This window comes from Eptatretus burgeri, chromosome 12, assembly GCF_056783735.1.
Source record: "Eptatretus burgeri isolate ZD-2024b chromosome 12, Ebu_testis_v1, whole genome shotgun sequence".
Taxonomy (NCBI): domain Eukaryota; kingdom Metazoa; phylum Chordata; class Myxini; order Myxiniformes; family Myxinidae; genus Eptatretus; species Eptatretus burgeri.
This window is the reverse complement of record NC_140972.1, coordinates 61,300,729-61,372,817: the sequence shown is the minus strand read 5'-3', so window position 1 is coordinate 61,372,817 and position 72,089 is coordinate 61,300,729. Positions and strand designations below refer to the sequence as shown.

General features: G+C 42.5%; 2 protein-coding genes across 3 annotated transcripts; both read right to left on the bottom strand.

Moving 5' to 3' along the window:
- Nucleotides 1-4,701: 4,701 nt before the first annotated feature.
- Nucleotides 4,702-21,985, bottom strand: NAGK (N-acetylglucosamine kinase). Of its 2 annotated transcripts, none has more exons than XM_085848211.1 (10): nt 21,857-21,985; nt 18,864-18,948; nt 17,117-17,215; nt 14,866-15,007; nt 11,668-11,778; nt 11,430-11,542; nt 11,198-11,285; nt 10,904-11,001; nt 8,730-8,808; nt 4,702-5,388 (listed from the first exon to the last, which is right to left on the bottom strand). In XM_085848211.1, the coding sequence occupies exons 1-10, from the start codon at nt 21,883-21,885 to the stop codon at nt 5,192-5,194; spliced, it is 1,041 nt and encodes a 346-aa protein (XP_085704337.1). In that variant the 5' UTR covers nt 21,886-21,985; the 3' UTR covers nt 4,702-5,191. The 2 variants fall into 2 exon arrangements, with proteins under 2 accessions (XP_085704337.1, XP_085704336.1); XM_085848210.1 differs by lacking the exon at nt 21,857-21,985 and adding an exon at nt 21,386-21,431.
- A 3,321-nt stretch (nt 21,986-25,306) lies between these two features.
- Nucleotides 25,307-57,531, bottom strand: LOC147015728 (phosphatidylinositol 4-kinase type 2-alpha-like). The gene is made up of 9 exons (XM_085848209.1): nt 56,236-57,531; nt 55,483-55,683; nt 50,496-50,627; nt 48,841-48,994; nt 43,391-43,446; nt 33,168-33,267; nt 27,772-27,905; nt 27,270-27,329; nt 25,307-27,168 (listed from the first exon to the last, which is right to left on the bottom strand). Exons 1-9 carry the CDS (start codon nt 56,620-56,622, stop codon nt 27,016-27,018), a joined length of 1,377 nt encoding a protein of 458 aa, XP_085704335.1. The 5' UTR covers nt 56,623-57,531; the 3' UTR covers nt 25,307-27,015.
- Nucleotides 57,532-72,089: the final 14,558 nt, after the last annotated feature.

The following is a 72,089-nucleotide window of genomic DNA, read 5'->3' as shown; positions in this document are numbered from 1 at the left end:
CTTCTCCAACCTTACCTGATGCAACAGCATATGGCTTCGAACACAGCCCAGGTGGCACTGGTCTCCAGCCTCAAATGATGAGTCAATCGCCAGCTGCTCCAGAGTTGTTAAATGACCTTGTGTGTGACTGTCAACCCAATACCTGTGCAGTGGAGTGTTCTTGCTTGGAGAGTGGCCAAACATGCACAGCAGCACGCACCTGTGAAGCCTTGGTGGATGGAGGGGACAAATCATGTTCAAATCCCTTTACTCTCTCTCTCTCTCTCTGCATTTTACAGTGATAATTCAGACTCAGATGCAGACAAGATAGCAACATAATATGTAACAATAATGTTGACAGTTTCCTGGCATTTATCTTAGTAACTGATAATTTTGTTAGAAAGATTGCATTTGATGCCAAAAGTGGAGAGTTTGTACAAACAGCCATTATAGTCCTCAATATTTCTTTGAAATTTATTTTCAACAAAGTACATTGAAAAATTACCATTTAAAATTTTTTTAAAGTAGATAAGAATTTGTACCCCCCCCCCATTTACACAAATCCTGGATCCATCCTTGTGTGTTGTTGATATACTCATCAACAAATATAATTCCTTGTGACAATATAATATTTGAAACAAATTTTTCTCTTAATAAATATGAAATTAATCAAGTTAATGGTCAAATGCCATGAGAGCTGAATAATACCATTTTCAGGTATTTTCAGGCATCTTGGACAAAATGTGATTTACACTCAAGATAATAAAATGTATTATAAATATGAATAATTGCAGCAGACTCGAGAGAAACTTTTTAATGCTTAATATTTGATACTTTTATATTATGCATGTGATGAGTGATGCTAAAAGTATATGAAAAATATGAAAATTTGGATTTTTGGGGCAAAATTTGTAATAAAATTCGTTCTGTACTTACTATTTTCAGCCACATGTTCTTTTTTGTTATTGCATGTTATAGCCGATTGTCTTAGGATCAGTTTGATGTATATCAAGGTATTGCAACATGAAAATTATAAAAACTATAGCCGTTTTAGTAAATATTGCCAAATTCAGGGGTCAACGACCTTAATTGACCTATTTCTCAGAATGCCACCATTGGTTTTCATGTACAGGTATAGTAGGTGGTCAATAATAACCACATTAGAAAATGTGGTACTGCTGGTGTGGGTCTCTCCCTCTTTTAGTGGCCCCTGCTGCTCCACTACATCTTCTAGTCTGGAATGAGCAGCGATATTCAGCAACTTGTAGCCAAATGTCCAGTGTGTGCAAAGTTCAGGGAAACATATCCTCGTAGTAGTAGAGTATTTCTCAAAAATAACCAGAGGTGCTTTGGGTGCCTGGACTTTCTGCAAAGCATGTCATTGACGCATTCAAGCCAACATTCACTAGGCATGGCATTCCTCAGGAGCTGATGGCTGACAACATGCCATTCACAAGTGCAGAATTAAACAGGCCAAAAGTACAATACGGACCGTCGAACAAGGGCTCAGGAAGGCTCCAGAATCGAGTGAGGATTTGGATTTGACCCTGCTGATGGACAGGAACACTCCCATAGCAGGACTGCCCTGCTCCCCAGCTCAGTTACTGATGAATCGAAGGCTCCGAGACAGGCTACCGATGACAGAGCGGCTCTTACAATGACATATCCCGGCAGATGCAAGTCAGCTCTTGGAACAGCGTCAGCAGGTATAGAAGACGTTTTTATGACTAGAACTTCAAGGAGCTCCCACCACTTGCTCTGGGTGAAAGCATCCTCATCAAGCAAGAAAAGGTCTGGGAGCCAGCAGTTGTCACCGCTATGCACCATTCGCCCCGTTCACATCATCATGTGATGATGCAAGACGGCCAGGTTTACCGCTGCAACCGCAAGCACATATGGAAGACCGATGAGCCTCCACCTATTACCCCACTCCCGGCGGCAGACCAGTTGGCGAATCACCACACAATACCTCGATCACAAGATCCAGCTGTACAAACATTCTCAGCTGTGCAGCCTGAAGCAGACTCCACAAAAACAGTCACACCACCTATTCGTCACTCTTCTCGAGCGAAGAGGAAACCCATGCATTTCAACGATTATGTTATGTGAGTTTGAGTGGCCGGTTAAATTACGACTCGACTGGGGTTCACTTGTTACAATTGGTTTTTTTTGGTGTTTTACATGTTTTCAGTAATTTGAGGCGGGGTGGGGTTACGAGTAATGGTACTAGTTTTGGCTGCTAATATGAGCATTGAGGTGGATGTTTTGAGTTGTTGTTGTTGTTGCTGGATCCAATGATCTATGGGTGAATGCGGAAATAAAGACAGTTGGGCTCGAACCTTCGTCTGGCTCATTACAGACAAGGCATCCTCCGTCGTGCAAAGTCCTTTCTTGGCACACCTGAACTCCTCTCCATATACAAGGCCTTCATCTGCAGCTTGATATGATATTGCTCTCCTATCTGGACTGGCTCCCCTGCTTCACATCTTCCTCAGCTTGACGACGTAAAAACCAAGGCCATCAAGATTATTGGAATCTCCCACGATGAAGTTACGTCTGTGGGCCTATCACTTTGCCATCACAGATAAGTCAGTGGCTCTCTGCCTTCCACCACCTCCTTTCTGGTCTTGCACCATCTGCTCTTTCTGTGCTTTGCCCCCCACCGCCTCATTTCTTCAAGGCGCACACAGTCCACAATGAAACCCCCTTTTGGTGAAACTACCGAAATCCAGGATCAAGACTCACCTCTACTCATTTGTTCCTCTTTTTCCCCACCAGTGGAACCAAATTGCACATTCTCTTTAATCTCATTCTTCCCTCCAGGTCTTCAAGGCAGACAATCGCAAGGCTACAAGTTCATCTCCAGACACCTTGATGTTCCTGTGTCCACCGTACGTAACGTTATCAGGAAGTGTAAGGCCCATGGCACTGCAGACAACCTACCTGGACGTGGCCGCAAGACAAAACTTGATCGAAGATTGCAGTGAAGGATTGTTCGAATGGTAGAGAAAGAACCTCGATCAACTGCCAAACAGTCAAGCTGACCTTCAAATACAAGGTAGAAGAGTTTCAACTCGTACCATCCATTGCCAACTCGATGAAATGGGATTCTATGGTAATAGACTCAGGAGGACCCCACTGCTGAGAGACATAAGAAAGCCTGACTGAATTTTGCCAAAACACACACAAACAAGCCAAAATCCTTCTGGGAGAATGTCCTATGGACAGATGAGACCAAATTCGAGCTGTTTGGTAAAGCACATCATCTCCATGTTTACAGAAAATAAAATGAAGCCTTCAAAGAAAAGAACACCTTCCCCACAGTCAAACATGGAGGAAGTTCAGTGATGTTTTGGGGTTGTTGTGCTGCCTCTCATACTGGGTGTCTTCAACGTGTACATGGCATCATGAAATCAGGAGATTACCAAGGCATTTTGGAGCACAATGTTCAACCCAGTGTCAGAAAGCTGGGTCTCCGTCGAAGGTCATGGGTTTTGCAGCAGGACAACGACCCCAAACACACTTCAAAAAGCACCCAGGAATGGTTCAAGACAAAATGCTGGACTGTTCTGAAGTGGCCAGCAATCTGTCCAGATCTAAATCCCATTGAACACCTATGGGGAGATCTGAAAACAGCAGTTGGGAGAAGGCACCCTTCAAATCTGGGAGAACTAGAGCAGTTTGCACAAGAGTGGGACAAACTGCCAGTAGAGAGGTGTATGAAGCTCATTCATGACTATAAGAAGCGCTTGACTGCAGTTATTTTGTCCAAAGGCTGTAATACCAAATATTAAGTAGAGGGTGTAAATAATTTTGTCAATGCCATTTTTATTTTCTGATTTAAAAGGATATATTAAGTTCTGAATAAAAAACAAAGGTTCTGTAAGATTAAAAGTGAAATAAAAAATTGTGGAAACCGAATACTTTTGTCAATTTCAAGTTATTTTTGTAGAAAATTGTGAGTTATTTGAAAAAAAGTGCAAGGGTGCGAATATTTTTGACCACGACTGTAGGGTCATTGATGTATTTTTTTGAGACTAGTTTCGTATGATATGCTAATATTCTCATTTTCTGTCTAAAAGGTCCTTTTACATTAAATATAAATGTCAGGTATTTCTTGGCCACCCTGTATAATAGTCTCCCGAGGAGTCTCTAATCTTAATTTTCCCAATCAATAGCAAAGCCCAAAACCACATCACCACCTATTTGAGCTGAACTCATACATTTCACGAACCATGCCTGCTTTGTTTACCTGCTGCTTTCCCGACTTCAGGGGGCTTCACCCTCAGACTCCCACAAGGAACACTGTCCCTTCACCATGAAAGGAGGCCAACAGCAGCCCTCTTGACCCCTTGCCTGAGTGCCCCCTATTTAATGAGAGCTGGTCCCCTGCCAATGAGTCCTCTCGACTGCACATCCAGAGTTTTGTATTAAATCTATCATGCACACTGTGCATGTTTTGCCTGTCTTGTCTCTCTTCCTGCTAATTGGTTTGACATTGTCGATAAATTTCCTTATATTTTCATTTTGTCATTACAATTTTCAGTGGAAGCTCCATATTTGCAGGCTAAGTATTGTTTTAATTATTATTTTATCTTAATTGCTTATTTATTGCATCTCGTCTTCATCAAGCTATTTTCTTATTGTAAAATCAACAGTATTCATAATTTAAGCTGCAGAGCTTATTTACTCGTTTGTTATCGAGCAACCGATGAAAACAGCTTTCCGACATGGAGAGAATCCAATCAATTTATATTTTGTTGACAGATTTTGTAGCCAGCTATTGGCATTCATTAGACTGATAAATAATTAGATAAGAACCCGCAATAAAAAGTGATTAGGACCAAACAGGAGGTCCCCCCCCCCCACCCCACACACAAAACAACAATAGGTCTTATAAAGGAACAATCATTTAAAACCTCACCTGAAAATCTGTAATTATTCTCAACGACAAGTTATAGAACATTGAACAAAACCATTATATTTGATCTAATAATGAAACTTAAAATTAAGAACATATAAAATACCACAAAATAATCCTTCACTGGCAAATAGAATAAAACATTTTCAAATGCTCAACACCACAAAACCTGCATTGCCAACCGAGTCATTAGCAGATCGCCAAGCAATGGGAAATTATATATTTTAAAATCTTGAAAGTTCCAGAACCGTGTTCGCATGGGCGGAGCAGTACAATGCAACTGTAGAAGGGCTAGGACGCAGAAAATGTGTGGCTGAAAAAGGCCTCCGTGTAGGTGTTGTAGTCGAGGGGCAGATGGAAGCCGGCCTCTCGGGCACCGAGACTAGCCCCACCGTAAGCAGAACTCTGTTTCAGGCGCAGCAGCGTTATGGAGGACAGGCAACGTGTAGTGCAGGATTTGCGGCCTAAATCGAGCACTTCCAAGAATCCTGAAAATATAGTGCAAGAAAATTACCCCCGTGTGGGGGTGACGGTCATCTCTATAATACTACAAGTTCTCAATGTTCAGTTATGACGAAGACTACTGCACTGTGCAGTCGAGCTGCGCAGTTCTACTGCGCAGTTTGGTTAAAAATGACTCGACATTTTGGCACGCGCACACGAAATTATATTTTGCAAATAAATGCCGACGTTTACGTTTCGGGTTTTGAAACTTTTGCACCTTCGGCGGAAAATGTACAAATATAAAAGGCTAAAAATGTGTTTTATATTTATATTTCATTTCTCCTTCCTTCCTTCTTTGCGAATCGCATCGGCGTTTTTGGCCATCTTCCAGATCACGTGACGATCAAACAGGAAGGAAATTCAAAAATCTGTCCGGTTAGATAAAAGATAATATTTTGTACTATCATAATCAATAAACAGTTTCCGAATATCTTGTAGAATGGCAGACTCGATAGGTTTTGAAAATGGCGATTTTTATAACTTACGTGACCTCGTCCCTGACAAAAGTTATATCGCTGTGCAACACTCATAGACCTCTACCCACATACTAAGTTTCATCAAGATCGGAAAGAAAAATTGTTGACGAACGTACGGACGGACCGACATTTGGTCCGGCTTTATTAGGTCATCTCGGTAGAGATGACCGAAAAAAGCAATTTCAGGATGGCTTGGAGTTTATTACAGCAACATACGAGTTGTAAATAAATTAATATTGGACCAGGATTCGATTATGAATGTTTCCCTGGTTGCATCATTCCTGAAGCGTGGCTCTTTTTTTTTTTTGTATACCTTGTCGAGGCTCATATGAGAGCTCTGCAGCTGATGCAGTGCCCCTGCTCATTCGTGCAGGAATTTGGAATGGGTCCTGAGTGCAGGCTATAACTTGCCTTCTCTTCATTGAAGGACACCATGGGATATTTAACAAAACACAAGTTTAATGTCCATTTGAGGGACGACACAGTCATTGATGCGAAGCCCTGCCAATGAGGCATCAGGATGACAGTTTATTGTCAGGTTCAGATTTGAACCCAAACTCGACAGCCCAAAGGCCAAGCATTACCTCTGCACCATCCTGACTGACAAATATAAAGAGCAAATGACATTTGCATTTAAACATAACATTATGCCACCCCCACCCCCAACTTCTTCAAAAGCTAAATAATGTATACCGGATCGGATCTGTTTTGTCGAACTGTTGTCACTTATTCCCTGTCATTCGTATCGTGAATCCGTTCCCGTGTCTTCTTGAACATACTTGCTTGGTCCTGTTCAGTCATTATGAGTTTGTGTTTGTCTCGGCCTCAGCTAGGCCACATGCTCAGGGGTCTTTAGCTTTACATGTTATTTCCATCCTTCACTCCTTTGTTTCCTCTCTTCATGCTTAGCATTTATCATTGTCTTTTTCAACTCAAACTTGTCAAAAAAATGAGCAAAACAACATTAAAACTCTGGTAATGGTATATTCCCAGCCCTCTTAGAAAAGACAAACCAGGAAAAGACAAACTTGTATTAAACTTCTGTTCTTCCTCTGCCGTTCTGACCATGTTCTTATCAAAGCCTACATCTCTGGCAGTTGTTAGAGAGGGACCTCTCTGCAGAATTTGACTTGAATAGCCCACACATTTCTTTTTATTCACACAGCCCTCTCAAAAAAAAGAATTGGACTGCCATCTCCACTGCACCTGATATTAGTTCAACATAGAAATACTTTCAGCAAAGCCTACTCTCTTTCACAAATCAATTTATCCCATCTCATTTGCAGCTATCCTATCCACCCTCTCAACCCAGGTACACCAAAACATGTGGTGAGACAGCGCCAGTCAAGCAGCTTACTTTCTCAAAGTGGAAGGTAACTTTATGTCACTCTAAGCTCACAAAAAGTGCGTGTCCTTCAATAGGCAAGCCAGAGAACATCTTGGTAATCACAAGGCTGAACTCTCTAACTAATCTTTCTCAAAGTCCAAGTGGAACCATGTCAAGTCTGTCTCTGTTGCATTGTTCCCTTCACCTCAAATGGTCTCACCATAGACTCTGCTCGAGAAGGGGCAGAATGTCTCAACAAAGTGTTTGTCTTCAAATCTCGTACACCCAAACTTTCGTACACCCAGCTCCAATCTACCTCAGTCATCTAGCATCAATCTCATTCACAAAAAGAAGAAACACTGATATTCTCAAATACAGGTCAATCAGTTTACTTGCAATTATAAAGTCATGGAATACATTTTTTCTGCTGAGGTGAAGTGTTTCTTATTTTTTGTTTGTTTGTTTTAAAGGATGGTATTTGACCATCAGTTTGGATCCTGTCCCAGTCATTCAACAATGGAAAGGCTACTGCTTCTCTCTCAGCCATGGTCAGAAGTTCTAACTCTCAAACAAGAGGTTAGGACCACCTCCCATGACAGAAAACTTGATAGGCATTCAACAAATTTTGATGGAAAAACTTGATAGGCATTCCACAAATTCTGGCATCCTGTTCTGCTTTCCAAGCTCACTGCCTGTGGCATGACGATGTAGCAAAGCTGGCCTTCAAAACCAGCCACAGACTGGGCATCCTCCATCATTCCATGTCATTCCTTGAAAAATCAGAACGACTCAGCCAACAAGCCCTTTGTGTGTAGCTCAATGGAGACTGCCCTTCCCTATCAGCTGGTGTTCCCACTTTACATTTGTCTTTCCTGGATTCTGGAGAACCTAAAGCTCTCAACATTATTGGCAACCCCTGCAATGACGGAGAAACGCATGGCATATTGCTCCCATATCATAGAAAGATTGGCAGCCTTTGTTTTTTGGAGTCTGATGGTGTTAGTTTTCACTGCCTTTCTTCTAGTCTTGTTTTCCCTGCTCTCTCAGCCTTCCAAAAAAAACTCCCTAGATCCTCGAAGATGCATGTGTTCTTCCAGAACCCCCTTCCTGGTTTAATTCCCAAAATCCAAGCTAACCTGTTTGCAGAACTGCCTTCTGAAGGTAATTCAATCTCACCTTTTGAATGAGTGCTTATACTTTTGAAACAATTTTCTCATTAAACGATTAGTTCATTTGCAAAGTAAACATTTGGATCAATGCAAGGTGAACATACTGCCATAAAGGTGATGTTCAACAAGGTTCAGGTGAGATTGGTGAGAAACTGAGGGTGCAGTGTTGCTCTTTGGGCAGGATGCCATTTCCGACCCAATGCATATTTCGTGCAGAGCACAACAATGTTTAAACCAGTTTTATGTACAACTTGCATGAAGGAACATTGAATTACAGAATGTGAACAAATAAAATAATTAAGCAAGGCAAAGGAGTCGATTATTTGGAAGAAGTTGCAGAATATTAACCATACCTTCTCGCATGAGATCCCAGCTTTTCCAAACAGAGCCAACGCACACTATAGGAAGGCCTAGCTTTCCATCAAGTAGGTCCTGAAAAAGGAATGGGATTTACAAGGAATCTGGTGTAATTAGGCAAGGACATCTATTAAGTAAACAAGGCACACCAAATCAAGTAATAGCTGATAGATAAAAGCTCAGGTTTGACATTTTTTGACCACAGAGTGGTCTTCATCGAGGACCTAAAGTCCCAATTTGACTCGTGCTTCATTGCAAAACTTGTCCAACAGTTTTAAAAGGCTTTGAATCACCATTTTTGTGCATTATAAATAAAATCTTTAAGATGTCATCTTGGATTACATGAAAAGGGTGGTCAACCCTAATATATCCCTATAAAGGTCAAGACCATGGACGTGAATTAAAGGTACATCAGACGAAAAAGGAAAGTAAATGTGTGGCTGTAATCCATCGACATTTTTGTCCAGCATTAATAGAAATTTTAATGGGTTGACTGGATGGCCTAGAGGTACACACACTCACCTCAAAGCTGTCCAGCCTGGGTTTGATTCCCGACCCAGCTATAAGCTGCAGCCTGGTGTTTCACAGGCAGGGCGATTCATCAATGTGTGGGCCGTCCTTCGGATGGACGTCAAACAGGATTCCCATCTGCCGGCATACAATGTTGGACTTCAAAGATCCCACAGTGTCTTCGCAAGGAGTAGGCGAGCTATCGCCGGCACCGTGGCCAAATTCCAAATTCCTGCCCAAACTAGTCAAACATCAGGCCTGGCCAGCTGATTCGTGAAGACTCAGGCCAATCTTCCCCCGGCCGACCGCACAATAAAAGGTGGATTAATAATGGGCATTAAAAAGAAGATTAACAGAAATTTCAATCGATGCTTGACTGCGCACTCTCAAACCACCTCTTAAATTTCAACACTTCGGCCGAGCTGCCTAGGTTACACCTTAGGCGACTTGTAGAAGCTTATATGTAACTTTGATAATGTCTGCATTTAGGAAACGAAGATTGTAATGACTATTTGTCTGGGATGTGTATAATTGGCGTGAAGTAATCTCCCGGGGCACTATGGGGACCAGAAAAGGCCAACTTTATGACGTCGCTTTTCTCTCCACACTCAACGGGAAAATTTCCTCATACCCATGGATGCGAATCAATGGGATTTGTCTGTGCTCCATTCTTCATATTTTGAGCATCAAAGCAAGGAGCACATAACGTTTTTGAAGTCTTTGGTACGACTCGGCCAGGATCGGAATCGAACCACCGACCAGCCAGACTCAAAACAGATTTTCCAACAATTATGCCACCAAGTCTGGTGCAAGGGCAAGTGCCTGACAGTGTTTTGATACAAGTTTTGACCTGCACTGAAACTTTGTCGACATCCATTCTGTTGAAAACCATGTGCATGAAGTACAACCGAATTAGCACCTTTCTGAACTCATAAGCAATTGTTTCTCAGAGTAAATGAAACGCATTGGCGTCATTCATTGCAAAGATAGAGGCACTGCAGTAGTTGTAAACAATATCGTGAAAGTGAATGTGCCATTAAAGTAGAAAACTATGATTGGATTTCTCGTGAAATAAGGCAGCACAAGCTCTGCTGGTGGGCTGCGTAGTCTCGTGACTCAGCGGACATGACCGATGATGGGCTTGCATCCAAGATAGATATATCTGCTATCCACTGTGTTGGATGTGGACCTTAGAATGTCTTGTTCGCTAAAGCAGAGGCTGCATTTATGGTTTAGTGTGGTAGCAACTTCCTGGTACATTACTTTATGGAAGAAGACGAGCTCCCACTAGCCTGCTCTACCAGCTGTGTTGCTGTTCCTCATCCACTATTTCACCAGATATTACATCTATTCACAAGCTGTACAACTCCATGACACATGCATTTCCTTGCCATTATTAAGACTATGAGAGATGTTACCAAAGGATGTGCAAAAAAAATTCTTAAAATTCAATGAAGGCTTCCAAAAATTGTCATAGCCTTGGCCAATATACTTTACACTTGATGAGAAGATTGTGTCGACTGTAGAGTAACAAATGGTCTGTTTATTCCTCAGTAAATGTATATTGTTTACATAGCCACGCCAATGTTTTCCAAGTACCACTTACACTTAAACTTTAAAACTTAAACGAGCTATGGGCTGACACAGGAAAGAAATGCACCTGCTCTGCCTTGGGAAGCAAGGCCACGATGTGACGAGCCAACATGCAACCAGCTTGCTGAAACACGCTGAGGCACAGTGCATCTCCTTCATTTGCACCTGTGTAAATGCATGAAAATATTTACAAGATTGAACTTATTTCATCGGAAAGAGACGATTTAAAAATATTGGACAATTTTGAGGTCACTGCTTTTGACAGCAAGTATGCGATTATAATCATTTCAACTTGAGGAAACAGATTGGATTATTATACAAGCAAAAGACAAAACAAAGACAAGAACTTAAAAGTACTTGCCTTCAGCGAGCTCTTGGCAGAAACCTGCAAACTTTGACTTCTCAAAATTGGTGTACAGGTGAGGCAGGAGGTCAATGCAAGATGGCACCTATATGTGGAAAAGAAAGCTGTGAGAAACAAAAGCAAGTTTGGGAAGAGTAGTTGTGGGAAGTGAGCAGCTGATAAAACATGGGGAACGAAATTCATGCAGGGAGCTCTCGTGACGTCAGACCATCTCGTGTGTATCCTGCACCTTAAAGTAATCGTGCATGGCGTTTTGGACGTAGCTGATGTCATGTGGAGATGATGTGAAGTTGTCTAGGTAATCAAACACAGTCTTGAGGGCCAAATGTGAGATCCAGTATGCTGCATGACAAGAATCAGTGCAACGACAAAGTCACATGTATTCGTGATACTGTTATGATGTATGAAATCACATCCTTGGTGCAATTACAGGGGATGACCTGCCCACCGAAGATTTGTGACCTTACCTGAACCTTCATCGCCCATTATGTGGCCCCAGCCTCCGCATGAATGCTGCGTGCCATCCACTTTGAGTAGCTTGCAGTTTGATCCTGTCCCTGATATCAGGACAATACCGCCTGATGTGAAGACAGCGATGTTACCCAAATATTTTTGTGACTGAAGATCAAAAAACACATTTTGAATCGTGTCCCTTTGCAATGGTAGCTTGGGAGACTTTCCAATGCATTACCCAAAAGGAAATGCAAGAGGATGAGAATTGAAAAAAAAAGAAAAAAAACAAAGTTTTAATCAAAGTAGAAGCAAAACGTATAGTTTAAGAAATAAATTCTTTGGACATAATTTTCTCCGAAACCGCTCAACAACAACAAAAAAATTGAAATAAAATACAAATAAAATTGTTTATTTCAATTCCAGATATTGCAACAACATGTCAAATTTTATGTGGGTTTAAATCATGAAAAAATAAGAAAAGAAGAAATGGATCATTGTTAAAAAAACAAAAAAAAGAACATTCGTAAAAATAAATAAATAACTAAAAGGTAAGAGATTTAAAGACAAAAAAAACAAAAAAAATACATATACACACGACCAGCATTGAGTTACTTCAGCTAGTACAATCCTGATAACATCGATCCACTTTGAAATGAAAACATGAATCGAGTAAAGTAAAGCATCTTGTTAAAACGGTTTGTTCAGGGAACTTGGCAGTCCATCTGAGGATCCTTGTGGAGCTATTAATGGGGAATTTTTTTGACAAATTAATTTGTTGGTTTTCAAGTTTTTTTTCCCCCCAAGAATGCAATGCAAAGTGATTTTCTGCATTCTTCCAGAAGAGGAAGTGAATAATGAGACAAAACTTGTGGGTAACTTGTGTATTTGGATCCCAATAGTAGGCGAAGAGCACGTTTTTGAAATCTTTCAATGTGAAAATTTTCCTGTTTTGCAAGTGGTCCACTCCAGACAATTGCTGCATATTCGGTAAGAGAACGAATATTACTTTTGAAAACAGTACGCAAATCTTGGGGCGGTAAGCCATGATGTTTCAAAAGATGCAACAAGTGAAGTTTACCATTTCGACGTTTCTCAATATCCTCTACTTGAGCTTCCCACTTTAAATCAATTTGAATATAAACACCTAAAACTTTTGCCGTGCATACATTATGCAGTTGATGGTTTCCAATGCAAACAATTGGCTCATTTGGAGGATCTCAGATAAATGAAATATCCATTTTTACACATTCTGCAGGGTTTAACTCATATTATTGCATTGAGATCATTTCAAATGGTTATTGGTTGCTAATTGTATATTCGTAGGCTGGTGTGAACCAGAGTCAAATCCATCTACATATTTAAATGTATACAGGTCAGACAATAGTGCATCATTGATCGTCGCTAAAAAAAAAAAAAAAACTAGACGGGCACTCGGTAGAGCGCATACCTCCACCACGTAATGGCTGATCCACGAGAACATATCGGGCTCAATAACTTTTTGAAATATCATACTTTATATATCGTTTTTGGCCATATCTCTCAATGGTGAAGAATCTCTTTAAGAGATTAATAATTATCATTTCCAGATCCCGATTCAGATCTTCATCAAAATCAAACCAATTTGTCACGCACCCAACGTGTCCACCAAGTTTCATCCGAATCCGTCCACAACTTTTTGAGATATCGTGGTACATACGAGTTTAGCCCCATCTCTCAATGGTGAAGAATCACTTAAAAAAAAACATTCCAGTCGTTGGATCCGGATCCAGATCTTCACCAAAACCTAATCATTTCGTCCTTGTCACACACCCAACCTGTCCACAAAATTTCATCCATATCCGTCCACAACTTTATGAAATATCCTGCACACAGACAGACAGAAAGGGGGTGAAAACAACCTCCTTCACCTTCGGTAGCAGAGATAAAAAAAAAAAAATGAGGCAGGAGAATGAGATGGCTGATCGACTTCAACACAGACTTGTACAGGATGCAGCAAGAAAAAGAATGAGGTGGGAGAATGAGATGGCTGATTCAACACAGACTTGTACAGGATGGTGAGCAACAAAGACTTTGGAGGGTAATGTGTGCACAGCAAACATATACAACAGCATCTGTAATGAATCGGACGAAGTATCTGATAATATCGTCCAAGAGTATACTTGTGGTCCCATGACCTCACCATGCGTGTACTGTTCTGCGAAACATTTCACAAATGAATCAACAGGGGAAGAGGATGGATTTACACTTACAAAGTCCAATTACCTCCACTATGCCATACCTGCTTGACTGCAACAACTTTATCAAGGTAATGATGGAAAATATCACAACTTCCGAAACAATGTCCGAAGTTGCAATTCGGTTTTGCTCCAAACACAGCCACTTCAGATATCCGGGATTTCTAAACAAACTATTTCACATGTGCATGGACATGTATTCACATGTTATGTGAAGTAAATAAATTGTGTACATTACATCATTTCTGGATCTGATGAATTGCCAGCATCCATTTTGGAAGACTCTCCGCGCAACATCGAACTCAAGATGCCCAAATGTCATACGTGTCTGTGCCCATGGGTTTCCCACGGGTGCCCCACTAGTATATGATAATATGCTTGTCACGTCTGTCTGCCTATCACCTAAAATATAGCGAGATGATGGAATCTCATGCGATTGTGAATTAAACATAGTTTCATCGTTATTTGATTTTAATGTTGTATTTTTGCATCACGAAGAAGATAATTAATTTCGGATCATTTATTAACACAATTAGGCCACTCACAATCACTTGAGAGTGGCAATTCCACAGAATTTTCACAGGATATATCTCGCGAGATTGTGAATTGGAAGTTTTTTTTCGACTGTGAATTTTCACCAGGAATAACTTTTATGGAGACCAGCAATTTCCGAGGGACAGCGCGAACTGACTGCCGGCAACCGAAAGACGGCACGACATGCTGACAGGGAACGTCATTGGAAGACTGTTGAAGCCACATTTTACGTTAAGCAGCATTTCCATGGGGACTTGATCGTAATTAATAGTAGTTTATAAACGCTCTCCATTTTAAATGTATGGACTGTACTGTCATTGTCAATGTACGTACTGCATTGAGAGCACATCCATTTGGTGTGAAGACTGCAGCATGTTCTAAAGATTGATCTGCAGAACGTTTGCATTGCACTCGTAATTTGGGGTCCATACCCATCTCACTCACCTCCATCTGTCGCTGTAGCCACGGCACCAATGGCATCTGTAGTGATGGAGTAACAGAAGCTGAGGGAAGGGTAGTGCTTCTTCAATTTCTTCACCAAGGTATGGTTTGTGTCAATCTGCTCTCCTCCACTCAGAGCAAGTCCCTTAAGCAAAGTGAGAGGTCCAGTGCGTGTGTGGCAGAGATGAGAAGTATGTGTGGGGCGGAGGGAGGGGGTTGGGAAGAGTTGAGTCTTGTCAGCTTTCAAATTAACTTCAGTTACAAAGTAAAGTTTTAGATCGAGGGATATCCAAGATTTAAAATAACGTAACCTCAAGCACAACCTGAGGAAGTAATCCATCCATCCATTGGGACCATACTCTGTGCAGAGCGTTGGTGCTGCCGAAGCAGTCTCGTTGGCTATTAGACACAATCCTGGACGGGTCGCCACTCCGACACAGGATACCAGCAAGCTGGTACTCATTTTGCCGACCTCGGAAGGATGACAGGCAGAGTCAACCCCACCTGGTATTAATTCAACAGCTAAGTGCGATTTGAACTCAGGATCGTGGGATCCCAAGCCCACCACCCGAACCATTAAGCTATTCACCAGGTATGAGGAAGTAATGTCAACTCATTAGGCAGATAAATCATTGCACCGAATGCAGGTAAAATGTCTGATTTTCATCCACCTATGTAACCGCTGCACTACAGCGGTAAAAATCCATCATTCTAAAACATGCAACTTGGTGTTCGTTTGTCAGTCAGTCAGTCAGTCAGTCAATCAGTCATTTTGACAGTGATACATTCGGCCATTACTCATTCAATCTCAACCTAACTTGACAAGGGGACTCGGGGTCACACGATGGAAGTTGTAGTGACTTAATTCTCCTCCCACCCACCAAAGGGGGTTTTGCAAATTAGGCAAAATCCATGTTAAGCCAATTGTTAACATAGCCAATTGTGGCATAGCCAATTCGTGTTAACATAGCCAATTGTGGCATTTTTACAAGACCGCTTCAAATAACAAAAATGACCAGAAAGCACCTGAAAATGCAAAGCCTGTCCGCGTCTGCTTTGTATTCGGACTACTTCTTCCGTTTGCAAAACATGACAAAAACAGCTAAAAATAAAAAAAATAAAAAGTATACATGAACAGGAAACAAAGATTATATTAACGCAATTAGGCCACTCACAATCACTATGTGGGAGAAATTACATTCCCAGACCAGGAATCAAACCCAGGTCCGCTAGTAAACTAGCACTACCAGTGCTCTGCCATCTGAGATATCTGGGCGACCCACAGGCTGGACACGCAATTCTCCCACATACAGATGCCACTCTCTTTCTCCTGCTGCTTCTGGGGCACTCGCTGCCAACCATAGGAGCAGCATGGCCTGTCCACGATCATTGCCTTTTTGACCGAATTGAGCGGAAAACTCGGAACAAACCTCGATACGAATCACAACGCCTGTTTTTGGGCCAAACGTCAATCATCTTGGCACCCACCTTGCAGTAGCCTTTCAGAAGTTTAACTGATGCAGGAGGGATTGAACACTACCTATACTTATCTTCACTCGTGAACTGAGAGGATGAAGACTCTCTTCGATCAGTCAAAATTCCGTTTTTGAGGACTTTAACCAGGATCACCGAAATTGAGAAAAATGCTCACTCCATGTTTCCAAACAAAAACCGAATGCTTAATATAACTAAAGCGAAGTCAGTGGTGCGCCATTGCAAATCCCCACATTTCCCACCGAAAGCAAAGTTCAAAGATGGTAAAAAGTTCCACCGGGAATGACCCAATATCTAAATTTTTGTCCCACGTGACCCAAAGTCCCTACCCCCCCCCCCCACCAGGTGCATGAACCGGGGGTCAAACCAAAAAATGGTTACATATTTCATGCGTCCCCCAATGCTGATTGTAAATACAAAGTTTCATTGAAAAAAACGTTTTAAAATGTGCCCATTATTGCATCTTTTGGTATTTGACCTTTTGACCCCACCTCACAGGGTAGGCCCAAAGTACTGCTCTCGCATGTTCTTACCATACGTAGCCGATTAAAACTACTAAGTTTGGTGAATTTCTGCACAACCATTTATGAGGAGACAGCATGATGGAGAGACAGACGAGACACAGACGGACAGAGACAGACCCAATCACAATAGACAGACAAAGACAGACCCAATTACAGACCCCCCCCCCCACGTTTTATTATTTTTTTTTTTTTTTAAAGCAAGGGGATAATTATACCACAGGGTTACTGAAACTTACCAATGACTGTAAAGGCACATCCTTATCATGGCCAGCCTTGATCTTGGCTTCCTCCATCATGTTGTTTATCACCTCTGCACACTTGTCCATCCCTACAAGCTGTTACACAAGCACAGAATTATTTCATTATCCATGAAAGGACAGCTTGTATTCAGTTTTTCTACTGGGAGTTCCACATGAAATGTCATGCATGAGTTTACACATTTATCATCAAAGGCTCAACCGAACAGCTGATGCAGTGCCACCTGTAGCTTCGGGCAGGAATTTTTGTAAGTTCTTCAGGGTGCTGGGAAGAAACATGCAACTCGTCACAAGACCGTACGAAATATCAGTGAAGATACTCGTACCACTCACCATACAGAGGGGAAGTCACAAGCTTTGTTTCATGTTATATTGTTTTTGTCCACAGGTGGTACTTGCAGATGGAAACATGGCTGACCGGAAGCTGACTGTACAGCAGAAAAACAAACTTGTCGAGTGATTCTTTGATGCAAGTTCGATATCCCATGGCCCCAAACTGAAAGTTCGTTCATGGATTTGTACGACAATTTCAGAACAAAGGCAACGTTTACAGACAAAGCAAACAGTTGCCAGGCGACTGTGTGAGCCATTGAAACTGTGCAGGATATTGATCATACGTTGAGCGATAGGACCAGATAAAAATTGTAATCGACTGTTAACAAGGGCAGGTGCGTCAAAAACAACCTGGATAATTACGAGGAATGACTAGAACATGTTTCCATAGAAAATTCATGTCATGCCGAGACCAACAGCACTTTGTAAAGAGAAGCGTCGAACCTTTGGCTGGAGATTTCTGGAGTTGATGGAGGCCGATTCTTCTGTTCTTCATCTAGTATGTATGGTGTTCCGATGAGTCACACTTCCATCTGACCGGCAACGTCAACATCCAGAATGTGAGATTTTGAGTCGTTGAGAACCCCCGCCCCATAGTATCTACCAAACAGCATATTCGTAAATGGTTATTGGTTTGGCGTGGGCTCTCCAGAGTGGAATGGCCCTCCTCTTTTGATGGGAATACCTACTTGGAAATACCACAGACATACAGTTTGTGGAATTGCAACATCAACATTTTCCCAGGAGACACAAACCTGTTCAAAAGAGTGGTGTGCACCCACACCACTGAGAACATCTTGGATTACCTCCATTTCAGGCTCTCTGGCAGGGTCATCTCAAACCGTTTCCATGCACGTTTTGATAAAGGTCTTCCCTGGCTACTGACGAGCCCGGACCTCGGACCTCAATACGCGCGACTTCTTACGGCGGGGTTCCTATCAGAGCGAGTCCGAAAGATGGACCCCAAGAGTGTTGACAACCTGACACTGCGATTCAGGATTGCACGCACCGTATTTGCAAAGATGCTTTTGGAAAAGTTATGGATGCACGTGGACAACGTGTGCAGATGGAGACACGTGCTGTGCCGAATGGCGACGGCGGTCATATCCTTGCATGCAACTGGTCTTGCCTCTCGACAGGAGTACCACCTTTTTGTTTGTCATCAATCGTTGATTATTATTAATACCAAATGTTTCATAATAAAAACAATAAAATCATGGCATTTCATCTGGAACACCATGCACAGAATCTCCAGAAACACATTTTCTGCCAGAGTAATACACATGAAGTACTACGTGGGAAAACACGAACAGTTTGACACAAAAGAAAACCAGGAACAGGAAAGTTTAAACTTGTGGTCCCATCGTGCATGGAGAAGAGTGAATGGGCTTACCCAATGGTTTGTTGAACGTCCCTCAACAGATGCCAGCAGGGAGCCATGTTCAGATAGAATAACCCCCTTGGAACCTGTGCCGCCCCTGGAGGAAGCCGTAAAGTTATTTCCCTTTATTCCCACAATGCCAAAGTAATAAACACGAGCATCGTTCGTCATATATTAATTAAATCATGTAAAACTGTTTATATTCATGCCAGCAGTTTATTTGTAGTTTAACTTTGTCCAATTTATAGTCGACTTGCTCGTTCTTTGACTCCTCAACAATCATAAAGTAAATCACAACTATAAGCTATCCTCCTCCAGGGCAGGATGTCCACTTGAACTGCAGACTTTGTGGTTTTCCTTTGTGGACTGATGTTGCCAATTCCCATCTTGCACTCCTGAGAGGCAGTGGAGTCCATGTTTGTAACAAGAACTGGTATCACACCCACGTTTGATGGGTAATATACAGATGATGCAAAACAAAAGCCAAATGATCACTTTGTGCAAATTGTGAACAAAAGCTAATTATAGTAGCAGTGAACATGTATACTGAGAATCATGGAACAGGTGTGGGGAGGGGGGGGATAGAGAAGGAAAATGAGGAGAGGTTGGGGGAAGGAGGAGAGAGAGGAGGGGTTTGGGGGGGAGGAGGAGAAGAATGAGCAGTTGGGGGAAGAGGAGTTGGGAGGGAGCAGAAGGGGGGTTGGGAGGGAGCAGAATGAGGGATTGGGGAGAACAGAATGAGGAGGAAGAGAAAGAGTTGGGGAAGACAGGGAGGGGTTGGGGAAGAGATGAAGGGGTTCAGGGGGGAAGAGAAGGAGGGGTTCTGGGAGGAAGAGGAGTTTTGAGGGGAAGGGAAGGAGGGGTTTCGGGGGAAGAGAATGAGGGGTTTCGGGGGAAGAGAATGAGGGGTTTCAGGGGGAAGAGAATGAGGGGTTGGGGGGAAGAGAATGAGGGGGTTGGGGGGAAGAGAATGAGGGGTTGGGGGAAGAGAATGAGGGAGTTGGAGGGAAAGAGAATGAGGAAGTTTGGGGGAAAGAGAATGAGGGAGTTTGGGGGAAGAGAATGAGGAGTTGGGGGAAAGAGAATGAGGGGTTGGGGGAAAGAGAATGAGGGGTTGGGGGGAAGAGAATGAGGGAGTTGGGGGGAAGAGAATGAGGGAGTTGGGGGAAGAGAATGAGGGAGTTGGGGGGAAGAGAATGAGGGAGTTGGGGGGAAGAGAATGAGGGAGTTGGGGGGAAGAGAATGAGGGAGTTTGGGTGGAAGAGAATGAGGGAGTTGGGGGGAAGAGAATGAGGGGTTGGGGGAAAGAGAATGAGGGGTTGGGGGAAGAGAATGAGGGGTTGGGGGAAAGAGAATGAGGGGTTGGGGGAAAGAGAATGAGGGGTTGGGGAAGAGAATGAGGGAGTTGGGGGGAGAGAATGAGGGAGTTGGGGGAAGAGAATGAGGGAGTTGGGGGAAGAGAATGAGGGAGTTGGGGGAAGAGAATGAGGGAGTTGGGGGGAAGAGAATGAGGGAGTTGGGGGAAGAGAATGAGGGAGTTGGGGGGAAGAGAATGAGGGAGTTGGGGGGAAGAGAATGAGGGAGTTGGGGGGAAGAGAATGAGGGAGTTGGGGGGAAGAGAATGAGGGAGTTGGGGGAAGAGAATGAGGGAGTTGGGGGAAGAGAATGAGGGAGTTGGGGGGAAGAGAATGAGGAAGTTGGGGGAAGAGAATGAGGGAGTTGGGGGGGAAGAGAATGAGGGAGTTGGGGGGAAGAGAATGAGGGAGTTGGGGGAAGAGAATGAGGGGGTTGGGTGAAGAGAATGAGGGGTTGGGGGGAAGAGAATGAGGGGGTTGGGGTGAAGAGAATGAGGGAGTTGGGGGAAGAGAATGAGGGAGTTGGGGGGAAGAGAATGAGGGAGTTGGGGGAAGAGAATGAGGGAGTTGGGGGAAGAGAATGAGGGAGTTGGGGGGAAGAGAATGAGGGAGTTGGGGGAAGAGAATGAGGGAGTTGGGGGAAGAGAATGAGGGAGTTGGGGGGAAGAGAATGAGGGAGTTGGGGGAAGAGAATGAGGGAGTTGGGGGGAAGAGAATGAGGGAGTTGGGGGAAGAGAATGAGGGAGTTGGGGGAAGAGAATGAGGGGTTGGGGTGAAGAGAATGAGGGGGTTGGGGGAAGAGAATGAGGGAGTTGGGGTGAAGAGAATGAGGGGGTTGGGGGAAGAGAATGAGGGGGTTGGGGTGAAGAGAATGAGGGAGTTGGGTGAAGAGAATGAGGGAGTTGGGGGGGAAGAGAATGAGGGGTTGGGAAAAATGGTTCAAATAAAATGGAACAAAAGGAAAACCGAGGGCCAACGACATCAATGGTATGCACCACAACACAAAGAGAAGGATGTCGTCGTCGAGAGTAAGAATAGGTTCTCAGTAAATGCAGTAAAACTCTTTCGTGTAAATGGAACACCAATGAGGAGGCGGGGGATGAAAACTCCACATGATTATAACTCGCTGAGGCTGAATTGCATTTAAAAAAAAGTGATCCTGGAGTTTGTGAAACTTACAAAGAAGTCCTTAATCCATTGATGTTGAGTAATTTACTGATGTGGACCCGTGACCGGGGTTGTGGACCCGCCGTTTGGTGAGGCATCGCTTCCCCCATCCCTCCTCCCATCCTCCCCTTCCCTCTTCATGTCCCATCAGCTCAGCGACAGGTTGTGTTTGCTAGTTCGTGAGCACGATGCAAAGACCCACATAGCACGGACCAATCATCTCGGATAATGGGCAAGTAAACAAAGGAAAAGGACAGCTCGGTTCATATTGTACATGCTGCAAGTACAAGCTGTGGCGCGTTGTTTATGTGTGACGTGGCCCGCGCACCGGGTGTGGGGCGAGTTACACGGTGTACAGTGGCTTCGACATGTCCGGTGTGCCCGACCGGATTACATACACAGCGGCTCCAATCGACACCAATCGACATGTGTGCGAGAGTTTTCCTAATGTAATTTGAAATATTGAAAATAATTCCGCCTCACCCCTCAATGCCTCCGAACAGACGCGCCATTCCAGCCAAATAGCTTCTTCACACGGCATTTCTCAAAGGATAACCCACGAAACACGTTTATACAATACTTGATAACATTTGTAAACTAAAATGTGAGGTAAGAAACATGTATTATTTTAAAAAACAATTAAAAATCTGAGTGAACAGCGTACGGAGCACTACACCGCTCAACAAACAACCATTGTAATCTGATGAACCCACTCACTCTTCTGGCTGCCTGTGTTGAAGTTCTTTCGAAGGAAACTCTTATTACAATCACAATGGAACGGATTTATATCCTTTCTCAAATATGAATGTTATATTTAATTCGAAACGACAACGATTATGCATCATCTACTTATTACGTACGCACCCGGCAGGATTCAATAATAAGCGCGATTACGAAAAAAACAGGGTCAGCTGAGGTCACCACAATGGAAAAGGGAGAGGTCTGGATGGAGCATGCAGAGAATGTTAAACCCAAATTAGAGTACGTAATAAATAGATAACCCTTGAATAGAACACAGGAGTCGATTGGTTGCATTTCCATTTGGCTTGTTTTACTGGAGTTGTATTAACGTATTGTCAGACTAAAACGTGCAGCTTGGTGTCCCTCAGTCTGCATGTCCGTGGCCCATGCAACGAATGGCTGTCACTTATCCGATCCCAAATAAACTTGCCGCGGGGACAAAGGGTCATTTAAGACAAAAGTTGTGGATACCTGGTTTGCCCCCCCCCCCCAAGACTGCAAACGTGGGACTGACGAAAATTCTTAACTTGAATGTGTACAGTGTTGTGCCACTCTCAGTGGTGGTGGTGAAGGTATTGTTGTCGTGCCGAGTTCGGTGGCGAGGACGACCGCTAGATGGAGCAGTTGGACCATCTCCCACCGAACACCCGGAATTGAATGTCGTCACTCCGGATAACTCCGAAATCGACGGGGCACTTAATGGACCGTGGACGCCAATATTTCGACTGCGCGGTTTGGGTCTTTTTGTCTGATTCCAATTTACCTAATTAGCCGTGCGGTCTAGCTACCGGGGAAGCCACACCCTCGGCCAGCTTTGTCCGAACCGAGTCGCTGTTACCGACTCAGGTCCGGTGTAACCGAGCGGAAATTACCAAAACCTGCCGGTCCAAATAGCAATTAACGGCAGAAGTGGCCTCACTAATTCTCAAGCCCGAACCATACTGGGTCAATGAAAGAAAACAGACAACAAACTGGAACATTTAACATTTATTTATTTACAATAGGCAATAGGGAGGGAGACAGAGCAGACTTAATCACGAATATAAATGCAGGCAAATGTACAATGGCAATCACTTAACAGTTTTACTTACAAGACTGGCCACAGACGGGGACACACACCCCAAAAGAAATGGAGCCAGATGGCCTTTATTCGACCCTCCAGCTGCGGAGGATAGGCAAGCTGGGGGTCAGAGTTTGGTCGGGTACCTGGCCGCCTCGTGCGGTTTTACCGACTCGCACTTGTGGAGCTCAGAGTCCGTGGTAGGGAACAGGGATCCCAGGCTCGAGCGCTCCAACACAACCCACCACGGTGGGACTCAAACCCACGAACCAGAATCCAACGAGCACAGCCAGGATCCCACGAACGACCCGGCCAGCCACGAACGATGACCTACAACCAGAAGCAAGGAACGACCTCCAAGGAACCCAGAAACGACGACTCCTGGATCCAGCTCGCGATCCTTATCCCTCCCCCATGCAAGGTAGAGGGATTCGCTCTCTGGTAACTCGCTTCCGGATTGGACGACAGGAACATTCCATCTTGCTGGGGCGGAGTCGGCTCTTGGGCGATCTCACCCCTGGTTGGATGAGAGGAACATTCCATCTTGCTGGGGCGGAGTCAGCTCTGAGGCGAGGGGGGCTTCGAGCACCCCCCCCACGTCCGTAGTCAGAAACACGTGCGTTATGGCGCTGAAAGAGTGGAGGGATTGATGTAGAAAAACTAACTAGAAACTCGCAGCACACATGAAATTCCCACAAGACATAAGGGAGGAATTCTAACTATCCACATACACTTAACGAAATAACTAAACTCTGGGTCAACTGTATGTGTGAATGCGAATGGTTTCCAGATTCGTAACAGTATTACGAGTGATACTTCAGAGGTCTTAATTACCCGCACGCTAAGTGAAAAGCGGGGTAAAACAAATGGTTCACTTTGTGGGTCTGTCTGCAGACATCAGGCTATGATCGAGGAGTTACTTAATTTTGAACGAGAACGGCACGCGGTAGAGCACATACCTCCGCTAGGCTGAACAGTGTACATTTTGTATCTCACTGATAAGTCAGATATGGATCTTCACCAAAATCAAATAAATTGATCCTCGTCACACACAAAACATGTCCATCAGGTTTTGTCTGAATCTGTCCACACCTTTTTGAGATATCCTGCTCACAGACGGACAGACAGGGGTGAAAACATGACTTCCATCCACCTTCGGTAGTTGAGGTCACAATGACGAATTTGAACGTGAATGGGAACATGAACCTGCAGTTCAGCAGGACTTTGGCAAATTGCACGGAATCTCATTCCAGTCGTCCAAGTGCAAAGCAAGAGTTGAAAACACCCCCTAGCATGTTTTCTCTAAACACTGCACGTGGTAAAGGTTTTCTACAAACTCTCCAGTCATATCAGGAGTTAGAGGCATTCACCTTATTTTCACACTTAACTTGCTTAGCCTGTTGCTTTACTCTCAACTGCAAAAAAGTCGTCGTAGGAATAATAATGATAAAAGAACGAGGTATTTCCATGTTTTATTGCCTTTTTCCACCTTTTTCCTTATAAAATAAGGAAAAAGAAGATACCATGTTCAGGTGTATACGTAGCTGCTTAAGCGTTGTTTCATGTTATCGTGGAGTTTTCCCAATAACAAAATAATATTAACAATAATTGGTAATAATAATGAGGATAAAAACATGACCCTCCACCCCAGGGAGCTGGTGTTTCTAGTTCGTTAAATGTATGACGATAAAAATTAAAAACAACAACCCTGAAATATATTACAGTAAAATAAAAAGCATACAAGTACCATCGAGTACATGTTAATGGGCAATTTTAAATGTTGCCACAAAAATGCTGTTTTATAACCAAGTCCTGTTTCATGATGATGTTGCAATACAACGTGGTTTTTTTTTTTGGTTTTTTTTTACTTGCCCAAAGTATTCTGCACCACCGTGCCTGGTCACCTGGAAACGATATACAATTAACAAAGCATTGGCAGATCTGCTTAGCCAGAAATAATGGAAACAGTCAGAATCAAGGATTGCAAGAGCATCAAGTGAAACGAAGTGGAGAACAGCGACACTAGGACCTCCATATACTGTCGAGAGAACACATGAGCAATCTCATCCAGCATTGCACATGCATCATACTTATACACTACCTGAGCTTCATCAACAAGAGAGAAAAGCAGGTCATCGTCAGGAATTTATTGTGGGTTTTTTTAATAACTACACATGGCAGATCAAGCAAAGTGTATTTGGTTAAAATTTCATTATGCAAGTTACTTTAACAATGCTGTATGAATGAGTAGTATTTTCATTTAGATGAGACTAACAGATAAATGCCAAAAGGAATAAACAAAAACCAAAACTGGCAACCGTTTATCCAATCGAAAAATGGAGTCAGGAAGACGCTATGTTGGGTTTTGGAAAGAAAAGAGAAAAAAATAGCTTAAAGATTTGATGAAAGCATTTTGCACGAACAGCTATTTTGCAGCTTGGATTGATCACTTTCAAGAAATAAAAGCACAAGTGAAAGTGCAAGCAATGTGCCGTTCGTTATACAGTCTTTCCGACAGAATTCAAATCGACTTTCAAGTACAGGGACCCAATTACAATGGACCAAACGACTCAAAACGGGTCGGAGCACACAAACCGACCTAAAAAAAAAACGTAAACAAAAAAAGGTAAGTGCACACATACAAAATAAAACAAACAAAAAAAAGCTTCACTTAACCACAATAATTATGTGGTTCAAATGTGATGCATTATTAACAACACTAAAAATAATCAAAAAAATGCTTTCCCTGCAAAGTAGGAAAAAACCATTTGCAAGGAGAAATATGTTCCAACCAAGTGAGGGAAACCTTTAAAACGTCCAAACTCTCCTTCTATCAAACATCCAACAATCTTTCATCAGAGTGTAAAGTCAAATAAATTAATGATGAGCCAGCAAGTTCATTGGGTGCAAGAGTAGTTTTGCCACTACTTCCAAAAACGTCAATAATAACCTTGGCCCGAATCAAACCCTTTGTGAATGTGTTCACATAAAAGTACAAAGTTAAAAAAGCAAGTGACAATCAAGATAAACCGCTCGTGAGAATCGATTATTATTGGTCCAAAACCAATTTATTTGATGAAAGAAAATCAGGAGTGATTGGCAGTCAAGGGGAGGGAGGAGAAGGATGGGTGGGTGCGTGGGTGCAGGGCGGCAGAAACAAAAAACCCAAATAATAAATAAGATTACAGAACAAAGTACCGCATTCATAAACAAAACCTTCTCAACCGTAAATATCTACAGTGTTGAAATATCTACACATTCCTTAAGGATACCCTTCACTCATTGAATTACAGCACTTCCGTGACACAAGGGGAGTGGGAGGGTTGGAGGGGGAGGGTGGCAGGAGAGTTAATTCTTTCTTTTTTGTTGAAGTTCAAGTCCATGTATGGTAGTTTCCAAACAGAGATGCAGGTGCACTCTCTGGACCATGAGGTCTCCGACCAAAGGAACTTTAAAAAAAGCACCCCTCTCCCCTCTACCCCACTCCCTCCCCCACACCCACAAAATGAGAAACCGCCTTTATATAAAATTACAATTCATGTCAAAGCAAAATCATGGACACCTATAATCAGGGTTACATTAGGTATTTCTCAAAATAAATCTGTTTGGCTTTCAAAAGATACTTCCTTTGGAACCCCATGCACGAGTAATACACAAGGGATTTTGTTTCATGCAGTACAGGCTTATTGGTTTTTTTTGTTTATTGTGTTTTGCTTTGGAAGTGGAATTCTCATTCCTGAGCAGTTGTGCGCTAAACATACATTCCACAAGATGGGTATTACATGGTGAAAACATTCCTGGTGGTCCCACAGAACCCGTGGAGATCGAGCCGAGGGCCGGGTTACCAGCTACTAAAGAATGGCCTTTGACTGGTTATTTTTTGAATGAAGTTTGGGCTTCTGGACCTTTCTGTACATTCCACCACCATAGACGGCATATTGACGAGTTCACAAGGAGTTTTGCCATCCTGCAAGGCCTGAGTAAGGTTCAAGATCTGGAAAAAGAATAACATTCATTTAAAAGTAATTATTTATAGCAATATCCGATTTCGCAAAGCAATCCAAACTTTATGAAAAAATTGACTCGTGCAATTACCTGTCCTCTCATGACGGACATCTGCTTCTCAAATAAGATTTTGTCAAACCCTTTGTCCTCCTTTAACAAGAAAGATGCAAGGAAAACACGTGTAAGTGTGTGCCTGTGTACGCTTGTGGGGGAAGAGGGGGTTAATCATTAAAAATAAATAAGTAATTGCACTTTGATACAAAATTTGCATACAATACAAGCGGCGATCTTCCAACATCTTGCGCTCTCACACATGATCTTTGTCTATTCTCGGTGACTTTACGACCTTTCTAATATTTCCTATCTACCATCCTCACCTGTCTACATGATTCAAGTCTATCCGTATCCCTTCCTGTTGTTCTACCAAACAAATGGTTTGTTATAGTGACAAGGATATCAACACCAATAATGAGAAAAAAAAATTAATTATAATAATAATAATAAAACCGACCACATGGAACAAGGATAATGATAGATCTGATAAACCAACAATGACAACATATTAAAGGTGACCTTGACTTCAATGTCCCACCTTGAACAACTCCAACAGATCTTGACAAAGATCTTGGACAAAACCCATGTCTGTCGTCTTTGGAAGCACCAGTTTCCTAATCTCCTGTGAAAATGGCACCTTGGCTTGGCTTAGCCAAGACCAGTAGAATGGATCTGCATCGACAGAGAATTATGCAATCAGTTAACAAATAGAACGCTGAGCTATTACAGTTAACCTGCGCCCCTGCGGCTTGTGACATAGCCAGAAAAACAAATAATCACCATTAAAAAATGGATGCATCAGGGATAGTGACTAATCAGGTTATTCTGCTAATCATGCGAAACAACCAAATGGACTTTGATGAAACCATGTGCAGCAGCATAAACGAGAGTACAAAAACATAAGTCAACTTGCAACAGGGCTCAAAAATACATGGTTTTGGGGGGGGGCGGCGGTTGTGGGTGGAGTGAAATCAAAAGCAGTGGTGAAAAATTCCGAATATTGAAAGAAAAGTCACCCCACATATATGAATATGCATTATTGCAAGTTGAAGAGCATCCAAACAAGTTCGCCAAGTCGACGATATTTTGCATTCTCTGCTCCCCGAACGATTGATCGCGACCTGCTTGGCCATGTTTATTTACCACACTGAGCGTGAACAATAAATAGTCACACGAGCGCTTTGCAGCTTCACTGGCGAAAAAAAAAGCCGTCCGACTTCGGTCTCTCGCAAGCCAGCTGGTTGTGGGTTACGATACGGTATCTCACATGTTTGATTAAAGCATGGTGCATGCTGAAATCAGTATCACGATTCAGCGCTTTCCAATTCGACCAAAACAAAACCTGTGTCAACCATTAAGGAAATTTCAAAAGTGCCTTCGAGCTCACCTTCTAAAAGAAAGACAGGTACATCTATCGTCTATACCAAAAAGAAGCAGCCTGTTTCCAACGAAAGCACTACATTAGTGTGGAAGCAGGACTGGATTGGAATGCCACGAACCAGTGATGGGAGGTTGCAAATACACTGCATGGCCTACTGTGGCACACTGTGCACCGACAACTGAAAATAACCCCCAAAACAAAGTAATATCCCTCGAAAAAATTAAGCTCGACAGTTTTTGTTTTCTCAATAAAAAAAAAAACTCCCTCAGAAAAAAACAAAAAAATATTTTGAGCCCTGACTTGCAATGTGTTAAAGACAAGCATTAATAATCATTTATATTAACCCTTTCAACCCGGGCGGCCATTTTACCAGTCGCTATTCAAACTCATGCCTGATGTTGGCTTCATGGTTAGGGTGGTGGGCTTGGGATCGTAGGGTCCCGAGATCAAATCCTGCTTGGCCATTGAATTGTTACCAGGTGGGGTTGACTCAGCCTGTTATCCTTCCGAGGTCAGCAAAGGGCGTTCCAGCTTGCTGGGATAATTTAGCCATTTGAGTATCCTGTGGCGGAGTGGCGACCGAGCCGGGATTGTACCCAATAGCCCAGGAGACTGTACAGAGTGTCGGTGCTGCCGAAGCAGAGTACAGAGATATGACAGAGGTAAATAGACACCATGATTTTTAAAGAATTTATTTATTGAACATTTGAAGTACATCTGATCCATTTTTAGCTTGCCTGTTCGAAGAAGAGAGCGATAGCAATACCGCCGGCGTGAGCGTCAGCATGAAAATGTTAAAGTTTTTGGTGCAAGTTATTTTTTCCTTTCTAATGTTTTTATCTACCACTATTTTTTATACGCCCGATATATATATATATATATATATATATATATATATATATATATATATATATATATATATATATATATATATATATATATGTCGGGGCATATTATGTGATTCCGGTCATCCGTCCGTTCCTGTCAGCACTCTAACTCCCAAAGTTTTCAACTTTCACGTTTCATATTTGGTACATAGGTACAGACTGTGGAGACGGTGTGTCGCGACATACGTTCATCATCTAAAGTGGTAGCCATGGCAACCAGGATGCTGTTTTCCGTCCGTTCCTGTCCGCACTCTAATTCCCAAAGTTTTCAACTTTCACATTTCATATCTGGTACATAGGTACAGACTGTGGAGACGGTGTGTCGCGACATACATTCGTCATCTAAAGTGGTTGCCATGGCAACCAGGATGCTGTTTTCCATGTAGTTGCACAATTCTGTATATACCTTCTTGTTTGGGCGTATATTGTGCTCACTTGTGCTCTTGTTACTGATTACAATATACAAATACATATATTGCTTTAAAATTATATGGATCAGACTTCACTGCAATGCTTTATAAAAAATATGAATTATTAGACGAGTCTTTTAAAAACGATAAATGTATAAACAGGCAAGCATTGGGTGGCTTTGACACCAACTCTGGTAATACACTCGTATTTGGTGGACTTTCCATTTGCAGATTTTAATGCTTTTCCTCTTTCAGGCATAGAACTAACAAGTTCTGAAATTTTCTCTTGTGGGATTTCTGCCCAGGCTTCATGCAAACGGGTTAGCAATTCTACCTTGATGTGGTTTCCTGGATTTCTTTTCCACACAGCTCGATCCAATATGGCCCAGAGGTGTTCAATGGGATTCTTGCCAGGAGACTGACGTGGCCATGGAAGTCACTTGATCCCACTTCTGTCCTACCATTCTTTGGTCTTTCTTGCAGTGTGGCGTGGAGCTCCATCTTCCATGAACAGAGTTTGTTTTTGACCATCTGACCAGTGGAGAAGACAGGGAGACGTCCATCCTCAAGTATAGAAATGTGTGTCGTAGTGTTGATGTCGCCAACACACTCCACAAGCTCTGACTGACCAGTGCTCCAGATTGCTCCCCACACCATCACTGAAAAATCACCATGTTTAACAGTTGTCTGCAGTCAGTTCAAAGAAAAAAAACTTTTGACTGGGAAGTCTCCAGACCCATATGCATCCATTGTCAGAAAATTGAGCAAATTCAGACTCATCTGAAAAAATTACAGTTTGCCAAAACTCCAAGGGTATGTTGGCCATCTCATCAGCCCAGTTCTTTCTCCTTTGAATGTTGGCTGATCAAAGAAGAGGTTTTCTTCTAGCTGTTCTCCCATAGTAGCCCAGTTGATGAAGGTACCGCATGGCAGTTGTTGAGCTAACTTGGACCTCCTCTGCAACATCTGCTGCCTTGCAACGGGGAGTTTTCTCAATGGACCGCTTGACAGCTTGAAGACACCTTTCTGAGGGCCAAAATCAACCAGAACGGGAGGCTGTAGATTCCTTGCCTCTGCTGGTGAATTGCACAATCACCTGATTGACAGTAGAAAGCGAAATGCCAAGGTTCTGAGCTATCTGACGCTCGCCAACTCTACCTTCCGAATGGCCAACAATTTGTCCTTTTTCCTTCTGTCTTGTCTCTGTATGGTTCCAATGGATGGATTCAAACATCCATATACCTCAGCGGCCGGTTTACCAGCCGCAATTCATCCCTCTATATACCAAAGTGGACAGATTTTTCTCCAGAGAGTCCAGGGTGGGGCAGCCGAAAGTCCAAGGAACTCAGGGTTCAAAGGGTTAAAAAAAAAAGTGCTCTTTCCAAAATCAGATATAATTTCAAATCAAAAACTAGAGCGAAGTCGATGGCACGCCATCACAAATCCCCACACTTCCCACATAAAGCAAAGTTGAAAGATGGCAAAAGGTTCCACCAAGAATGACCGAAAATAAAATTTAGAGTTAAAATTATTCTCCCATTTTGACCTCTGTAACCCCAAGTCCCCACCACCGGGTCATGAACCTGGGGTCAAATCAGAAAAAAAAAGGTTACATATTTAATTTTAAAATGTGCCCGTAATTGCATTATTTGACCTTATGACCCCGCCCCAAGGTGCTGGATCAAAAATGATACCGCTCTTGTAGCACCTTCGTGCCACATGGTGATTATAACGACCAAATCTGGTGAATTTCAGCCCAACCATTAAGGGGCAGCTCGAGTGACGGACAGAAAGAGCCAATTAAAATATCCCCCCATTTTTTTCAAAAAGCATGGGGATGACAAAGTGAAAGAATGCTAAAGCCGCTGTCACACTTTGACGTTTTAGCCAGCGTATGCCGACGTATGAAAAATTTGGTGAATACGCTGGCATACGTCGAATACGTTATGGGTAAGTTTTGTATACATTAAGAGCACACTGAAGCACGCTGGCATACGGCATATGACTCACACATTCCGCATACGCTGGCCATAAGTTGTAGGCACGTTATGCGATCGTTGACACACGTTACTTGTAAGTTACTCATAAGTCGAAATACGTCGAGGTAATGTCTAGCGCACCCTAAACTTATTTCTAACCTATGAGTAACGTGCTTTGAACCTATGTGTAACGTATCTCTAACGCATATTGACGTATTTGACGTCTTTCGGACGACCACAGAACTTACTGAACGTGTTTCTAACTTACAGCTACCGTATAATGGCGTTTTGGGCAGCATTTAGGGGAATTGGTATATAAAAATGGGGTTCACAGGAGGAACCCGTCAGTGTTCCAGACTCCATGGTGAGCAGATGTCCATGTCACCCGAGAGATGGAGGATCCGTCATGGCTGAGACGAGAATACCTACGAGCTGTCCTCCAACATCAACATGACCTCATCGATTTGACACTGTACCAGTTGCGTGCTAATAGAGCCAGGATAAGAAGAGGTGAACGGAGGAGAAGGAACTGGGTGAGACCATGGATCGGGAGGCGACGGCAGTTTGGCATGTATGATCAGCTCATGGTGGAACTCCGTAACGAGGAGTTCTTCGAAGTTTTCTTCGGCATGACGGTGATTTTGACACTTTGATGTCTCGTGCGGTTATGATTTGAATCGTCGAGCGGCATGACGGTGATGTTGACACTTTGATGTCTCGTGCGGTTATGATTTGAATCGTCGAGCGGCAGCCTTTTAATAGGCTACGCCACGTGATCGTCGCCGATACGCTGCCGCGCTATGCATAAGTTAGACTATCGTTGGGCACAAGTTGTGAATGCCGACAACACGTAAAGCATTCGTTGGTACAAGTTATCTATAAGTTATCGAAACGTTCTGTGTACGTTACGAATACGTTATGCATACGTCCAACTTGTTATGAATACACTTATTATACGCCCAAAACTGAAAAAAAAATAGTTCAGCGTACGCCAGCATTTTAGATAAATTTTGGTACGTTGCCATACGCTGGCTAAATCGTCAAGGTGTGACAGGGGCTTAAAGAGTAATACTATACTAGTTGCAACAGATTGTGAAACGTATCAAATCACCAATCAAGAAAATGTCCTGCCGATATAGATTGGCGCTGACATATCGTTGCATCATTTTACTATGTGCGATGACGAGATGCATTTTTCACACCTTACCGTCAAACAATAAAAGCAGCAACAACGAAGCTCTCAAAGGCAGTGCCAAAATAATTGCTTCAACACTCACAGGCTCTCCATGAGTCAGGGTGCTTGAAGGGGAAGGCGAGTCCGTTGTCAATGGCAGCAATTTTGATCATCGGTTCCTTCACCATCATCCATTCGGAATCCTGGACAAAGATGGACAACAAAAGGAAACTTATAGCCAACGCCTCCATACAAAGTAACGCAAATGTTGAGATAATGTTTGGTTTGTTTATCGTAAAAGAGACAAAAGTACAAAGAAAGTCGGTGCTTAACATCGTCCCAGTTAACGCTCTTTCATTTTTACATCGCTGATTTATTCGAGAACATAATCGTTTAGTCATTCACCATTCCGTTATAATGTCATGTATACAGTCGATAACCAACGCATGCTCGTCTGCATCAAAATGCCTTAAAACCTATAATTTAGTACCAAACTAATGGTTTTCCTCATTTTAATAAAGGTACAATATAAACCAGACCATAAATACTGGTGGATAACCTGTACCGTAAATACTGGTGGCTGAGCCAACCCAGAGTACATACAGTATCGGCCTTGTATACTGTATACCGAGCTGTACATCAATAACATCAGTGATTGCGTCACCCTCTCCAATCTCAGGTGTTTGACAAGTCGTGATCCACCTGACTGTTTACAGCTCTTGTGACTTGCGACTGTTACAGTTTACAGATATCTCAGCTTGCACGTGTTTACATGTGAAACTGATGGAAACATCCTCAAGTGCATCGATAACATTGATGATTTCTGGCCTGAAGTTACTCAGGTGTGCATAAATGGTGTGTGGAGGAAGTTGTGGCCTGAATGTGTCAATGACTTGAAAGGGTTTAAAGTTGTTGTTCCCACTATGAAGAAAGTTATCCTCGACTTGGCCAATAAAGCTGGTTTTGATGTGGTGGAAAAATCCAATATTACACAACTTCTGCAATCACACGGAGAAGAGCTAACCAATGAAGATCCCAAGCAACGAGAGATGAGGAGACAAAAAACAAGAAATGATGATATTCAATTGTTTGTTTAAAATTATTTAAAACTTATTCTCTCGATGTATATAGTCTTTTGTCTGACAATAAAAATCCCCCCCTCCCCAATTTACTTAAATTATTATGGGGTAGTTGGATTCGCTTAAAATCATTTCAGTTAATGTTGCATTTTTTTAAGAACGTTAACTGCAACGTTAAGCAAAACACTTGCAGTGTTTTGTTAATATGCCGAGCTGCCTTGCATTATCTTTACTTACAAATGAAACTGTGGATTGTTCAATTTTGACCTGGACCAAAAAAAAATTTTTTTGAAAAAAAAGCAGAGGGAGTAGCCCAAGAGCCCACAAAGGTTTATTTGTGTTTTGTTCACCAAAAGGTTTGAGAGTTGTTTCTCGAGTGAAAATGTATGTAGAATTCGAATATGCTGGTCTGATAAAAATTCACTTGGACAGTTTTCCACAAATCGCGTTTTTATAGGGGTACCCTGTAATTTCCCGTTAACGCATTTCGTTTCGTAAACGTTCCGAAAGAACTTTATAAGTAATTGATTTCGACTCAAACCCAATAGCTACACCCAAAAATGAGATATCATGCTAAAGCTTATCGTTGGCCAGATTCTATGAACTATTCTTTTTCTCAATTTGACTTCAAAAAAGTTGGATTAGCCCGATTTCAATGATTAACCCCAATTTTACTTACCGACACGTTTTATCATCTCATATTTTTTGTGTATTTTTTCCAATCCTGAAGTTTTCAAGAGGATTCTTTACAAAACAAATTTACTATTTTGAAGAACTATCATTCCCCTTTCCTATGCAAAAACAATCACGCAAAACGGTTTATATTTTGCAGAGTAATGACTAAAAGAGTATACATGGGGTTACTTGGAAAATATCGCAGTTTTCAAGATTTACACAATTCTCAAACAAAGTGACTCATTGCAAAATATTATGTTTTATATTGATATAGTGTATATACTACCTCAATGTTCGTTGCAAGTGGAAAAGTTCTTGTCTGAGTCGTATACCCAGATAATTGATTATTTGGTATACTCTATTTTCAGTGAAATAGATGGTCGGACGTCAGTTTCATTTTGTTGTTGCACAAATGTGTCACTCTAACTATAGCAGATGCATGTATAATATTCTATCTTCTGTTGACCAGACTACGATGTTTATGTATAGCACGCGTATTCCCTGTTTAATGAATGTAGTTGGTGGTGGTCGAATAGCATTTTTTTTTCTTTCAGGTTCACCAACAGCAAACAAAATGACATCAAAACGTACATGAATTCTCCATATTCACGGTAAAACTACCGAAGAAGTCAAACCTTTCGACGACAATACATGGTGGAAAGTGAATTCTGTTCATGAAAAGAGACATTCCACAGTAAAAGACTCAAAGTATTTCAGAATAAGCCTTCCTGCTGAATATGACCAGACAACTGGTTATCACAAACAGTGCTACAAAGATTTCATTGCACTGTCCATTGCAAATGTGGAACAAGATTCAGCTGGCCCATCACGATCACACGTACTGCGTTCTGAAGTTGAACACACAGAGGCAAGTTCTACAGGCATCTTTTAGAAAAAGTGCTTGTTCTGCAATTCCATCACCAAGTCACTTGGGAAAGGCAAGCGGGAAGTGTTGGGGACCTGTATGACTGACATGGGTGAGGAAAGCATAAAAAAGTGCAGCTGAACTTGCGCAAGATAACGTGATGCTTGCAAAGCGAGGTCTCGACATGAAGGCAAAGGAAGTACGATATCACCACTCCTGCAGGAGAAATTACGTGCATCATTGCCAAACCGCAGTACAGAAAGATGACATGATGTCTTCAAAGTTGGCCGCTCACAAAGCAGCATTCCAGAAACTCCAGAAGCATATCGATTTAACCTTGGTGTCAAATCAAGGGACAGAATATCTGTCATCATTGCACGTGCGCTACCTCACCTTGCTTGGAGACGATGAGACGACATATCCTGCGAGAAGCTTGGCCGACAAGATCCTGAAAACATATCCAAATGAACTGACCAGTCATTGTGTAAGTCGCAAGATGGGGACAATCATACATAATGCCAACCTCAGTCAAGATGCCGCAATCAGGCGTGCCAATTTTGATGATCATGCAGTACAAAAATCTGCATTCTCCCTTCGGTCCCTGATATTGAAGGTTCAAAGCGCACAGGATGACTTACCAAGGCCAATCACAATGGAAGCATTGGAAGGACAGGCAGACCCTCCTGATGCTGTCCTTGAGTCCTTCAAGGTACTGTACACAGGATCAAACAAGTCACCTTGGGACGAACGCATTGAGAGTCTGGTGAAATCTGTGTCCGATGACGTGTTGTAAGTCACAACTAGGGCCAGAATAAAACCAGGGAAACACCTCTGCATGGGATTCGCTTTAAAAAGTATGACAGGAAGCCAGAAAGTTGTTGGGATTTTGAACCGATTTGGACACAGTGTGGGCTATCACACAGCCGAGGCCCTCGAGACCGAATTAGCCACTGACATCTCTGGTCATAAATGTACCACACCCGATGGAATCACCAAAATGGTCTGACTTTGTACCAGTTTAGCATGGGACAATTACGATGAGCTTACGGAAACACTGCCAGGCAGCGGAACCTTGCACGATACTGAAGGTATCTGCGATCAGAACGAGCCGAACATGACACTGGACAAGTCATCCGAAGAACCTCCCTCCCAGCGACAGCTAACTTCAGTGGACACTGCTGGAACACAGAGTTACAGTTCGAAACGAGTATTCCACCGAAAGGAACACACTTTGGAACCATATCGCAAGAAACCTAAGATGACAGTCTTTCAGTATGCAGTCAAAAGCATACCAAGACCACCGCATCTCACTGACATGGAAGAGATATATTCTGGATGATGAGCGTCGCACTCGACAAAACACCATTCTGGACAGGTTGGAACTCGCTTGTCACCGAAGATCCACTCCCCAGACAGAGAATTGCCTACATGGAGAACTTGAATCTCCCTCCGACTCAGCGAGACGTAGCGGCAGAAACGCTACAACTATCTCAGCAGGTTGCTCAGGAATGTAGAGAGGACTGTCGTGGTCCACTATGACTTAGCTATAGCTAAACCAGCTCTACAAATCCAAGCTGCCGAGGATCCTACGTATAACAACATGTTCATCTGCTTTGGATCCTTTCACATTGAACTTGCGTATTTTGGTGCTCTGGGACACTTCCTCGATTGCTCCAGTGGCCCACAGACACTCACAGAAACAGGCATTCTTGCTCTGGGGTCGCGGCAAATGGATTTCTACGAGGAAAACACTTCAATCGGTGAGCAGAATGGATGCTATTCCAATATATCATCAAATAAACATGCATCATGTCATGTCTTCTTCATTTTGATGATATTATACGAACAACACATTTTGTATATTTATAATTGCAGATGTAAGTGGCTTCATCCTCTCCGAGCGACAGCTTTCCAAGGTCTCCACTTCCAGAAGTTTCTTGAAGACACTGGTCCATTGCCTGAAACCTTTCTGACTGCAGTGGTATCTTCCAGACGAGATCTGACCCCTGATGCATTCCATGAGTAGAAGTAAGCAACGACTACACCATAGTCATGAAGAAGTACACAGCACTGACCCTCAGCGGTCATCATGGGAACACGGCTAAGTTTTGGATGTTGTACATCGAACTAGTCCATATCTTCTTGTGATTCAGTTGAGCGAATAGAACAAATGACCTGCAGCTCTTCATTTTCTCCTTGGGCCAAATGTGTCCCATCTTCTTTGCTGGGAATCGTGCCAACTACGCTCGATGGCTGGTTCGTTATTATCACAATCTGATGAACCTGGACCTGAATGAACAACACACATCCTGGTGTTCGAGAAGCCTTAGAAAAATGGAGCTTTATCTGCGAGAAGAACCAACAAATCATTCTCGCGAACTCAAGTCGACATCACCTTCGAGCAGACAGTGAATGTTGATGCTGCATCAAGGCTGACAGGAATCACTTCGTTCAGTCAGTCCGACAGTGTGAGACAGTGGTGGATGGTCACTAGAGCTGCCAGAAGTTGTATTGTGGGAAGCCTCCTCGACAAAGCTGGCTTGAAATTGAAGGAAGACGTCTCCAAATCGTTGAAACCGTATCGAGTCACCCGGGACAATAATGATCTCTCGAAGCTGCTTGACGGAATCAAGAACACCATGAACCCGTTTGATCAGAACACGAATGAAACCCTCCACTGCATCACGACTGGTGCCAGTGTACCAAATTATATCAAGGGGGATCTCTTGGGGTTTCAAGTGAAAGGCCAGGAGTTGTGTGATAATTTCACAGCAGAGAGCTTCAACGATCAAGCTCGCTCCAAGAAACCAATGAGCAGAAGGAAGATCAAGAACTTTGCAAGTGCTGCTGTGAAGAAAAACATCACCACCAAGGACCAGAAGGTAGTCAAACTACAAGGGACCAGAGACCTGTTTGGAAGGCTACTCTACATCAGTACGTTGGAAAGGATAGTTATTGACTCCACTGGCTCTCCACTTTCAATATCCACTGACCCCAATTCCACTTGCCCTGACGCACGTGGATGGTAGCATCAACAAAACTGACAAGTCAAAGCTTCTGCACAAGCTGGAGGGAATGGTTGAAAGTGAGAAACCAGGAGATATTGATGTCACATTAGTCGATGCGATGTTCCTGCTACACACATTGCTGAATCTCCCTCCTACATTTGGTGGGGTAGCTGAAGTAATCCTCCGACGGTTGTGAGAGATGTCACCATGCACTGATCTTGTTTGTGATACGTACATCACTCCGAGTACGTATCAAAGAGGCTGAGCGAAACAGACGAGGGTCAGAAGAAATGACGTTTGCTGTGACAGGTCCTGAACATAAGCGGCCTCAGAATTGGCGAACAGCTCTTCAGTCATGTTCCTTCAAAGCAAGATTCCTTCGCTTCCTTACAAACGAATAGAAGAACAACAGATATGCTAGCATCCTGAAGGATCACATTGTGGTCATGGGTCTGGGTGGTGTCTGCTACACGTTCAGAGAAAACGGAGGGAGTGTATTCAGAGAAGACACAGAGGCATTGAACTGCCAACATGAAGAAACTGACACTCGACTTGCGTTTCATCTTGATCATATCATGCAAGTATCACCAGCCACAATTATGAGGGTCAGAAGCAACGACACAGACATCCTCGTGGTTCTGTTGTGCTACACAGATGCCGCACACGACTGCCCAAACGTATGGATGGATGTTGGATTCAGCAGTTACAACACCAGGCGATACATCAGTATTCCCAATCTGGTAGATGAATTGGAGTCTACTGTCCTGCAAGCTCTTCCTGGACTTCATGCATTTACTGGTACCGACTTCACAGCATCCTTCATGAACAAAGGAAAACAGAAACCCCTTGACATCATGATGAAACACGAACAGTTCATCTCAGCATTTGCCATGCTAGGGGAGCACCACAATGTGCCTGATGAAATAGTTTCGACAATTGAGCATTTTGTATGCTCGCTGTATGGGAAACACAACTTGCTCAGCATTGACACTGCCCGCTATGTTGTTTCAACACACATATGCGCCAAGACAGCTGGGGGATCCACTGGAGAAGATCAAGGGTGTAAACCCAAGCAGCATGCCGCCTTGTCGATCCGTTCTGATCAAGAAAATCAAGAGAGCAAATTATGTTGCCTCCCTGTGGAAGAAAGCTGCACGTCAATATCCATCTCGCTTATGTGGCCAGCCATGCCAACATGGATCGATCTTGGTTGATGGAAGCTATGCAATCGATTGGTTTGATGGTGATCAGATGCCACGCCATATCAGCCAGATCCTCAGTGAAAAGGAATCCATCATCGAATCAGAGGACGACGAGGATGTGGAAATGTCGCACAGAGAACTTTTGTCTGGCTCAGATGAATCGGACGTGGACGACGATGATTGGAGATGAGCAAAATGGAAAGCTCATTGTGTGATGACGGTTCAGATACATTCATGGATTCATTATAAAACCGAAGATTACCAAGACACTTATCCAGATCTATAGGAACATATTGAACAAAAGTCAGATTTGCATGCTCATTTTCCAAACTTCTCAACACATTGCTATTAATACATATGGATGACAACCATTTCATTTACTCGACAGATATATCTGATTATCATGATTATGTTGTTATACATTAACATTTTGTCATATTATGATAATGTCAATAAATCACTATATTGTAATCAAAACGTAGCCTCGACTTATTTTACATTTACATGTATATTCCAAGAATCATCGGAAATTGCGACATTTTCCAAGTAAGGCCTTAGTTATTTTATAACTTTGTTTACACAGTTCTTCAGCTGAAATGTAGGGTTGGTAGGTCGAAATATAAATAAAATTTCAATCATTAGAAATTATATATTTTTATAATTTTTTTCGGATGTTCCATGGAAAAGACAAGGGTAGGTGGGGGGGAAATAAATATCAATCCCGGACCAGGAGGATCTAAGAAAACATTGAAGATGGAAGACCATTCAAATGCAGGATGCCCATGTTCACTGCATCATCTGATGTGAAAAACAATAAAGAAGGATTAAAACTTGTTTTTACAATATAGTCTGGCATGTTTTTCTTATAGAAACCTGTTGGATCATCAAACAAATGGAAACAATGCTGCGAAAATTACTGTCCAAGTCATAGATATTTGCGTGCACACCAGTGCATAGTGCTGGATATGATTAAAAAAGGTGTCTACGAGGAATCAACATGCTCAAAACGGTCAATCAGAGCCATAACCAGCTCTTACTTTTCAGCGGGCATCTGATCGTACCGTCTCCAAAATCTTTCAACACGAACAGCGGTGTACAACTTTCGACGGAAACAAAAATCGGCACGAGAGAGTGTAGCCTGCGAATCATCCCTGCTGCTGCACTGAATTGATGCAATCGTTCGGCCAGAATATTCGTCGTCAAGATGTTGCGTGATTAAATCACCAATACAGTCACTCAAATTTATACCGCTGACATACTTCTTAACAATCACTTTTGCCCCAGAAACCACAGTCAATCTGAACCACGCTGGCCACTGCTCAGACGCCATGACCGAAGACTACTGTGCAGCTCTACAGCGCAGTTTGGTTAAAGGGGACTCGGCATTTTGGTGCGCGCGCAAAATTATATTTAGAACATAAATGCCGACGTTTACACATTTCAGGTTTTGAAACTTTTGCACCTTCGGCGGAAAATTTATAAATACAAGAGGCTAAAAATGTGTTTTATATTTATATTTCATTTCGGCAAATATATCGTCGGCGGATGTGTAAACCAAGTTATAAAATAATTAAGGCCGAACCCCATGTATACTCTTTTTTTTTCATTACTCTACAAAATATAAACCGTTTTGCGTGGTTGTTTTTGCATAGGAAAGGGGAATGATAGTTCTTCAAAAGAGTACATTTGTTTTGAAAATAATCCTCTTGAAAACTTCAGGATTGGAAAAAATTAACAAAAATATAAGATGATAAAAGGTGCCGGTAAGTAAAATTGGGGTTAATCATTGAAATCAGGCTAATCCAACTTTTTTGAAGTCAAATTGAGAAACAGAATAGTTCCTAGAATCCGGCCAACGATAAGCTTTAGCATGATCTCATTTTTGGGTGTAGCTATTGGGTTTGAGTCAAAATCAATTACTTATAAAGTTCTTTCAGAACGTTTACGAAACGAAATGCGTTCACGGGAAATTACAGAGTACCCCTATAAAAACGCGATTTGTGGAAAACTGTCCAAGTGGATTTTTATCAGACCAGCATATTCAAATTCTAGACATTTTCACTCCAGAAACAACTCTGACCTTTTGGCGAACAAAACACAAATAAATCTTTGTGGGCTCTTGGGCTTGAAGGATTGCATATAGATTGGTCGACATCTATTCGGAACAACCCACACATTGTTCATTGAAAGCATGCTTGCTCATACCTTTGTTTCTCCTGGAGAAACCATTTATAGGTAAGACTCGGCGCTGCGAAAAAGGATCTTAAACAATGCATTCTAACCTCGACCACAACTTCATCCAATCCATCTCTCGATGATCTCTGTTAACTGCCAGCATCCAGGTCACCGATTTATGGCCTTTTCCTGCTAGATCTTTTGTTTCAACTTTGTCATATCAAAGTACCGACCTGGCCTTTCACCAAGGTGATATTTACCTTGTGGGCCCCTTGCATCTTTACTTTTTATCCTCATGCTATTGGTGGTGTGATTTTCCACAACACCTTGCAGTAGTCTCCCATACTTTCAGATTTTGTGCTCATTGTTGTTGAGCCCACAAATGGTCGACGAACACAACCAAGGCCATTGATCCTTCCATCAGCCTTTAACAATGTGTACCCAGATTAATCACTCAACAAAACGTGTTTCTACATTTTGAGTCCCCAGGATACCAATTTGTTGAATTGGCACTCTGTGTGAAGCAGTGCATTGACCATACTGACGAAAGGTTTATGTGTAACTGCTCTTTCTTGGCATCCTTGGTTTGGTGAACTGGACTGGTACTTGCCCAATGTCAAAACAATTTCCCAAACTCTTTCATCACATCATGGTGGTATGTTGATATAAAATAGTCATGTCTGTTCGATCTAACAACTCCCTTTAGGTTCTCTTGACTCGCTGATATTTTTGATGGTCTGTCAAACCAAAAGTCAAGGTGGGCATTGTCCATCATTCTCCACAGAAGATTTGGGGACAGCTAGGATGATCCAAATAAAGATGCTCACATATTGACAGACAATAATCATTCCTCACCGACACCCCGTTAACTTCTTCCTGTCCTACATGATGCTCTGAAACAAAGCAATGTGACTGTTCATGCCTATATAAGTGGTCTCAGTTGATGGTATTCGTGATTACAAAAATCATATGGATAATCGGAAAAGGGGGGTTCACAATAGTGCAAGTTTCTGAAAACATCAGCATTTGGTGAGCATTGCAACAGGTTCGAAGAAACACATCAATTGTGTTTCAATTGATGAATTATTATTCAGGGTTGTTTATTATTCAGGTCCATTATTCTAATAATAATAATTAATTTCCTAATTCTAATATTATTCTAATAATAATTATTCTAATAATTATTCTAATAATAATTCATTAATTTCCATTAATAATTCAGGTATTATTCAGGTCCATTATTCAGGGTATTATTCCACATCAAACCAAAAAACAAATAACAGTGCGTCAAAAGAAAGTCAGTCAGATTTCCAATCACTTACCCGGTTCTCAGAAACAGGAAGATCATATTTTATGAGCCAGTTGTCATTTCCTCTGTCTGTAGGATTAAAATCGACATGCATTTGCATTACATTCAGATGATAGTTGGAAATAAAATTACCATTTAAAACAATGATTTATTTCCCCACACAAATGCATCCATTTTTATTTATTTGATAGGGCAGGCAGGATTGGCTAGAGCAGGGGGATTTTAACCATGACGGACTTGCGGACCCCTCAACACAGTGATCATAACCATGACCAAGGAAACCCTCTCCCTTACCCTACTCAAGAGGGATTAATAATAAATACCAGTGTGTGACCCAGAAAAGTTTAACCTTCATATCTTCCAGAAACAATGATGAATGATCAAATTTAAAATTAAATGAAATAAAACTAAAACTAGAGCGAAGTCGATGGCGCACCATCACAAATCCCCAATATCAAATTGAGTTTAAAAAAAAAATAGAAAACGTTTTGACCCCTGTGACCACAAGTCCCCACCCCTTGGGGCATGAACCTGGAGTCAAATCAAAATAATGCATTCGGCAACTTCATCGGCAACAGCAGAGAAAAAAAAAGTGTCATTTAATTTGTTCGGCAATGTTGATTGCATATACAAAGTCTCATTGGAAAAAAAGAAGTTTTAAAATGTGCTGGAAATTGAATTTTTTGACGGATAGTTTGCAAACTCTCAGGTAATCCCCCATCCAGTCACAATCTTTACAGGCATTAACCCTCCCCAAGCTCTCCCACAGGTTTATTATCCCCATGCTTTTGGATAAAAAAAACAGGGGGATATTGGCTGCTCTTCGAGCACCCTTATTCTGGACATTTCCATCTGTCTGTCTGTCCGCGAAACTTTGGTCAAGCCTAGGGGCTAAACCACTCAACCGATTCCAATGAAATTTGGTAGGTGGGACCAATATTTCTGGGAATTGTGTGCTTTCGAATATGGGACCCCATGCCCTAGCAACAGCATAGCAACGGCATAGCAACGGCCCTTTAAAGTGGTCAAAAAATCGAAAAAAATCGAAGCTTAGAGTTCTGTGTGCAATCTATCTCGCTCCCTTCATGCCAATTTGCAGTCCTAACAAAAACATTTTGTAGGAGGAGATAGGTTTTGGGCGAGTACATGTCGAACATTTCAGAAACGGTTAATTGCGAATATCTCTAAGAGAGTATGATTTTGATGAAACTTGGGTGAAATGTGTACAATGTGGCTAGCATGTACACAAAAATGAATGGTTGCTATGCACACCTCCATTGCTTAGCAACAGCTAAAATACTTTATCGTACATCGTACACTTATTGTGGACTGTACAAAAAAAAAATCAATACTTCCGAAACTGGACCTCCGAGGGACATGTTTTTTTGTGCCCAAGGAGAATGTCTTACAGCATCATATAAAAAAAAATAAAATCTTTAGCGAATAGATAAATGGAATTACCAGGGCTGCCATTTGTTAGAGTCTCTTTGGAAACATGCCTGAAATTTCACAAGGCGGGTTTCTGGGCGCAAACTAAGAGGGCTGTGATAATCATATTTATTGTGCTAAATTGATCGATAGCATGTACATGAATATCGGCTCGTCGCGTCGGCCAGCTTTCCTTCTAGAGCGAGCAGCCATGTCGCCTACCGGCTTATTTTAATTGTGTCTGTCACGCTATCTCCTCCAAAACGGTTGTAAAGAAATTCACCAAATGGCAAGTGCGAGAGCAGTGACATTTTTAGCCCCGCTCTTCTGGGGCAGAGTCAAAAGGTCAAATACCCCCAAAATTGCAATTATGGGCACATTTTAAAACATTTTTTTTAATACAATCAACATTGGGGCACACGTTAATATAGACCGGGAGCCCGGGGCCCTGAACTCAAACGAACGAGGTACTAATATCTGAGCACAGGGGCATGAATGGAGTATCAAAAGACCTATAGAAAGTTATTTCTGCCGGGTACCACCCTCTGCGTAAGGACCCTGGTGACCCTCCAAAGGGGTCCTTAAAATTGGCTAGATCAAACATTGGAAGTACCAGTTGGTATCACTTCCATATGATGCATATGACCAACCTTACAACAAAACCACATGTGACAGACATGCCTACTACTGCAAAAAGCCCCCCAGAAGCCCCAACAAGGGCCCCCAAAAAAGGGGCGAGCTCAAACATTGGAGGTACGAGATAAAACCAGTTTTAAAATCATATATACATCCCACAGAGTGTAAAATGTCCATTACCAGACAAATTGTCTGCTGCATTGGCCCTACCAGAACCCCCAAAAGTAAGCCCTTGAGACCCTTGATACAACTGGTCCAGCTCAAACATTGGAGGTACTACATAAAACCAGGTTTAAATTCATATATACATCCCACAGAGTGTAAAATGTCCATTACCAGACAAATTGTCTGCTGCATTGGCCCTACCAGAACCCCCAAAAGTGAGCTCTAAAAAAAGGGCAAAACATTACAGTAGACCAAAAATACACAATTGGCATAATTTTGCACATTATGCCAGCACACCATTACCATAGGAAACATTTATGTTTAACAATTTAACAAAAGAACTACAAAATACTAATAAGCCTACTGGTATCACACTATGAACCAGTGAACTCGGAAAAACTACAGGCTCATATTGTACTGAAACACTCGGAAATATACGGACATAAATAGTTCTAATGTTTCCTAACTTCTCCTAACGTCTCCGAACTCGGAAATCTTTGGAAGTAATAACAGTTCTAATGTTCCCTGACCTCTCCTAATACAACATCTCCGAACTCGGAAAAGAATGTTCGGAGAAGTTAGGAAACATTAGAACCGTGGTGTTTATAAATTAAGGGTTTTGGTAACCATTCAAAGCACATGGAAGAGTAATCAGGTATGTCCAAAGGATATACAGGTGACTCTCATATAATACGGGGGATGTGTTCGGGCGAAACACCATATTATCCAAAAACGTGTCATGGGGAAATATTTTACATGTAAAAATGGGGGATATGTTCCAAATGAAGACGATTTCAACCTTTATAGGTTGAAGATCTCCATAAAAACCTCAAAAAAAGCAGTAAACAATGCGTAAATAAAATTTATAACATAAAAATGAATTAATTTTTAATAAGTGTTACCATGATTGGGGTTGGATACAGTACATATTGCTTGTGGCAGGCTGATTCAGGGATTTTATATTTTATTTTATATTTTATACTTGGGATTTTATATTTGAAGAACTTCTTAATGGAGACTTGAGTGTCTGCCTTCATTTTCTGTTTGTCGACCGACTTGTAACATTTCAGGACATTCTCCATGTCCCTCTGCATCTTGGAACTTCTCATGAAGTCGGGATCATGTTTATCAAAGATGGCCATGGCTTCATTGACCAATTTGAAACCTTTAGGCATGACCTTCATCATGAGGGTCTTAACAGGCACAACCTCCTCAGGACTCGCTTCTGATTCCAATCTGATGCGCTCCTCCTCCAGAGCCAAAAGATCTTCATTGCTCAGCTCCTCCGTGTGTGAGAGAAGCAAATCCTCAACATCATCTAAGTCAACCTCCTCAAATCCCACTTGCAGGGTTATGTCCACAATCTGTTGGCTTGCTTCGCTGACTTCAGCCTCTGTGAAACCTCTGCAATCACTGCCTCAGGCCAAAGTCGATAGAGATGAAAGTGCGGCTGGGCATGCGTTTTCACTAAAGTCCAGTTTCAGCGAAGCACCTGGTTTGGTGTGTAACCTCCATCCACAACCACTGATATGAAGACAGCTGGAAAAATTTTGGCAGCAGCATGATCTGCAGCAGCAACTTCCACAGTCAACATGTGATTGTGAAACGCATGGCAACTCTTAAAGCGCTTGAACCACCTATGACTGGCAGCAAAAGGCACTGGATCAATGTAATGGTATCTTTGGTTAGATCGCCAGACAAACTCATCGCCTTCTCTTGAATGACCATTCCAGACAAGGGCATGTTCTGTTTGTTCTGATGATCTATCCACGTGGTCAGCAGCTTCTCCATTTTCTCAATAGCATCAGGCCGAGATCTTGCAGTTTTGGTAACAGTGAGATTCATTGTTGTCTGAGCGCTCTTGCGGATTTTATCACGATTGTCATGAATGGTTCGCACTGTAGAATCACGAAGTCCCATCTCTCTTTGAATATCAGTGCTGCGCTCACCTCCATCAAACCAGTCTAAAACTTTTAATTTCACCTCCAATGAATGAGACTTTGACTTCTAATTCATTTATTCATTATCTCCAATGCCACTTGTTACACGTGAGCAATTGACTCGCTCAGAATATGTCACAGCAAAAGCGTCCGCGATAAGTGAACGATTTGCTCTGAATGATGTAGCGCTATTGTTGTTGGTGTTGAATTGTAGCGCTATTGTTGTAAAGATATTTTACCAAAAAAAAGTCGAGGAAAATGATGTATGACGAAGAAAGTAACATCTTTGACTGAGACAGTGAAGGTTTTGGATAAACTTGGTCAAGGAAAGTGTGCATTTATTTTATTTATTCACTGGTGTTTGGAGCTGCAGAAAATCAACAGCTTACAAAAGAAAACGAATGAAGAGATTATGCAACAAAGGAGGAAATATGGGGACTTTGGGGCTGGCAGGATGGGTTGGAGTCACGCACACCCGCCTCGAAGCTGTCTCGCTCGGGTTTGAATCCCGACTCAGCTATAAAATGTCATTCCAGTGTTTCACAGGCAGGGCAATTCATAAATGGGTGTGCTGTCCCTTGGATGTATGTTAAACTGTGCATCCCATATGCCGGCAGTATTTGGTGGGCGTTTAAGACCCCAAGGTGTCCTTTGCAAAGAGAATGCAAGCTATCGCAGGCACCATAAATAAATTCCAAATTTCTGCCCTAACTACTGCTGGGAAGGAAATGGCAAAATACCCAGTGTAGCTCTTGCTCAGGAAGCTGCGTCAAACTCTGTGTAGGCCATGATGATGAGTGAGAGAGAGAGCGAGAGAGAGTGATAGAGACAGAGTGACAATGATAGAGACAGAGTGAGAGTGACAGAGAGACAGAGATTTTGACAAATTACTGAAAGGAAGGGCCACATTTAATCTGCTTTGAAAGTTTAACCTGCGTCAACGCAGTGGGACACCATCGCAAAAGCTCATATATATATATATATATATATATATATATATATATATATATATATATATATATATATATATATATATGTTTATTTCAATTGTGATGTGTTTATTTTTGGTTGCCACTGACCTTCCTCTATTTTCTGGAAGCCCAGGAACCTAACCCCCAAATTACCATACAAAATGGGTTTTAACTTTTGTGGTATTTTCCAGGAACGTAGTCCCCACAATATTTAAGGGTTTACTGTATATTAATATTTTCTGCATTGAGCAACTGCATTTGCCATTACCAAACTTCTTTGCTCAAGCTGATATACAACCCTGAATAATAAACCATTTGGTCACCTGTATTCCTGATGATGTAATCCAAGACAACGAGTTTTTCGAACTCTAACTGAAATTGTCTTCGCATATTCTCTGGGAGTGGTTCGGTCTCAAAACGTCGTAACCAGAAATCAGCATCTTTATACCCTTCAACAAATAGCTGGAAGGAGCCCATCTGTGCAGACGTGTGTACAAGGGAAGTCCATAATTATTTCAAGATGCAATGCAGATGAAGAGGCCCTTGGTCCTCAGGAAAAATATCAACAGATTGCTTTGAAATGCAGGGAAGGGTGAAGGGGAATAAAAGGTACAAACATCAATACCGTTCCACAATATTACTAATGGTGGTTTCAAGGGCAATCAGATTTATCAACAAGCAAGCTTTCAATACAAAGCAAGGGTCGACATACATTTACAATTGTGACAAACCTCAACAGGCTTATCCTATCCTGCTATTTCGATAAAAAAAAAAGAGAACGAGTTGCAAAGTGTGTATACACAATATATATATATATATATATATATATATACACACACACACACACACACACACACACACACACACACACACACACACACACACACACACACACACACACACACACACACACACACACACACACACACACACACACACACACACACACACACACGCCGGTAGGCGGACATGGGTAGTCGATTACCCAATAGAACCTGACGCGATGGGCCCGTTCAATGGGGAATGACCTGAGGATTAAGCACAAGAAAATTCATGATTCTAGCTTCAAGGGTTAATGCTGCAGATTGTTTTTTCGTTAAAATACCCCCACATTTAGAGGTTTTTCGGCCGTTGCTAGGCAACGGAGGGGCCCATAGCAACGGTTCTTTCTCACACATAACTAGGACATACCATGAACCTACCATACCAGTTTCATAAATATCTGACTCATAGTCGCTGAGATATAACGAACTTCGTTTTTTTATTGTTTTCGACCAGGGTTCATTCAAAATCTATCTTCTCCGACAGTTTTCAAAGGATCCAGCTGGAAATTTTTGACAATATGGCTGAATATACTGCCCCACAGTCGCTCGTGGCCCGATTTTTGATTTTCGTAAAAATTAATTTTTTATGATTTTTCAAAAATTTCAATGTCCTGTTGCTAGGCAACGGTGGTGTCCATAGCAACGGTTCTCATTTGCACACAACGAGGTCATGGTATGAACCTACCAACCAAGTTTCATCGATATCGCCATTGTATTAACGGAGCACTGGACCGAACAGAGGGACAGACAGACAAACATATCGACGGAAATACTGATAAGGGTAGAACAAATTTCAAAAAAAATTTTTTTTGAATTTTTTTTTCAACGAGATCGACTACCCAATATATATATATATATATATATATATATATATATATATATATATATATATATATATATATATATATATATATATATATATATATATATATATATATATATATATATATATATATATATATATATATATATATATATATATATATATATACACACACATATACATATATACACACACACACAAATATACACACACACACACACACACACACACACACACACACACACACACACACACACACACACACACACACACACACACACACACACACACACACACACACAAAAGATCCACAAACCCAAGGTCTGCCTACCTTCGGTGGCAATCCAATTCTACGAAACCTTCGCCCAACCGCTGGCATCTTCTCCAATGCGTACTTCTTACCCTGAGACTTGCAACGGTCAATGGGTCCATAGTAGAAAGTCTTACAAGCCAACCAGACAACCTGTGAAGGACAAGTCCTTAATGCTATTCAAAAAAAACCACGTTACACTACAATCATCTGGCACTTCACCGAGTACGCACACCATGCACCTGCGAATTGAAATGTCATTCGATGGTAAATATCGTAAATGGATGCAAAATTGCACCACCTCTTTCAGACCTGCAAACTGCAACAAGATTATTACAAAGCTCTGCTCACCTTCCTTGTTCCATCACAGCAAACAAAATATATACAGTATATATAAAACATTATAAATATTCATACTTGGAGTGGAAGGAAGTTTTCCTTTATAACCAAAATAGTAAAACAATAAAAAAGTATATCAATACTCCTGCAAAATGATAGTATAAATAATGTAACAGTATTAAAAATGTGGTAACAGTAGAGCTAAAGAAAAGCTTCACAAAACTTTCATATTCCAATATTTGTACTTTGACTCAATAAAAGCTTGTAAACATTAATCTGCATTTAATAATAATAACCATTCCTTGCGAGTCTTCAGGAGGTTAGGGCTGTCGAGGCAGTTTCTGACTTTGGGGAACAATCCTGGACAGGTCGCCACTTCGACGCAGGATATTCAAATTGCTCATTTGATACCAGTAAGCTGGAACTCATTTTGCCAACTCAGAAGGATGACAGGCTGATTCAACCCACCTGGTGTTACCTATGGCACGAAAGGAGCTTGGACTCATGACCTTAACAGAAACCAACCACTTTAACTATCAAGCCACGAACAGGGTTAATTCTGCATTAACAAATTAAAATACAAGACTGCCAATGTGGCAATAAAATAACATGACAAAACGATTGCTTTATGTATTCAATTAATGAATATGCATCATTTTGTGTACAAAATAAATACAATTCAGCAGATTTCAAATTATGCCGGGATCATGCAAGTTGTCATCAAACCCCATCCATGCCTTTGCTAAGCATTGGAGCAAATATAGTGCAGCATCTACATGTATAATATAAAAGGAGCTCGGTCTCAGCGTGCCTGCCTGTATCTGTGCCAAAACAATTGTTCTATAAGGGATACCACCAATCATGCAATAACAGCACCCCTACACAATCGGCAGTGCAACACGCACGCACGCAAGCACACACACAGTGCTGCACATACACGCATGCAACGGTACGCTATGCGGTTAACTTGCATTAAAACAAAATCTCTTTCAGACTTCCTCCTTCATCTTCTTCTTCACTTATTATAATAGTGAGCCTCATTCATTCCCGTTTCTCATATTGATTAGATTCAGAAAACGCTTACTGTCTGTATATATAAACTCCGTCTCAGTCTCCATCTCTCTTACGTATGGCCAAAACTTTTAAGTTACAAAAAAAAAAATAAAATAAAAAAAAAACTGTGTGGGGGGTAAAATAGGCCATGTGGTTGCGGTCTGACACAGGGATGTGGGAGGTGGGCATAAATTCTCAATGTAAACATGTACCGTATAGCGCCACCTGGTGGTGATGGCAGAGGGAATGACAATTTCCTTTTTTAGCTGGGAAACACTGAGGTTGAAGCACTCTGCGCACAGGTAAATAATGTCCTCCTTTGCTTCTTCCCCCACCAAAATTTTTTTTTTAAACCGGAGGGGCCTGTCAACGCCTGTCATCATGTGACATTTCTAGCAGGAAGGGATATCAGGACAAACAGGGGGCAAAGGGTGGGGGATGTGAGGACAGGGCCGGGGAGGGGAGGAGGAAGGTTGGGGGGAGAGGAGGAAGGTTGGGGGAGAGGAGGAAGGTTGGGGGAGAGGAGGAAGGTTGGGGGGAGAGGAGGAAGGTTGGGGGGAGAGGAGGAAGGTTGGGGGGAGAGGAGGAAGGTTGGGGGAGAGGAGGAAGGTTGGGGGAGAGGAGGAAGGTTGGGGGGAGAGGAGGAAGGTTGGGGGGAGAGGAGGAAGGTTGGGGGGAGAGGAGGAAGGTTGGGGGAGAGGAGGAAGGTTGGGGGGAGAGGAGGAAGGTTGGGGGGAGAGGAGGAAGGTTGGGGGAGAGGAGGAAGGTTGGGGGGAGAGGAGGAAGGTTGGGGGGAGAGGAGGAAGGTTGGGGGGAGAGGAGGAAGGTTGGGGGAGAGGAGGAAGGTTGGGGGAGAGGAGGAAGGTTGGGGGGAGAGGAGGAAGGTTGGGGGGAGAGGAGGAAGGTTGGGGGAGAGGAGGAAGGTTGGGGGGAGAGGAGGAAGGTTGGGGGGAGAGGAGGAAGGTTGGGGGGAGAGGAGGAAGGTTGGGGGAGAGGAGGAAGGTTGGGGGGAGGAGGAAGGTTGGGGGGAGGAGGAAGGTTGGGGGGGAGGAGGAAGGTTGGGGGGGAGGAGGAAGGTTGGGGGGGAGGAGGAAGGTTGGGGGGGGGGGAGGAAGAAGGTTGGGGGAGGAGGGGTTAAAGCACTCTTCTGCATGGGTAAATTTGTCTTCCTTTCCTTTTCCTTCTCGCCAACAATTTTTGCCAAACACGAAGACCAATTGGTCCATCAGCAAAGTGACAGTTAGGCTTTGCTCGTATTCAATATTGCATTTTATTCATATAACAGTAATACATCGTCTTATCAAACAGTATTTCTGATTATACACCGCCTTTTAAATGCATCACAAAACAGGTCGCTCTACTTGCAACACATGTGAGAAAAGGATACAAACAAAAAAAGTGGCTGATATTTAAATAATTTATTAGAATGATTTTTATCAATCAGATGCAAAGCAATCTGCAAACAGTGTGCCAAAAATGGCAACATGATTGGAACAGCAACGGGCAATGCCAGGTACCTCAACTGGTAATGTTAAAAATACCGAGATCACTCCATTGGCTGGGAGTCCAGATTTGACTGAAGGCAGCGGTATTAGGGGTATACACACTCACCTCTGAGCTGTTAAAAGCCTGAGTTTGAATCTCGACCCAGCTACAAACCGTCACTCTGGCATTTCAGATGCCAGGACGAGAACTAAACATTCATGCCATCCACCGAATGGACGTTCAAAGCCGGACGATCCATCCAACAACAAAGGTTGTTGGTGGATGTTAAAGATACCACTTCATATTTAGCGAAAAGTGTAGAAGTTATCTTCGGAACTCTAAGCAAGTTACAAATTCCAGCGCAGACTCTTGCCAAGCCACACTTGACAATCACGACGAGTATACCAATACCCACTAAATACGAGTTAAGTGAGGCCTTGGTCTGCAGTATACTGAAATTAGGGTGAGAGCTATTCAAATCACAACAGTATTAAAACTGAGAAAATAATTCAGTTAACAAATAAATAAACAAATAAATAAATAAAAATCAGCTCGATTGAAGACGATTTCGAGATCGCTACCGAGTGTTGAAGTTTCACCATTATTTGCCGATAATATAGCCCCTATATGTAGTATATGGCAGAGGGTTCTATTTCTCATCCTCAGGTTCTGATTTCCTGTTGCTCCTGTTGCTGTTGATTTTATCAATCAGATGCAAAGCAATCTGCAAACAGTGTGCCAAAAATGGCAACATGATTGGAACAGCAACGGGCAATGCCAGGTACCTCAACTGGTAATGTTAAAAATACCGAGATCACTCCAACAAGCATGAACACCAGAAACGCAATCGATGTTCAGTCCACAGCTTGAAGAACTCAAAGCATTGCTTTCCGCCAAAAGACAATCAGTGTCCGCTGTCAGAGAAGCACTTTCCTTCACAGTTCTCTTCTCTGTCAAATGGTTATAAAAAAAGAAGGCCATGGCCTCTCTCTTAAGAATGAGCTTCGCTCCCCTGAGTTCAAGCCATGGACCAAACAGCCAGACAGTAGCATTTCCGGTGGTGTTCATGCTCAACACATATTGCTTAATCAACAGCAACAGGAACAACAGTAAATCAGAAACTGAGGATGACAAAGAACATGATATTACATACTACATATTGGGCCTATATTATAGGCATTTCAAGGAAACACTTCAACACTCTGTGGAGACCTAAAAATATTTATTGATCGAGCTGATTTTTTTTTTTTTATTTTGACTGAATTATTTTCTCATTATATGGAACATTTTGGGGAGGTGCCACAATAAAATTAAAAAAAAAAAAAACATCGGAACGTCAACTTTGGACCACCCTCCTGAAGTTTAAGTTTTATATCAGACTTATGGGCCAGATCTGAATCCGGATCCCCAAAATCTAATCAGTTTGCTCTCGTCAACTAACCAACTCATCCACCAAGTTTCATCCAAATCCGTCCACAACTTTTTGAGACATCACGTCAAATATCGTTTTTGGCCCGATCTCACAATGGTGAAGATGCACATTAAAAAAAAAATGATCGTATCCAGATTTTCACCAGAATCAAATAAATTCATCCTTGTTATACGTCCAACCCGTCCACCAAGCTTCATCCGAATCAGTCAATATCTTTTTGAGATATCGTGTTACATCTGTCATTTTAGCTCTCTCACCCAAAAGTGAAAAATTGTTGTTTTTTTTAAAACTTCCTGGATCTGGATTCGGATCTTCACCAAAATCGAATAATTTCATCCTCGTCACACACTCAACCTGCCCCCCAAATTATGTCTGAATCCATCCACAACTTTTTGAGATATCTTGTTCGCAGACAGACAGGGGTGAAAACATAACCTCGTCCCACCTTCGGTGGCCGAGGTAATCACAAAATTTGCACAACATGACAACTTTACTACACAATTACCACGAAACAGAAACTCATGGTTTTATAGTACAGATGAAGTTGTCAGTTTGTGCTCGTAGCTGTGGGTCTCTTCTGTGCCAATGATGCAAATGTCAAAAATAATGATAATAATAATAATAATAATAAAAATATAGAATACATGCAATGCAAAAATAATAATAAGAGGGATGAAAGTACTATTAAAGAATGCAAACCTTAGTTTTGGGAACTATGTTAAGCTCCAATTTCTGATCGATGAGGCTGGCACCGACTTCAGACAGATAGCCCTGGTTGAGCACCAGACAGTCCCGCCCGAAGCAACATGGACAACAATTCTTTTGGATCCACTTTGTCCACTTAGGGTTCAGATGACCGTATGGTTCCTCATCTTTGGGCTTGAATACACCAATAGTCCTCTGCTCACGACACAGGCATGGAAACATCGTTTGGACACAAAAGGGCAATGGCAACCTGAAAGTAAGAGGGTTGCCTTTAGTCGGCCGTCAGGTTAATAGAGGAATTGGGGAGCGGGGGGGGGGGGGGGGAAATCATGCCATAGGTTGTCCTATAGGAATCCTACAACATGACATGTTGAGATGTTGGTGTACTGCTTGCTTGAACCTCTGCACTGCTTGAGTGCAATCGAACAGTCTCTGTAAGGTGAGAGAGCAGGAGGAGAGGCTGAATTGTCTGCGATGCAACAGCAATAGTTGGACCTTATGCTTCGACCACATCGTGGGAGATGTTCGTGTGAACACAAAGTAACGGGAAATCCTAAAAGAAAAACTAATATTGCATAAAAATTGCCAGCAAGAGGATTTGTGAAAAAACACGTTCACAGAGCACAGGAGAGAGAGTCATCGAATGTATTCGAGCTTAATAAGTGCCAGACGAACACAGGACAGCACAGCACAAACCGAGAGGCCATTAATAAAACAGATAGTCCAGGAGCAGCGAAGTTGACTCACCCCACTCGGGTCCTTGGAGAAGTAGCTGCCGCTGGAGCCCTGCTGGATGCGCTCAGGGAACACATTCTCATCGGACGCCTTCTCTGCGAGCTGCACCACGGCCGCGAACTCGGGGTCTCCCAGGAAAGAGTTCAGGTCCGAGTCCAGGGTCCGACTGCGTTCCTTGCGGCCTAACAGAGGTTGCCGCTCCGCGTCGCCCACAGTCTCCTCGGCATCCTCATCGTCCAAATTGCTCCGCACGGCCGTGCCGGGATAGCTGCGACCGGGTCCGCAGCTCGAAATCTCGTCTTCAGGTTGGAAGGACACATCGGGCGGAGAACCCACGGGAGAACACAGTTCGCTCTGGGACGGCGTGCAAACAGGATCAGTAATCGCGTTGGCCGCCATTCTCCGATTAGTGAGATCTGTCGCTCCCGCCTGACGATACGTATGTATATCCTGTATGTATGTGCATACACACACACACACACACACACACGTACACACGCCCTTTAAACCAACGCGACACAATTTTACCTCGACACTTCACAACCTGCCCGCCCCCTTCCGTTTCTCTTCCTGTTGCCTAGCCCCTCGAGGAAACGGAAGTGACGTCAATCTTTTAAAATCATTTAAAGCTTGATTCGTGGTGTTTAACTCTCACAGTAATAAATGTATTTCTCGAAGATTCCACGAGCGTTTTTATTCCATACAATTTCCCTTTAAATAAAAAAAAAGCAAGGAACACGTTTGGACAGAAATGCCAGTTGAACCAGCGTGCAGCGTGTGATACACCCCGAGAGGAAGGGGTTCTCAGTGAGTGACTTTCACTCGTAAATAATTACTTTATTACCGTTGACTACTTTTAAAATAAATTTAAATGATGCATTTTAAAAACCCCAGAAACGTCTGGTGGCAGGGTGATGGTAACGAACGTTCTTGCCAAGTTCCATTTGTGAGGCCCAACCGGTACAACGTGGAGCAAGGTTTCAGTTCAATGCAAAGAATACTCCGTCATATGTCGCAGGATACGGCCTTTTGGCCTGTTTGCGGATTGAAAAACAAACTTGGCCTCCACCACCGTTCCTCACATTCCCCTGCCACGGTGCGCACTCACTAATTATACATTAATACGCCTCGAACTACTTTTCGCAAACAATAAGTATGAGGGTGATGGGACCAACGAATGTCAGCAGAAGGAACACACTCGAACACTTTGTGATGCAACACCTGAACGGTGAAGCACCAATCCGACAGTTTATCGTTGGGTGGAGGGAGAGCCGTCGTTTATTTTATTAATCTTCTTCCTCTTCTTCTTCCTCAACCTCTTCTACCTCCTCCTCCTCCTCCTCCTCTTCTTATTTTTTCTTTGTTTTTTTTTTTATAAATTTTTTCCCCACGTTTTTGTGGGGCTGTCGTTTGGACGAGAAAAGCTGAGCCCGAGTCTTTCACGAATTGACTGACCAGGCGAATTGTTCGACTAAGGTTTGGACAGGAATTTGGAATTTATTCATAATGCCGGCGATAGCTCTCCCACTCTTCGTGAAGGATCTTTAACATCCACCAAATCATGCTGGCGGGCAGGAGCCGCAGGACGCCCAGTTTAACGTCCATCCGAGGATTCCGAAGGACGACACACACATTGACGAATCACCCTGCCTGTCAAACACCGGGATGACAGTTTATAGCGGGTCGGGATTCGAACCCGGGCAACTGTGTGAACCTCGAAGGGAGTCCAAGCCATCCTGACAACCAGAATCGAACCCAAACCAGACAGTTCAAAAGCAAATATGCGCTTCCTGTGCACCATCCCGTCGAACAGTGCAGGCTCATACAAGTCATTGTTACCCGACATTGGACTTGGTCTGAAACGAAGGCTTATGGATTGGGTCTCGTCCGTTCGTCTGTCCGTCTGCAGCCACATCTCGGACATGTATGGACTGGATGTGTTCAAACTTGGCACAAAGACAATGCATGATGGTACAAACATGCACATCATTTTGTTTCACCCCTCGATCAAAGATGGCCGACTGGTGGGAATCTTTGTCGTCAAAACCCGATGTTAAACACGTCCTCAAACATTTCTCGGATGTGCATTTACTGATATTGTTCAAATTTGGCACACAGATCATGAATCAGAGCTTACATATGCCCGTCGTTGTCTTCCGAGACCAGATCCAAGATGGCCGACCGGTGGCCATTTTGTAATTTAAATGTGTCTCCAACTATTTCTCCGACATGCGTGCTCCGATTTTGTTCAAACTTTGCACAACTACAGTACATGATGGCATACACGTGCATCTCACTTTATTTTGCCATATAATCAAAGATGGTCCACTGGTACACTGGTGGCCATTTTAGTTGTGAAAAAACAAAACAACCGGAATTGAACACGTCCTCAACCATTTCTCGGACATGCATTTACTTATCTTGTTTTCATACCTAAACCATGAAGCATCTTTCACGAATTTTTTTTTTAAAAATTCTGATTACTCTTTTAAATTTTACCCCAACCACCTTTATATACAGTTTACAAAAACTGATCAGACAGCATTTTTAACTGAATGATAATTTTCTATTGTCTACACTTATAGAATTTATTTTATACATAAATAAATATTATTAAATGTTATACTGTTTGTGTAATTCAGTACGTCTCCCCCAAAATATATGAACATTGAATCCCTGCTGTGCGAAATTTGCATTCCCAATCAAAAACATCATACATGGCACGTGACCAATTATCTTACACGATATAACGACGTGACCCACGTCATTAATATTCATGACCGAGTTACCCAATCATACGCAATCTTCCAGGTCACATGAACACTCGTCAGTTGCGCATAAGTCTTGTAAATATTGGCAAGCCCTTTTACTCCGTACAGCAAAATTATTAAAACTATGGGGGCTATGACATCTTATGTATATTTCTCCTTGTTGGTCTTGGGAGAAAGGTAACGTGAATTATTTTGATAAAGGAAAGAGCTAGAATTTTATTTTTATAAATCGGCTTTTCCTTGAAGTACTTAATGCACTGACAATAAATACATGAATACCAATCATTACGTCATGGAGATTGTTTTCCGACAATGTTGCGATTGTAGTTGTGCTAAGATTGAGAGCTTCTTCTTCTCCACCTCGTCCCTTTATAACGGGTGAGGTCCAATGGCACCAAACTTCTGCCCTTCCTTGACCATGTTACTCCTCCACTTCCCTATGTCCTCAACCAACTCTCTCGTTGGCTGTCCAATCATGCCCACGTTACTGATATCCCTCCTCACACAATCCTCCCATTTCAACCGCAGTCTACCTCTTTTCCTCATACATTGCTCCTTCAATGTATCCACTCTCTTTGCCATTTTCTCTCCCCTCATCTTCACCAAGTGTCCAGCCCATTTCAGCCACCATGTCACCAATCTCTCCGTCAGGCTCATCTGCACACCAATCTCCTCCCTCAGTTCTCATAAACCTGCAGCCTCTGTTGTTGTCTCTCTGTCAGTGCCACAGTCTCCAGACCGTAAAGGTAGACTGGCATTACACACAACATCAGAACCTTGCCTTTCAATTTTCTTGATATCTTTCTGTTTGTTATGACTCCCTTCACCCTCTTCCACACATTCACACCAGCCTGAATCCTCCTCCACACCTCTGCCTCGGACTTACTATTCCCGGTCACTGTTCCCCCCCCCCCCCCAGATACTCAAACCGAGTTCCCTGTCTGATCTCCTTCCCCTCTAACGTGATATTCATTTATTTTCTCTGCTGCCTGACCTACATCACCTCAATCTTCTCCATACTAATCTTCAGTCCATGCTTCCCAAATGCCTCATTCCACTCTCCCAGTACCTCCTGCACCCCCCCCCACAACCCACCCACCCTCCACCACAACAGCCAGATCGTTCACACACAAAATACTCCCCAGAATCCCCATCATGTTTACCTTCCTGCTTACCAGCTTCATCACCATGATAACAAGTGAAATCCTTCAATACAGCGCATGTGGTGAAGCAAATGAGTACACTAATGTTAAAATATGCAATTTATGCTTTTTCAGTTGAAAAACAATGAAAAAGCCTACTTAATATTTGAAATGTAAAAATCTTGTTATTATTGTGATAAACACCTATATATATATATATATATATATATATATATATATATATATATATATATATATATATATATATATATATATATATAACAGAAGGAATGAAATCGTTCGATACAGCGTGGCAGGGGACTGCAAAAGAATGATGGCAGAAGAAGAACTTAGCTTTCAGCATTCGGCGATCGGCGCGAAATGCGATGGTGGGCGGAAATGACGTCTTTCGTTCGTTTGTACATGAAGGGCGCGTTTCTTCGTTTTTTTCCATCAAGCAATACATTAAATGGTTTTCACATATATAACACATTCGTTTCACAAATTTTCATTGAAATACTCGGGTATTTCCGTCAATTGTCGCCATTTCCGTCGAGGTTACGCACTGCATCTACCGGACGGCCGTCATTGGCTGTCTTGAGGCACGTGGGGGGGGGGTATGGGGGACACGGGGGACACCGGAGACGTGGGAGAGGTGGTCGACGCCGGCGGGGACATTTAAAACTCGGTGCAATTGTATACAGCGCACTCGCTGTAAAAATGATTGGGCTGAGACAACTGCCCCTGCCTCTAATGAGAGATATATTACTATATATACAGTGGCCTGTAAAAGTATTCACACCCCCCCCCACCCCACCCAATAATACTACATGATGAATTACAAATGACTAGTACGTGCCCGTAAAAAATATATATATATAATAATAATAATAATAATAAATAAACCACACAGGCCGTTTCTTCGCCTCACGTCCCCGTACGTGCGTGACCCGGAAGTTCTATATTATTCGCAGTCACGATTATTCGCAATTTATTTTTAATACCCAATTATTCAATTAGCGCCAACGTATTTTACCTTTTCGCAATGTCGTGGCAAGGAAAAACAAAAAGAGAAGAGAAGAGAGAGAAAAAATTTACTTCCTGGTTGGGAGCATACCAGCACTCTGATGTTCCCGAAATTTATACACCGTCTAATATGAAAACGATCATAACTTGGGCCATTGTGTTTATTTATAAATGCGCATAAGAAATCGAGAAATTATTAGAATACACGAAGTCATCACTCTCCGGAAGCCCGTACGTTGTAACCCGTAATGGGGAACGTGGCTGTGCTTCCCTTCCCCATCAGCCACGCCTACGCAACAACGTGTCTTCCCATTGGTTTGGTAAATAAATGGCCATAACTTGGGAAGCACTTGTCCGATTAATATCAAACCTTGAAAAGGCACATCCTCAGGTCCCCAGCAATATACCTGGCAAGTTTCAATTAGATCGAACCAGAGGTTGTCGAGAAACAGCGGTCACACACACACACACACACACACACACACACACACACACACACACACACACACACACACACACACACACACACACACACACACACACACACACACACACACACACACACACACACACACACACACACACACAGATTGCTGGAATTATAGATAGATGTAGAAACAATTTTTCCAAATGAACTTTTTGTATTCATAACTAAAGAGATCAAACTTAACATGTTATCATTTAAGGAGGTTACATGTCAGGAATACCTGCAAAAACTATGTGCAAATCAAAATTCACTGGTTGTAAAACTATTCAGCCCTGAGGTCAGTACTTGGTGGAAGCACCTTTACAGCAATGGTCTCTACCATTGAGTATTTTTGGGTAGGTCTCCACCATCTTTGCACAGTAACATAGTGAAATCTTTGCCCATTCTTCATGTGAAAATTGCTCTCGTTCTGCCAAGTTTGATGGGGATCATTGGTGGACTGAAATCTTCAAGTCACGCCATAAATGTTCAATTGGGATCAGGTCAGGACTTTGACTGGGCCACTCACAAACATTTATTTTCTTCTGATTCAGCCACTCCAGTGTGGCTTTAGCTTTGTGCTTCGGAACATTGTCCTGTTTAAATGTGAAGCTCCGACCCAGTTTCAGATTCATGGCTGACTCAAGCAGGTTTTCATCAAGGATTCTCCTCTACTTTGCACCGTCCAATGTCCCTTCTATCCTGACAAGCTTGCCCATCCTTGCTGATGAAAAGCAGCCCCATTACATGATGCTATCACCACCATACTTGGATGGTGTTGACTGGCTGATGTGGTGTGTTCGGCTTACACCAGACATAACGCTTTGAATTTAAAGCAAAAAGTTCAATTTTTGCCTCATCTAACCACAAAACGCTTCTCCACATGCCTGCAGTATCATTAAGATGCTTTTTCACAAACTCCATACGAGCTTTTGGATGTGTCTTTTTCAGTAATGGCTTCTTTCTTGCCACCTGTTCATAGAAGCCAGCTTTGTGAAGGGAATAGGGTATTCTTAAATTTGTGAAGGGAATGACAAATCGTTGTATACATCACAGTGCTTATAAATGCCTGGAGACGTCGGTGTTTGTGGACGTATTAAATTTCTGCAAATGCGATAACCTCGAGAATCTCTTAAACTGAGTCGAATTTCAAAATTTAAACTTCTTAAATGACCTCAGCAGCAATTCCAACTGCTCAAAATAAGTGTTCATTTGTCCAATTCTGACATTGTTTGACACTGGACATCAGCTGTTATTGCATTCCAGCTGTAATTCTTATAAAGGTCCAGAGAGTTGTATTGCACATTCTTTGATACTCCAGACATTTCCAGATAGTGAGTATCTCCGGACATTGGTTACATCCAGACAGTGGTTATCTCTGGACGTATCCGGGCAGTGTTTATAACCGGGTGGTGTTTGTCTCCAAATGGTGTTTGTCTCCTGATGTGTCTGGGCAGTGGTTCTCTTCGGATGTGTCCAGACAGTGATTGTCTCCAGACATGGCCAGGTGGTGTTTGTCTCTGGATGGTGTTTGTCTTGGGATGTGTCCGGACGGTGTTTATTCCCAGACGGTGTCCAGACTGTGTTTGTCTCCAGGCAGTGTTTGTCTCCGGACTTATCCGGGAGGCATTTGTCTCCGGATGTGTCCTGGTGGTGTTTGTCTCCAGACATGTCCGGGCAGTGTTTATAGTATGACTGGTAGAAAACGAATTTCAGACATTTTATTTTCATCTTCACTGCTTTTCTATGCTGAATTGTTTTAATGAGACAGTATGAATCGTAATTAATGCTCCACCGCACATCTCCCTTCCCTTTTCCTCACCTCATGCTTACCTCCTCCTAAACCCCTTCCCACCTCCTCCCATCCCCCTCCATCACCATAAAACTCTCTGCACCATTATAAGCATTACAGCTGAAATGTGATAAGCTGTAGAATCTCTTTACTTGAACTGATTTTCAAAATTTAAACTGCGGAATTGACCTTCACAGCAGTTCTGACGGATAGCAAAAGTGTTTGTTTGTTCAATTCGCACATTGTTTGATTCTCCGGTCATCACCAGATGGTGTTTAGTATGGCTCAGCCAGCCACGCCATCTCAACCGTTTTGTTTGAGTGCTTAATAGGGCGGTTCCCTTACCCTCCCCTCATGCTGCCTTCCTTTCCCCTCACGCTGCCTTATCTTATCCTCCCCTCACACTGCTTTCCCTTCCCCTACCCCTCCTCGCTACCCGCCTTTCCTCACTCCCCCCTCCCTCCTCTCTTTCCCCTCCCCATCCTCACTCCCCTCTCCCTCCTCCACCCCTCCTCACTCCCCATCCTCACTCTACTCTCCCTCTCCTCTTTCTCCTCCCACCCCTATTCTCTCCCCCCACCCCTATTCTCTTCCCCCACCCTCTCTGAATATTCTCATCAGTGAAGCAAAGGGTGATATTTGCCAGGACAAAATATAATAGAACTTTGGCCTGTGTGTTCATGTGTATGTACTGTACTGTATGTTTATATGTACAGGTGTTGGACAAACTAGAAGGGCACTCTTCGACGTCGCGACGTCAACAGATATGTTTCCACCGACATTATTAGTCAGGATGTTCCAAAAAGACCCCGGACAGCTTTGGTTGTTAACATATTTAGAACCACTAATGATATGATACCCTTTGGTTTATGTGATACGTCATCTCATAAAGTTTTGTGCACACCATCAATGCATTTCAATGTGAGCTTTGTTTGTCATGTGCAGGACATCAAGGTGGTACACAAGTTCTTGCCATGTTCAGCTCAGCGTGTTTGCGTCCACCAGCGTGCATGCAGCTGTGATCCGAGAACAAAGATCCTGCAGGTTTCCACATAGGTGTTGGAGACATCTTTGACAAACCACTACAGAAAAAAGATCAAGGGGGGTTATGTCTGGTGATTGTGGGGGCCAGGCGGTTGGTCTGTCTCAGCCAATCCAGTGACCTGGAGATTTTTCATTCAGGATGGCTCGAACAACTAAAGCCCAATGAGGGGGAGCGCCATCCTGTTGAAAAATAATATCACATTGCATGTCTTCAATCTGTGGTGAGGAAAATCCTTCCAACATGTTGAAGTCAATTATTGAGGTCACTGTATCCTCCACAAAGAAAAACAGACCCACCAAGTGCTCAAGGACAAAGCCACACACACACAGACACCACACATTGACCTTTGGACTATCGTGTATTTGTTCAATGACCACGTGGGGGTTTTCAGAGCCCGAGATCCTCACATTGTACCAAATGACCTTCCCCGATACATGAAAGCAAGCTTCATCTGTGAACATGACCTTTTTCAGGTAATCTTTGTCATCCTCGATGCGACTGAGCATTTCCAATTGGGTCCGTCATTTGGATCGAGTTCCTGCAGAATCTGCACCTTAGAGACATAAAATTTCAGTCTTTTCTGCAAAATCCTGTGTACAGTGGTGGTGAGTAGTCCCAGTTCTCTGGATGCACGTCAAATTGATTTTCTGGGACTTTGTTGAAACGATTCACGCACTCGTTCAATGTCTGCTGCACTTGTGCTTGGTGGACCGGTACTTTTGTTTCTGACAACTTCCAGTCTCCTTAAACCTTGTGTGCCACTCTGATACTAGTCCATGATGGTGGATTCCTTCCATACCTTGTACGGAAATTACACTGAACTTGCGTGTCGGATGTCGTCTCGATGAACCATTTGACGCACTCAGCTTTCTCTTGTGGGGTCGACATTTTCTTTTGCAATAAACCACCAGACCTGAAAATAAAGAAAACTTTATGAGTTACTGCATCATATAAAACAACGGGCATCATTATATCAAATTGTGGTACGAAATATATTAACAACCAAAGTTGGCCAGGTCTTTTTGGAAAACCCATACATACGTACTTTGTACCAAGTTTGATTTAAATCCCTGAACCCAGATTCAAAATATTAAATAATTATTATGGCTGCCAGACTATGTGTCCAATATGATTGAATTTTAAACCATATGTTCCCCATGGCGACTGCATCATAATTGTGACGTTTCACATCGATTGATGAAGCGGTTCAATTGAAAGAATTTTTTTTAAGATTTTCGTTCAATCCAATATCGCTGCCAGATCGTGTGACCGAGTAGTTAATTATCCATGAACACCTTCGTATCCTCAAGGCTTGGGGAACATATGGGTCAATTTTACCCTTGATCTGTCAAGCTGTTCTGGAGAAGAAGATTTTAAAAGTTTTATTCTTCAAAAATTCATAGCTGCCAAACTATGTGACCTATGATGTCATAGGTGAAGAACTTTTTGTTCCTCATGGATAGGTGATCATACCAATAAAGTTTTGCCTCGATCTGTTCAGCCGTTTCGGAGAAGATTTTTGAAGGTTTTTACATTTACAAAATATGGCTGCCGAACCACGTGACTGATGACATCATCAATTTTCCCCCCATACAATTGAGCCCAAGATGACCCTCAAAGTTTTTTCGTACTGATTGAATAGTGTTCGATGTGTACAATTATGATGTCCTAACTAAGCCCAGCTATGACATCATCAAAATGTCTTACTTATTTAAATTTGGGATGACTTGACATTTGCCAATTTTCAATTTTTTTCATGGAGCGGTTTCGGAGATACAGAGGTCCAAAGTCTTTCCTTTTTTTTCCAATATGGCTGCCACAACACGTCACCTATGATGTCATAGTTATTAAAACATTCAACATGAGTAGTTGCACTAATGGTGAAAATTTTGTGTCATTCGGATAAGCGGTTGCAGAGAAAACAGAGAAAATTAGCACAGACGTACATACGTACGTATGGACGGACAATCCGAAAACATTATGCCTCCGGCGACTTCGTCAACGGAGGCATAAAAAAACTAGGGACAATACCCCTGGGTGTTCACCGAGTAGAATAATGAAACTGAGGAGGAAGTCAATGTGTGATGGAATCAGCAAAATATACCAATGAACCAATATTACATGAAATACCTATTGAGGAAGGGAGCAACCCCCCCCCCCCCCCGGTAGACTCCCTTAGACCCCAATTCTTGTTTTTTTAATGCCGTGGACAAACTTGAGTTGCAACATACCAAATATCTTTTTATCCAAGTTTGGTCACAACCCCATCTGCAGTTTCAGAGAAGAAGTTGTAAGTGTTTATGGATGGACAGACGGACTGACGGATGGACGACGCGCCATTCCATAACTACATCGCAGGTGAGCTAAAAATCAGCATCTGGAGATTTTGCAAAAATTTAAACCTCGATCTCCGATTGCATGCTGCCGCGAGATGGCGATAAAGGATAGTTTAGCCAGCTGTAGCAGATGGTGATAATAGTACAGGCATAATTACCATGACCTCAAACAAATTGCAACAAAAACTCTCTCACTTGCATCATACCTAGAGGAAGGTATCCTCCATAAAAAAGTCTTTAAAAATCCTGTGAGGGGAAAGTTCTGAAATCAGTATTTTTTTATTTTTTGGATTGTGGGAAAGCATATGAAGGCACCTGCTTAATCCAGATTCCCTGTACTAACGACAATCCCAGTTATAGCCTTTTTCAACTTGCTGAACCATGCATGGACGTTTACTTATTACATCTTACATTAAACACACCCAATGCAGTAGTCCACATGCTGCCTGGCAAGGCCATTGTTGGTGCAGTTCGAGCGCAATTCGTTGTTGACGCAGTTCTCAATGTCCTGCTGCTGTGCAACACATTTGATGTCCCTCGACCACGTCAAACTGACAACTCAGAGGACACAGAGTCTGAAGATGTGGATTCTGATGAAACCCCATCGGTTAATGAGACTGCTGCAGATACGAACGGGAGAACAGACCTTAACGAAGTTGTTATTGTCGATGATAAGCTGATGGGTGGTTCAATGTCTGCAGAAGAGGTTTGCTCGTCTGTGCAGAACATAATCAGTGACTCTCTTGAAAGTCAAGCGAGAAAAAGATTCAGGTGATATAACCTTTCATCCGAGAACAGGGGAAAATCGTTGCTGTTTCACAATGATGTAAAGGTTAACGCCAGAAACATTGGCTTCTTGCTTCCCACGGCGATAGCATACCTCAATCAACATCCTGTTGAGTCCATCCATTGTTCTACCTGTCTGCCCAAGCAGATTTACACGAGCCTTCACCAGCAAGACAAGCTCATCATTCTACATTGAGTTGGCTAGTATGTGCTCAATTTACGATTGGCGAGAATTGCAAGCACAGGACGCTGTACATCAGAGCATGTTTTCCTTTGGATAATCAACAAAGGCCTGCTTTCCCCCTTTGTGTTTAGGTTGGGGATGCTATTTTTTGGAAAGAGTACACCACTATGTGCCGCCACTCTGGGACCATTCCCTGCTCGAAATTAGCTCAATAATTAGCGTTAATTACTGCAGTATCTGTGAGTGTCTGTCTATGGATATATCTGTGAGTGCATGGCCAAATGGCATTCACAACCAAGTCTTAATTACATTGCGATCCTCAATTGTGATTGTAAACCGTCTTAACACTGAGTTGGCTTCCACTCCATCGGATTTTACTTTATAAAAAACTCTCATTATTTGTGACGTCAGCAAGTGAGCTGTAAGTTAGAGAACACTGTTGTCAGAGGAGACGATTGTCTCATGTCCATTTCATGCTGGAGTTAGCCATTGGTCCCATCCCCACAGCCAACTAGCAAATGCCTTCGGGTTGGAATAATACAGTACTGACTGCATTCTGATCTATGAGGTTGAGTTTCTTTTAATCTCTCCAAGGGCGAGGCTCAAGGAAGAACAAGGATAAATTGACAGCAAGGTAGCAGGGGAAGAAAAAGAAAGAGAAAGAGAAAGAGAAAGAGAAAGAGAAAGAGAGAGAAAGAGAGAGAAAGAGAAAGAGAAAGAGAAAGAGAAAGAGAAAGAGAAAGAGAAAGAGAAAGAGAGAGAGAGAGAGAGAGAGAGAGAGAGAGAGAGAGAGAGAGAGAGAGAGAGAGAGAGAGAGAGAGAGAGAGAGAGAGAGAGAGAGAGAGAGAGAGAGAGAGAGAGAGAGAGAGAGAGAATCAGCATGTAAGGGCGTTGGATTTGGAAGGGGGTAATGGGAGTAATAAAGATCATGGGTCAGGATGGGGGAAGACACGAGGTGATGGTGCACTGCCGGCTTGAAGCTTTGGAGAGAAGTGGGAAAGAAAGGAGTTTGGGTGTGCGGTCAACCTGAATTTTGGAAGTTTAACCAATAGAGGGTGTAGTTTTCAGGGAAATCCGCCTTTCTCCTGATCAAATTCCTGCTGTTATTGTTGTGAACCTGATTTGTCTTTGCTTGACATGCTGATATAAGTCACTCCAGCCAAGAAAGATTGAAAGCCCAATACTTTGTTTTTCAAAAGAAACGTCTTTCACCTGATCAATGGTCTGGACACACAGTCATGTGAATGTCAACATGTCAGCAGGTAAACAGCTCCAAAAGATATTTTCATCATATTCAGCAAGGACGGTTTGAGGTCGCATTCAATTAACGGAATCTTTACACTCTGTGTACGTGCGCCGACCTTCTGTGCCTTTCATCGATGTTTACATCCAAATGGAGTGACGAATCGACACAATGAAGAAATGAAAACCTTCAGATCTTTGTGCTCAATACACGATTGCACTGTAAACATATGGGTCAAATTAAGCTGTGTCGCGGTCATTCTGAATCGGGCGGTTGAGAAGCATGACCTTTGTAAGCTTATAAACGTGAAACAACCTTTTGGTTTATAAACAGGACCTTCAATCCTGTTACATTAACTCGAACCGTTTCAGAAGAAACCACCTGATAAATGCAGCTGGTACATATATATATATATATATATATATATATATATATATATATATATATATATATATATATATATATATATATATATATATATATATATATATATATATATATATATATATATATATATATATACAGTACATATACATACACTCGGTGAATGCATCTGGCGTTGCCTCGGTTCCTTTTGAATGAATTTAATCTTCTGTACATAAGTCTGACGCAAGCCCAGTATCAGTTCCCTATTGGGCCACGGCAGTCATAGCCTAAGGGGGTTGGTGAGGGGGAAACACCACCCCCCCTCCCAGCCGAGGGGCCTCGCCACCGAGCCAATAACCTTCCCGGGGCCCGTCCCGACATTTTCTGGTCAGAGGTTTCCTCCTATCTTTTCACCGTTCAGGAGATTATCGCATGCAGACAAACAAACAAACAAATAAACAAAAACTTCAAATGATATATATATATATTTATTTATTTAGAGACTCACCCACATCTCTCACCTCTGAATGGAGGGAATAGCCAATCAGATTTCACCTAATCAACTAAACCCAGATGGCTCGGATTATATAAACAATTGACCCTTCCCACACTCCTCTAACCGAAGAAGCTGCATGAAGCAACCCAAGAAGGCCTACACAAGATAAGCACTATGCTGTTTCAAACCCTTCCAAGAGTCCTCAACAACTATAAAGACGTCTGCACATAGTACACGCATGAGAATGCCAATTCTATACACCCCCTCAGCTACCGGACCGGTTTCATCACTTATTGGTGAAGCATCAACAATGGCATTGACAGCAATGCATACCAATGAGGCTCACAAGCATGTACCATGTGCAAACATCAAAAGCAGTTCATATATAAATAAAGAAAGACTCACCCACGTCTCTCACCTCTGAATGGAGGGAATAGCCAATCAGATTTCACCTAATCAACTAAACCCAGGTGGCTAGGATTATATAAACAATTGACCCCTCCCACACTCCTCCAACTGATGAAGCTGCATAAAGCAACCCAAGAAGACCTGCACAAGGTGAGCGCTATGCTGTTTCGAACCCTTCCCAGAGTTCCGCACCAACTATAAAGTTGTCCACAAATAGTACACACGAGAATCCCAATGCTATACACCCCTTCAACGACGGGACCAGTTTCAAGACTTATTGGCGAATCATCAGCGATAGCTCAGACAGCAATGCATACCAATGAGGCTCCCAAGCATGTACCACGTGCAAACGTCAAAAGCAGACTCTTTGGAGTCCCGCCCTTTGGAGCAGGGAAATTCCAACACCAACGACTAGTGGTGACAAGTCAGTCTGGCAGTGACACATCCAGTCGCCTATTTTATACAACGGATAAGGCAACAGGTACCAGATCTTTCGTGGAAACTGGTGCTGAAGTGAGTGTTTTACCATCTTTTCAGAAAGGCAATTGGACCTTGGCTTCTACTCCTCTTTCTTTCCACCTGTAGTTGTGTCGTGAGAGCTTGTACCTGTCTGGTTAAGTTTTCATCCTGCGTAGACAAGGTGCAGATTTGGTGTGGTTGAGGTGCAAGTTACTGTTGAGGTTTTGAAACAGCTCCTATGTGCGTGGTGGAGGACAAAGGAGAAGAGACTTCAATGATCTTGTCAGCGAGATCCACCAGTTGTTCGATGTTGACAGCCCCTTCAGTTGAGGCCAAGATCAGTTGGAAGTTGGTGGGAAGTCTCTCCAGAAACAGATGTTTTAAGATGTTATTGTCCAATGTATTGTCCCCAAGCAGCTGTTTCATCCTTCGCAAAAACTGCGTGGGTTTTCTGTCACCAAGCTCTTCAGAAATAAAGTAGTTGGTGTAGGTTCTGTCATTTTTCCACTTTTGCTCTGAAACTAAGGTACGCCTGATGAGCTCAGCCTTGAGTTTGGTGTGACGTTGTGAGGCTGGAGGAGCAATTAGGAGGTCCCTCACTTCATGACCACATCAAATCCAGCAACATAGGCGAAACGTGTATCCCGGGTGGTGACATTCCTGGTCAGGAACTGCACTTAAACTTGCGCAAACCACAATGTAGGAAAGTTGAGCCAGAAGGGAGGGAATTTTAAACTAACGGCCGCCACCGGTGACAGGGGTACCTCAGCAGATGCATCTTGGTGGATGTCATTGTCTGACATAGCTTCAATAGATATGATAACAAGAGATCACATTGGGGTCACTAATATAGAAAATTGAGTTATGGACTTCTACTCACCGGTAAAGGTTGATGACTTCATCCAGTCTGAACGGTGTACCATAATAAGCTGTTAAGCATGAGTGTGGGTGAATACCAAAAGGGGTTTGATGATAGTAGTCCCATGGTTGAAAGGAGTGAAAACCCACTGAAGATCGAGCCGTGACACAGCACGTGGTACGCAGCTGCAGGTGCAGAGAGCAAAGTGCTGCTGGAGTATAGGACCGCGAACTTTAGTTTAACTCCAGTGAACTCCAGTGAACTCCAGCAAACTTTAGTTTAACTCCAGTGAAACTCAAGTGCATGAGTCATTTCCACGACTGTGTGAATAGCAAGCTGCCAGGCAGGGAAGCGTCATCACACTTGGTTAAAGCCTTCGTCTCTGCTCGTTCCTCGAGGGGGGAGGTCCAAGAGCCTGATAGTAGTGTGGGGCGAAATGGTTGCTTAGAGATCAGATGGAAAACGATGCCTCCACTCCTGCCATTGG

Excerpts from the sequence above, each read along its gene's own strand:
- NAGK (XM_085848211.1), bottom strand. The coding sequence starts at position 21,885 with ATGGCGCGTCTGTTCGGAGGCATTGAGGG. Across the intron at positions 11,543-11,667 it reads AATGGGCGATGAAGGTTCAG|CATACTGGATCTCACATTTG; the intron begins GTAAGGTCACAA and ends CTTGTCATGCAG. Across the intron at positions 8,809-10,903 it reads TGCTTCCCAAGGCAGAGCAG|GACCTACTTGATGGAAAGCT; the intron begins GTGCATTTCTTT and ends TTCCTTTTTCAG.
- LOC147015728 (XM_085848209.1), bottom strand. The coding sequence starts at position 56,622 with ATGGCGGCCAACGCGATTACTGATCCTGTTTGCACGCCGTCCCAGAGC. Across the intron at positions 55,684-56,235 it reads TCTCCAAGGACCCGAGTGGG|AGGACTATTGGTGTATTCAA; the intron begins GTGAGTCAACTT and ends TGTCGTGAGCAG. Across the intron at positions 33,268-43,390 it reads TTCCTGTTTCTGAGAACCGG|GATTCCGAATGGATGATGGT; the intron begins GTAAGTGATTGG and ends ATCTTTGTCCAG.